General features: G+C 39.3%; 1 protein-coding gene across 1 annotated transcript; it reads left to right on the plus strand.

Moving 5' to 3' along the window:
• Nucleotides 1-6,335: 6,335 nt before the first annotated feature.
• Nucleotides 6,336-46,867, plus strand: LOC116903935 (uncharacterized protein C8orf34 homolog). Its single transcript, XM_032906716.1, has 3 exons — nt 6,336-6,366; nt 35,527-35,699; nt 45,265-46,867. Exons 2-3 carry the CDS (start codon nt 35,623-35,625, stop codon nt 45,446-45,448), a joined length of 261 nt encoding a protein of 86 aa, XP_032762607.1. The 5' UTR covers nt 6,336-6,366; nt 35,527-35,622; the 3' UTR covers nt 45,449-46,867.
• The last annotated feature ends 25,222 nt before the right edge of the window (nt 46,868-72,089 follow it).

The following is a 72,089-nucleotide window of genomic DNA, read 5'->3' on the forward strand; positions in this document are numbered from 1 at the left end:
TGGAGGTAATGTAGCACTATACCCCAAACTCTGCTTCCAGATGCTATGGGACATCTGAACAGAGTCAGCCACTGGCCACTGGTCTGCATCTCCAGCAAGCAAGTCATATATCAGGTTGTAGTTTAGGGTGGTGTTGAAGTTGCAAATAAAGATACGGGAGTCGTTAATGCAAAAATAAAGAAACTCACAAGGCATGGAACACATATTTGAGATTCATGTAGTAAAATGATCAAGTGAAGAAAAATAAAATGAATCTTTAGGGAGACTGAATGAAAACAAAACAAGAATGTGCTCATAAAATCAGGGGAACACAGGAATGTGTTTAATAGAGGCATGGATCCAGTGTTCAACAAAGTCTGTAAAAGAAAGACAGACAGACAACAGGCAAGTTTTCTCTGGGCTTGGCTACCATGGTTCATTTTGGTGGTATTCTAATGAGTGGAGAGCTGGAAGCTACATTATTTCTCTCTTATCTGAATATTCTATGAGGAGAATCATTCTTCTCATTAGCTGTCTGAGAGCGAATGAAAGTTTCTTGTTTTCTACTTGCTGTTAGTTCACTTTGCAGACTTTACCTGACCAAACAATTAATGGGAGACAGCATCATCTGTGGTCACAGTTTCCGTCTGTTGTTGCTTGCCTTTCTGCACTCCTGTAGAACATAATGGAGGTGGAAATAAGATAAAGAACACCCTTTACCTCAAGGTTGACGGAAGCACAGAATAAGGACCCTTCTACAACCTTCAAAGGCAGACTTTTTAGACCTTCCTTCTAGAATCACTTTTAGTGACTCTACCTTCTGAAGGTTTTGCCACTTCCCCAAATATTTCCCGACAGTTTAGGATTACGTACTCAGCCCATGAGGCTTTGGAGGAGTGTAAAAGTTTGGTCCTATTCTTTCGCCAAGTCCTGTGCTCCCAGAGAATAAGACTCAGACTCAAAATATATTTACAAATACCTTGGCCATATAGCTAGGCTCTTTTCTGACCAGACATAACTATGAATAGCCCATTTATTTTAACCTACATTCTGCCGTGTGGCTGGTTACCTGTGCTTAGGTACTGTGCATCTGTCTTGTTACATCTTTCTGGGTGAATCTTCTGTATCTGGCTCTATCTCAGAATCATTTCTGCCTCCTGGGTGTCCTACCTGCTATTCTACCCTTTCCCATAGGCCATAGGTTTAATTGACAAGTCATGCATCCATACAATAGACAAGATATAATCTCTAAAGAGGATATTTGGCGTATAAACTATAAAATTCATGCTGCTTTCTTCTCCTGTGAGAAACAGGTTTAGACTTGATGATATAAAACATAAAAGCTTGTTTTACAATAGGAAAGTTCTCGGTTTGGATTCATAACCAGGAACTATTATGTTACTTATCAAAATATAGCTTTAAGAAAAAGTAGAAAGTAGAAGCAAACACATAGTAGTTGGAAGGGAGTGAGTAGAGAAAGGGAAAGTTGAGTCATGGAATCTTCCTGGAAAACATACTCATGGAAGGAGCAGATGAATGCCAGTGGTGGTAGTGCTTGCCTTTAACACCAGCATTGGGAAGATGGAGGTAGGAAGATCAGAAGTTCAAAGTCAACCTCATATGTTGATTTTGATGCTAGCCCAGACCACACGAGACCCTGTTTTTTGTTGTTTGTTTTGTTTTGTTTTGTTTTGTTTTTAAAGGGAAGAGGTGAGAGAGGCTCTGGTTAGTAGAACATAGGAGTGTTGTTTGGAGTTGGGGACCACTTCGGTTTGGCTTCTTTTAGATAGGTGTGTATGTTTGTGTGTGTGTGTGTGTGTGTGTGTGTGTGTGTGTGTGTGTGTGTGTGTGTGTGTGTAGAGAAGGGGGGACAAGAGAGAACACACATATTTGTGAATGTGTGTGTGCATAGAATAGGAACATTAGAAAGTAACAGGCCATATGTAATTTGTAAAATCAAAACTATTTATTATTTAGTGTATTACAAGGTTAACCAATCAAAATCAGAATCCCTCAGATGTGTTGAGTTAGGTGACTTATGTCTGCAACTAGAATACTCAGACTGCTCAGGCAGAATTGCTCTAAGTTCAAGGCTGGCCTCAGCCGCAATGCAAGATACTGTCTCAAGTAACAGAAACAAAAACAAGCAAGCAAGCAGGAATTCTCTGCCCTAAAAGCAACCTGTCTAAACAATGTTTGACAAATGTTCAAAGATATTTGATCAACTACATGATGCATGTGGGTATTTTGCAAGTATGATCTATTACAGTAAGTGTTTTAAATTCATTTATTCTAAAAATGGGGCCAGGTTTGTGGTAATCAAGTCTCGTGGTGCATTTAGCCCCACCATAGCTAGTTCCAGTCTGACAATGGGATGCTCCATGGAAACACCTGCTAAATGTGCAGAGTTTATTCCTATAATTCCCAAGTCAGCATTTCCATTGTATGTACTCTGTTTCTGCACCTTACCTCAGAATTGGAAAAGGACTTTTCACGAGGAAGGTTTTTAAGACCATGTCTCTATAGTTTATCATGAAGGTTTGTTTTCCCCAGCAGGGAGCCAGATAAGAAAGAAATAGCTAGAATCATTTCATATGGGAATTTCCTGATCTATTTTCATGAGAAGAATAACCCTGACCAAGGTGGAGAGAATTGTGAAAAGCCACTACTTGTGTTCCTGTAACTACAGTTGGATTCTAACTCTAGGCCTGGTAGATGGCCATCTTGATGAATCACACATCTTAAGGGATACACGTGATATCTAGACTCCTGAGGACTGTGTTTTAGAACTGCCTTCTGATGCTACTGAGACCTCTTTGGAGGTGAGAGTAAATTGGAAGCTCAGGAGATAATGGAAACTGTGGAGATTATTTTGCTACCACTGATTTACTGACTGACTGACTGACTGACTGACTGACTGACTGACTGACTGATTGATTGATTGATTGATTGGGCCTTAGTTTTGGTTAGTGTGTCAGATCAAATCTGGAGCTTCCTGCACACTGGATAAGTACCTTCCAGTTGAACTGCACCCTGCGCCTCTCATAGCTTCAGGAGAAGAGAAGCTAACCCTCACAGAGTCTTTCTGGTTGGGAATTTTCTGTTGCTTCCCCAGGCCATACCACATTCAATCCCTCTCCTAGTCCAATGTGAGTTTTCTAGAATTCATGTAACCCTTCTCTATAGAGTGTTACAGAAAATTACCTTTGTATATTTCATTTAGTACTGATCCCCAGTCTCTGTAAGCTTTAAAGAGCTGATAAAAAGTGGACACTCTAGGCCCTGGGAAGAATGCTGATTTGACTGTTCATACACAAGGCTCCTGCTAATGCTCCTTGCTTTCATAGAGAAGAGTCTCATTAAAATTCCTGCAACTACGTTTAATCAGTATAAATTTTGATTAAAAAAGAAATGAAAAATGCCCTAGGTCTTTTGATGCTGAAAACAGAAAGTTAAGTTAATTATATTTAATATAATGCTTATTAGAATAATTTTGGGGGCAAAGTCATCAAATTATGGAAATGTTAAGACTATCTGACACTTGGTATTTCCACAAAGTATGGTTGTTAGACGAAACACTCAGAATAGTTAAAGGGATAAGGGGAAATGGCTGTCTCTCGTGCTAGTCTTCCACATAGGCAGGCTGAGTTTCTGCTGTGACTTCTTCAGCTCGGATACGTCTTCCCTTTTCTTCTCCATGAGTGAACACCCCCACCCTGGAAAGCAGTACACACTGCCAGCCACCACAAGACTGTCCTTAGCAGCTCTGGCACATGCATCGGCCGTGCCTTTTTGTTCCTGACTTGCTGGTAGTAATTGGCTACATTGCAGATGAGTTATACATTAAAAAACTAAGTTACTGACACTTATCTAATGTTAAGTTAGAGGAGTGTCATGCTGGTTCTGTCTTTATGAATACCAGGTTCACAAATCTGACGTCTAAAAAAAATTTAAAGATTAAATGAGAGCTTTCTAAAAACTAGATCAGAAAACTATTTCAGCCAGTTCATGACATTTGAGCAGCAAGTTCCAAAGATCAAGAGGTTCAGAAATCGCATGCAACTCACTCCGGGCTGTTTAATTCCAGGTACCTAACTGTCGTGAACTTGAATGAGAATTTCATTTCATAGATTCTATACCCCCTTTCTCTATATGTTGATGTAGATTTAGTCTTAAATATTTATGCTTAAGGTGTTCTGTCTTAATCATGGATATATGTAGAAAAGGGACATTTCTGTAGAATTGTATTAAAAGCAGCAGTAGCAGTTAAGACATACTTTTATAATCTACAACAATGTGTCTTAGGTGTGTTGTAGACCGGAATTCAGTCCATGTGGCATGCCAGAGATCATTAATTTGCTTAAAATTTTAATTATTTACAATAACCATTTGTAATTCTATGTTTTTAAAAGACCGAGCCTTGTAAAGGTATGATGCATGCTAAGCCTACAGAACTATCTATAATTGTCCAGAAAACTTTGACATACCTGATCTGCCATCTTCTCCTGATGGTCAAACATTCTCCACCATGGTACAGCAGCTCCATGCTGGTCTCCTCTGGAGCTTTCTCCTTCACAGCACAGTGTCTCTGAATTATGGTTATGGATAAGTCACTAACCAACCTCCTCCCTAAACCAGAAGCTAGACTATCTTTCAGCACAGTGACAAATTACTATATTTTATGCTCATAGGTGTTTTCCTTGAATATATACATGTGCACCATATGTCCAGTACCCACAGAGGCTAGAAGAGGGCAGTCTATCCCCTGGAAATGGAATCACAGATAGTTATAAATCACCATAAGGATCCTGGGGACTGAACTCAGTTCTCTAGAGCACCTGCTAATGCTCTTTAATGATTACCATTCCAAAAATTAAAGTATTAGTATCATCAACAATTTGTGTGTGGGGGGGGTTCCCATGTGTTTGGAAGCTAGAGGTCAACATAGGATGCATTTCTTAATGGCTTCTGCTTGGTTTTTTGAGATAAGGTCTCATTGAATTTGGATCTAGTCAACTCTGCTAGATTGGCTGACCAGCAATCTCCAGGGATCCTCCTGACTCTGCTCTCCCATACTGCTATTATAGGTGTCCAAAGCTATGCCTAGACTTTTATATAGGAGCCTAGGTTCTGATATCCGGTCTTCATACTTTCATAGCAAACATTTTATCAATGGAGGTATCTCCCTATCCTCACCAACGACTCTTATTAAAAGAATATCATGGACTATGGTGATGAAGAATATGTTCTCAGGTATGATACATGTTAAATTTTATGTACAACAAGAAGAATGGAGCCAGTTACTGAGATGAAGAAGTGGATGGTATTCTCCCCTGTGTATGAGTGATTTCCGAGGCTGGTATCAATTGTGTGGGAACTGGTGGGGCAGCCTGCATACCTTCTGCAGGTTCTGCTGGGTCTCTAGGAGGAGAAACTGAATACTCTGACACTCTTGGTCAGGTTTCTTTTCTTTCTTCTGGTTCTGCTGTCTGGTTCAGCTGCTTCCTGTTTGCCCTCGGGCTCTACTGAACCTAAGTTTCAAATCCCATTCTGACATTCTTCTGTTCCCTTGCACTTTAAACTTCAGTCTTTTTCTTGTCTCCTGATCCCTCTTCATCTGACTTGACATTAGCTCATTTCTTCCATCTGCCCAAAATGTGAGTTGGGTGCCCAGTCATGGAGACTCTTCCTAGCCCTAACGTGGCATACTATCATAACCTATAAAAAAAATGGATCAGGAAGGTTGCGATTGAAATGCCAACGGGAAATGATCTTGCAGAGAGGCAAACATGTTGGTGTGAGTTAGTAGAAAGGACTCACACTCAGTATGAAGTAAGTGCTTCCGCAAGAAAAGAACCTCTCTGAGAGAATTCCTGGGAAGGTGGGAAGTACAGACAAAAAGTAGAAAAGAACCCACAACATTTTAAGAGGAGAGAAAGAAAGAAGGAAGTCTTGAAGGAAGGAAGTCTTGAAGGAAGGAAGGAAGGAAGGAAGGAAGGAAGGAAGGAAGGAAGGATGGAAGGAAGGAAGGAAACAAAAGCAATGAAGTGTCGGGGAGGGTGGATGGATTGATAAGCATCTCTGTGATGACTCTGACTCCAAGGAGGACCTCAGGAAACAGGCTTGCTTGCTTTCCCTCCTTTAGTGTGCTGCACAGACAGGTCTTGGCAGTCACCTCGACTTTATTTCCTAATTTGCTTTCATAAGTTGGATGAACATAGCTTTTTTTCTAAGAGCCAACTCATAACATTGAATAGATAACACACTAGAGTTATGACTAGAATTTTTGTTGTCTGTATCATGAAGTTATCAAGAATTGCTTCTAAAACCTATCTTGTAAATCTCTTTTGAATCCCAGGTATTGCTACGTCAGATGAACTTGATAAGGTAAGCTGAGCTCTGTGCCTAATGATCAAATGCAGGACTTAAGTTTGAATCCACCTCTCAACTGTTTTTTCTGAAACATGCAAAATGATCAAGATAGTTCATTTGGTGTTAACATTTTGATAGTTTGATTATCCTTAATGAAAAATATATAGCATTTACTCTTTGAATCAAGGCCTATAAAATTTGCTTAGACTAAATATAATCACCAAATAATTACAAAAAAAAATGAAAAACTAGTGACACCATGTCTATTATTTGTATCTGGCTATATCTAGTAATGATGATGTTGCTGTTGTTGTTGTTGTTGATGTTGATGATGATGATGACAACGATGACGATGGTGGTGGTAATGGTGGTATCTATAGTGATGATGGTAATGATGTTGACGGGAATCTCATGGTGATGTTGGTAACCATAGTGATGATGGTGATGGTGATGATATGGAAGGAACTTGACATTTTCTATTCCTGCCCTTCCACATTAATGGTTGTTGTTTGCATGATTTAGCTTTCCAAGATGCCAACAGAATATGATGATGGTCTGAAACACAGTGACAGTTGCTGGGGTGGTGAGAGCAGTGTGAATAAGGGTACCAGATTGGATACATATTCCCACAGTAACACCTGTAGTACTCACTGCTCCTGGGGGCTGTGCAGTCAGAGAAGTCAGGCACCAACTCCTGAGTTGTAAAACTTGGCTTCTGCTCAAGCTGCAGTGACTGGGGAAACTGAGGAAGGGTTCAGTTCAGGTGGGGCTGTTATCAAGAGCTCTCTTTCTGTGTGTTTATCTTACTGTCTATTAAACACGTTTGTACAGTCGGTGCTCATAGAGGATCTGCTTCAAACAACACACTTGTGAGTTACCTGGATCTAAATTTCCAATGTCCCTTAGTGAGGACCCTTTACAGCTCATCAGTATTTTAGCGGTCACTAAAGGCACCACGGGAGAAATAGAAACAGATAAAATTTTATGTGTTTATTATTTTAAGTGGTATCAAGCAAAGCTGTTACATAGTTAAAAATACATATCAATGGAAAATACTTCATTTTCCAAAACAAACTATGACTAAGGAAGAGGTCTTCACATCTTATAAACTTCTGTTATACTGAGAACAACTAGAAGCTGCTGCATTCTCGCTGTGCGTCCATTTAATATCCTGCAGTTTTCATCTATGGATGGAAGAAATCTGGCATCGGAAATGTAGTTAGAAAGCAAGACATGGAGAGAGCCACCACTGAAAAGGCATTTCTTTTTAGATTGAGACATTTAAGAAGAGCAAAGAATAGTAAAAATGGTGGTGTTCATACCAAGGCAAAGTATCTCTAATAGTAATATGACTTTGATATTTTAAAAATGTCTGCCTGAGTCACTAAAAAAAAAAAACCAAAGCCTGGATATTTTCTTTGACATGGTTTCCTGCAGTTACCATCGCTATGTTGAACAGCTGTGTGTGGTAACTGCAAGACTAGGCCTTGATTGTGTAGAACAGCAAGTGGGGTGAAAGCCAGATGTGCTCTCCCAGCTTTGCCCATCATTTCTAGTTCTCTTTCCCCATCCCTTCCTCCCTCCCTCCCACACCCCTTCCCTCCCACCCCCCCCCTTACCCCCACCCCCCACATCCCTCATTCTTGCTTTCCTGGGCCAAGAAAATTCTCACAATTTGCAAAATCTTAATACTCTAATCTCTTACCATTTTGATCTACCTTCACTTTAAATACAAAGACACTATGGTCCACTCTTCACGATTCCTACCTTTTTAAATTTTTCTTTTCTTTTCCCCCATATGCTCCTCTACACAACTGCGTCACCATGCATGGGGCTTGCACTGCTCCGCCCCGCTTCCTGTGCTCTGAGTGGCGGTAGCATTGCTGTACTTTACTGCTAAGCTCAACGACCTTTCTCACTTTTTTAAAATCTCTTTTTAAAATTAATTTATCAATTCACTTTGCATATCAATACTGGGAGCCCCCTCCTCCCAGTAGCCCTCACACAGATCCCCCTTCCCTTCTCCTCTGAGAAGAGAGAGCCCCCCTCTGAGTATAACAAACACTCCCCCCACCCCATCCCCCTACACCTTCTCTCCCACTCAGGCCAGACAAGGCAGCCCAGCTGGGAAAACGGAATCCACAGGCAGGCAACCTATTCAGGTCCAGCCCTGATCCACTTGTTTCTTTTTCCTGAAATGGTTTTGTATGTCAGGGGGTGACTTAGATCTGCCTTGGCACGCAATCAGGTGCCTTCCACCGCATGTCCTTCCCCCACTTCCTAGTTCTGGGCCTGGGCAGGGAGGCAGGGGAAAGTAGTCTAATCCACAAATCTACTTGATACTCATTTTAGCCAGTTTACCTAATACTTGTTTCTGAAAAGGTCATGGAAATTTACTGTTAATTTCAACTGAAGGAAACACCAGTGATTGTCCTAAGTAACTTCTCTTTCTGAAAGTTCACAAAATCTCAGTGCTATTGATATTTGATATTCAAGGGTGGGAGAGGATCTCAGGCCTTCAAGAAGACCTTGGTCCTCTGCCAGCCGTGGGAGCATCACTGAGTAGAGTGCTTGTCCCACACCACCCTTGGTGTGGCCATAAAACTCACACTTCTGAATTTCTTGATCCCCAGAAAAAGACCCAAGTTCAGATACCTGTAAATACAAGATTTCTTAATTTTTATTTTATTTTTTTTATTTTAAAGTAGTTCCTTTTTAGCGGAAAGAATTTCTAATACAACAATAATGTCTACCTTTCCTTTGATTCCTTGAGTTCACTCCCATCTAGCCCTCTCCCTCCCTCAAATTCATGGCTTCTCCCCACCCCTCCCCCTCCCACACATGCACGCACGCGCATGCGTGTGTGTGTGTGTGTGTGTGTGTGTGTGTGTGTGTGTGTGTACATTTATTAGAAATCTTTTCCCCTACAAAAGAACTACTACAAAGTTCTGAGAAAGTGTTTCTGTTCAGGTGTGCCTTCTGGAATCTGAATACATATCTTACTTTCTATCTCCCATTCATCTATCTGTCTGTCTGTCTGTCTATCTATCTATCTATCTATCTATCTATCTATCTATCTATCTATCTATACTGATACTGGCTCTCACATAGCACAGGATGACTGAGCTCACTCTCTTAAGCTGTGTATAACCTTGGCCTTCTGATCCTTGACATCCACAGCCCTAGCCTTAGACATACAGGTGTGTAGCACTAAACCCAGTTTGCATTGCTGGGATCAAGCTTCCTTTATGGCAACCAAACACCCTAGCAACTAAGCTATGGTCTTCTAGCTTCTCTTTTGTCTCTCGCTTCCCTCACATTTCTAGTTTTCACTTGGAAAAATCCACTAGATCAACTGTTTTCTCAGTCTCTGATGCTAGGAGGGTCTACCTAAGATGAGGCAACAGAAGTAACTCACATAGGCACAATCTGGCTGGGAGTTTGTCTTGACACTTCTGAGGTCTGCCAAACTGCGTACATATTTCCAAGGCTAGAGTTAATTCTCCATTGTATGCCTCACATCTGTACTTCACACTTAACTTTCCTCTGCTATTCAGTTACTACACTGTACTCAGCAAGGCCTAGAGGATTAAGTGGGCCAATAAGACAATGCCTCTAAGTAGTACATTTTATTTATCTCCACATTTCTGTCTGTCCATCACCCTTGAAGATGTGATCTGACCTCATACTATTCCTTTAGAGCACACAGTGACTTCATGAAAGTGGGTCTTCCGATCTGAACTATGAGTGTCTGTGTTTTCTCATTGAAAAAGAGGACTGGTATTGTGGGAAACCATGCATATCAATCAGCACTGGACTGACTCTAAATATGTATGGTATCCTGCCCCCTGCCAGGAGTTATTTATAGATGCTGGTTCATCATCCCTCATTTAGATGGCAACTATTTTTAAAATGTCATGAATTTCCCCTTGAAAATAAGTTATATGCACAGCTAAAATATCAAAATTATGAAATATTAAAAATATGTTTGAAAAAATCATTTCAAAGATGGACCTCCCACACAGTGCGGCACCAAGTGACAGACCTCCCACACAGTGTGGCACCAAGTTTCTGTGCTTTCCCTCCACACAAGGCAACTGTGGCTCTCACTGTCACTGTCAAGACCACCCACAAGGTCAAAGCAAACCATCAGGTTGGCAGACCCCTCAGACCTAAGAAAATCATCTTTCATTTATCCTTTGCCATGTCATGCTTTCAATAATATCCTCAAAAAAATAACCTTACACACCATAGAGCAAAGAATGAAGTTATAGGGTGAAAGGGCTGCTTGTGGGAAGGGAGAAAATTTAAAAAATCATACACCTGACCAAAAGTGACCTCCAAAATATGTGAAGAGTCCCCAAAGCCCAATAACACAAAGCAGACAATTGGGTTAAAATTGGGCAAGTGATAAGAATCGGTGCAGAATGTCACTGTCCATTGGAAGAACTCAAAGCAAAGCCACAGTGTGCCATCACCTTCCAAAGCTTAGTTCCTACCACAGACAGAAGACGGCAAGGGTTGAGTGTCAGTGAAGACATGGAGAATTCGGGACTCTGTACATCACTGTTGGTGGGAATATGAAAGAGAACAGGAACTATGCAGCTCTTTAAGTAATTAAAAGTATAATTACCATATGCCAGAGTTTGGGTGGGAATATAAAACGAAACGGCCGCTATGGAAAACAGTTTGGCAGTTCTTCAAGTAATTAAAAACAAGCTCACCATATGCTGCGCTTTTCACGTTTGTGTCCTTTCAAAATTCACATTGAAAGTTAATGGGCAAAGTATTAAACTTCCTAATATCACATGGCAATGGGCAAAGTTTAATACTTCCTAATATCACATGGCGATGCTGTTTCAGGGACTGTGCTGGGAGGTCCCACTCAGTGGCATTAGCTCCCCAGTGAAAGGCTTTGGTGACCTGCTTGACCCTTCCTCTGTCCTCTCCCATGTGAGGACATGGTATTCATCATTTTTATCCTGTGACACCGCATCATGTAATAGAGTATACGTTTATCAGAGACTCTGGGCACCTTGATCTTAGCGTTCTACCCTCTAGAGCCATGGGAAATACATTTCTATTATTTGCAAATTACCTAGTTTAAGATATTTTGCTCTACTAGTAGATAGGAATGAAGATGGCGTGTGATAAAGAAACCTCACCTCTAAATACACATCCAAAAGAAGCAGAAAAAAAGATCAGTGAAGGTGCTCCCATATCTGTGCTCACAGTGCTATTGCTCACCAGGACATGAGAGCAACCCAAGTGGTCATTAGTGGGAAATAGAAAATATTGTGGAATATTATTCAGCAATCAAAAGGATGATGCATTGTGACATGCACAGCACGAATGAACTTGTAGGCACTTGTGCTAAGTGAAAGAAACCAGTCACAGAAGGTAATGTTACATGGATTCCCCTGTGCTGTATTTAGCAGTCACATTTATAGACACAGACGTACAAGGGCAGTTGTCAAGACTAGGTTCTTGCCCACTGAAAACTTCTCTTCACAAACTGAGTTTGCTTGGTGATTGGCGACACAATAATGAATATATTCAACATGACTGAATGGTGCCGCAAATGTGGCCAAGGTGTTAGCTTTAAGTTACATGCTGTTATTAACTGGTCGTTCCATGTGCAAGATCATTATTTTCATAGTAGCACTTAGAAAAATTTGCACAGACCCAGATGTACCATGAAACATGAGCAACTTTCAGTAAGAAAAACTTCACTGGGGTTACTAACAGCACAGCATAGAATGTGCCTTACTATGTTCTCAAGGAAAAAGAACTTTAGAGCAACTACACAGCACTCAGAAAAGTCATCAGAACTACTGCTGGTCTTGAATCCCCCGTCCATGAATATTTAAGTAGATCCACACTCACGATGATGATCATAATAAATAGTAATGTCCTATTCGGTACATATTAGAGGTTAGATGTTGGTTAAGCACTTCAGATAGGTTATGCCATTTCACTTGGCTCACTTGATCTTTATCAGACGATGCTCAGAATTATCTGCCCGCATAAACCCGTTTCTCATTCTCTAACTGTGAAATGATAGACTGTTGGTAGGTGAGACACATGCAGAGAAGTTAATGAGTTTACTGAAGGTTGCACATCGAATGGGTTAGACTAGGAGCAGGGGTGGGGCACAGAGCAGGGGAGGGACACAAAGCAGAGGTGGGGCACAGAGCAGGGGTGGGACACAGAGCAGGGGTGGGGCACAGAGCAGGGGTGGGACACAGAGCAGGGGAGGGACACAGAGCAGGGGTGGGACACAGAGCAGGGGTGTGGCACAGCATGGGTGGGGCACAGAGCAGGTGTGGGGCACAGAGCGGTGCTGAGACGTGGAGCAGGCAGGTCCTGTTTCTCCGAGAGTCTGCAGTCCTAACATCGATGCCGTGTTGTTGAGATCTGAACTCTTACCACAGTGGAAGGATATTGCTTTTGGGATATCTTAGTTCTATCTCCTTTGGTTTCACATCAAGAAAGGAAACTAGAACTAAAACCTTGATACAATTTCTCTTCTACAGTCCATGCTGGATGTCTGTGTAGTGAGCTCAGCACTGTCTGGGGACAGAGGAAGCACTCAGAACCTGGGTCCTCCAGCTACTTACCTCTGCAGACTTGTATTAACTAAGCTTTTGGTAAACAGTCGCTGGATAAGTAGCTTCTTAAACAGTTATTTATCATACTTAAAGTCTACATTTTATAACATTTTGCCACTCTTCTCACCACCAAGACATCTTAATTCAGTTATTTTACGGAGTGAGTCACAGAGCAAGCAGGTCCTGATTCCTGACCCTGCAGTCCGAACAGTGATGTCATGTTTTTGAGATCTGAACTTTTACCAGTGGTGGAAATACCCTTTGGGATATCTTAGTTTTATCTCCTTTGCTTCCACATCAAGATTATTATTGGTTATTATGGTGTAGGAACCGAGGGAGAGTTATGATTATGTCCTAAGTCCTGATTAGGTTTCTATTGCTACAGAAAACATGACCAAAAGGAACTCATATTTTGAGGCAACAGCCCATCAGCCTTGAGGAGGAACTGATGCAGAAGCCATAGAGGACACTGCCTACTGGCTTGCTCCACTCAACCAGCCTACATCATACAACTCACATCTGCCTTCACTAGGCTTATGCTACTCATGGTGAGCTGGGACCTCCCACATTGTCAATCAAAAAAAAAAAATCCCCTGAGACTTACCCACAGGCCAGTCTTGTGGGGCATTTTATCAACTGAGGTCTCTTCTTCCCAGATGGCCTTTTCTTACATCAAGTTAACAAAAACAAACTAATTAACCAGCACAGATGGTGTCCCACAAACAATGTTTCAATAGGAGAAATTAGATATGTATGCATTCTGGTGGTGATGGGGATAGAGAGATAACTCAGTGGGAGAAGAGCATGCATTGCTTTTCCACATGACCAGAGTTTGGTTGCCAGCATTCGTGCCAGGATCTAAAGCATCTGGCCTCCACGGGCACCTATGCTCACATGTACATACCCCAACACGCATACTCATAAATAAAAGTACTAAAGAAATCATTAAAATGTATATAGTGAGATGAGTTTTAAAGTACAATTTCTCATGCGGACAATGGCCCTGTGAGAAGGCTCTGGTAATAGGCCTCATACGCATAGTTAAGAGTATGTCAGCTTGAAAAGTTTTACAAATGTGAAACACATATTTGAAAACTCAGATTTGAATAGCATTCAACTCCAAGTAATTTTACTATATATTGTCTTGCCATCTTAAAATGCTAACAACTCCTAAGAGAACTTTTTAAAATTATTTCAGACTGACTAAACCGGTAACAGGGATCTAACACCATCACTGACAGAATGCACCATGGGCCACTGGATGCTGCTTCACCAAACGTGCACCGTAAAAGGGGAGAGATTGCCTTAGAAATAAGGACATCTTTCCCCAGATGACTTCCTGTTAATTTTTTTCCCAGGAAGGCAATTTTAAATTTTTGTGCTTATTTCTGTCACTCTTTGGAGAGAGTTTTCTCGATTTTTCTGCATCAGCAGAGTGTATTTGAATTGTTGTGATCCAGAGCTGGAGCGGTGGCTCAGCAGTTGAGGGTATGGGCTACTCCTGCAGAAACCCCTGCTTTAGTATTCAGAATCTTGCATGGTGGCTCATAACTGCCTGAAACTCCAGTTCCAGGGACTCTGATGCCATCTTCTGGCCTCTGCAATCTTCAGGCACACACACAGTACACTTATATACACGCAGCCACTCACACATACACATACACCCAAGCAACCCCTGAATAAATAAACTGCTATTGATCCCGTGTCCTAATTCTTTTCATGTTCCAGAATCTCTTGTCCAGTCATGTTTAGACACATACACATTATGTAATATTTGAGGCAATAGAGGACAAGAATCTATAGCTATATCTGTTTTATGTGCTATGGTGATATATGTTTGGTTTTTAACCAATAACTTGCTCTAACAGTAGGGGAAATAATCATGTACAGTTTATTGCATGCTTGCAATTAAGGTTCTTGCCCATTTTTATTTTTAAAAACCTGTGTCTCAAAGATGAGATGAGGAAACAATTTTCAAGGAAAAAATTTTATATTTAAGTCATAAACAAAGCTTAATACCTTTGAGTGTGGGAGAGGAGGAAGGCTCTTAAAACAGAGACCAGGAACTCAAGAGATGGCTTCGTGGTTGAGAGCACTCACTCCGTAAACATGAGGACAAGAATTCAGAACCCAGCACCCAGGTGATACGCCATATCTCAGAAACGCCTGTAACTCCAGCCCCTAGGAACTGCCGAAGTAGGCCTCTGTCTGTGCACAGTGTATGTGGAACACTCACTCAGACACACACAGACAGAATATACATCTCAGTAAGTAAGCTAAACAGACTAAGATATACATTTGCGTTATAAATGAAGCATATGAGGAGTTTGTTAACAGAAAAATTGTCCTTGTGAGCTATATAAAACAATGATTGCTACAATGCAAATACTAATGCATTTTCATCAGACTTAACCACAACATTTGTCAAAATGCTATTTGGATGAGGCTCTGGCAAACAGGCACATGGACACACTGCTGGTGAGAGTGTGAAACTATACAAACACTATGCAGGAAAAGGTTGCAATATCTTAAATATTTGATGTGCACTGTTTGTTGATGAATTTATCTTTTTCCTATGGTGAGTTATTTTTTCATTGCTGTGACAGAACACCTAGCAACTGGTAAGAGAAGAGAAAGCACTTAATTGGTCTTATGTTTTAAGAGGGTTAGAGTCCATGATAGAAGAGCAAACCAAGACTCACATCTTAATTGAAATCAGGAAACTGATATGTATGTATATCATACATATCATAAATATATCATACATATCATAGATATGTATATCATACATATCATATGCATATACATATGAGAGAGAGAGAGAGAACATAGTAGGAATGGTGCAAGTCTTTAACCATCAAATCCTGTCTCTAGTGACATTCGTGTAATCCTTCCCAAAGAGTTCCACCAACCAGGGACCAAGTATTCAAACATATGGGTCTATAAGGGCCATTCTTATGCAAATCGCCAGTCTAATTAAAAGACATACTGGCAAAATATGAAGAGACTTATACTTTAGAAGCTGAAGAGTAACAAAAGTCAAGACTACATTGAAATAATACTGAATATATTTTGGAGCGCAGGATTATTTGTCCATAAGAATGAAAGAATATACATTATAAAGTGGTCCTCGGCTATCTGCTTAAATGAAAAGTCAAGGTGATCAAGTGTGCTTGTACTATTCATTGAGGAAGTATAATGAAAGCACACACACATCTTCACACCAGAACACTGCTACAAGATGTGCCATGCGTTTCGTATTGTGTGTAGAATAAGGGAAAAGGTGGGGTGCATGGTGGAGAAGAGAGCAGGGATGCAGCTGCTCCTGCAGGATTTTAAAATACTTTACGACCAGTAAGTACTCTGAATAATTTTAAAGCAAATTTAATACCTTGTGTTTTAACTATATTTTTTTATATTCTAGGGCAAGTGAACATACATGCACTTCAGGTTGTGGCGTAAATAATCAGGAATTTATCACAGCTTGTATTTAGAGCCAGCCATTGTATTTTCCCACAAGGAACATGCTCTAAGGAGAGACAGCACAGCTAGGCACCTTTGGATTCTTAGTGGTCAAATGGTTCAAGACAACATTCACAGTCTCATAATGGGGCTTTCTCAGCGCATTTTGAATTCTGTGACAAAGAAATTATGTCACTCTTTAAAAACTTAAATGTGGAGCACAGATAAAGAAAATGCACGTGTACACATAGATTTACATACAATGTCTATTATCCTGAGTTCAAATAGAAGCCATGATGAGGTAAACATTAGATGTAATTAGACAACCAAAGTTAGTAGACTTTTACTGATCGATTCAGGTCATCCTCAGCGAAGATGGTAAGAGTAAGGGACGGCACTTTCGTAATTCCAGAAAATGAATATGGTTCCCCAGCTGTCTGTCCCAGAAGATACTTAGTGATGAGGGAAAGGGCCTCATTCACTTCAGAGAAAACTAGAAGATACTGCCTCAGAGTTATGACGACCATCAGCAGAAAGAGTAATGTGAAAGCAAAATCAACCTTGTGTGCCTTTTGGTGTAAAATGTATGCGTCCCTATTTTTATTCCCAAGAATGAATGAGTTAAATTTGAACACGGAGAAACACATGAAATATACTACCTGGAGTATTTTCTGAAAATAATAAAAGTCTTATAAAACAAAAATGTGGAGGTTCTGGACATCAAGAGACACAGAAACCTGTTCAAACCAAAGGAAAGTTAAAAGCCACATTATCAAATTCCACATATTACTTAGAATTTTATTTTGTCAGGAGGAGTATTATTCAGGTAATTCAGACAAGTGGGGAGAATTAAAGGTGGCAGTTCTCAATTATTGATTTTGTATGTCATACTTCAGCCATTCCAGAAAACCTTTCATACTTTTAAAGGACATAGGGAATAAAAGCATCATATCAGAAGTGATTCTGGGAACATTTTGTAACATAAAATGCATATATTTTATGTAGTATGTAATTTTAAAAGAACCCATGTTAGTTCCGGCTAGGTGCCAGCAATCGTGGTCTCATCTGTCGAACCCCCACGGCTGGCTCCAAGCAGCCATCTGGTCCTATTTCCCATGGTCGCCCCAGACTGGCTCAGCTCCGCTGAACTGCTAACTTGCATTTTTCTCTGAGCCTCCTGTTTCTCTGACTGGCTTTTGTTTTTCTTTTTCATCTTTATTAACTTGGGTGTTTCTTATTTACATTTCAATTGTTATTCCCTTTCCTGGTTTTCAGGCCAACATCCCCCTAACCCCTCTCCCTCCCCTTCTATATGGGTGTTCCCCTCCCCCCCCTCCCCCCCTTACCCCCCCCCCCCCCACCACCACGTTCACTGGGGGTTCAGTCTTAGCAGGACCAAGGGCTTCCCCTTCCACTGGTGCTCTTACTAGGCTATTCATTGCTACCTATGAGGTTGGAGCCCAGGGTCAGTCCATGTATAGTCTTTAGGTAGTGGCTTAGTCCCTGGACGCTCTGGTTGGTTGGCATTGTTGTTCATATGGGGTCTCGAGCCCCTTTCAAGCTCCTTCAGTCCTTTCTCTGATTCCTTCAACGGGGGTCCCATTCTCAGTTCAGTGGTTTGCTGCTGGCATTCGCCTATGTATTTGCCATATTCTGGCTGTGTCTCTTAGGAGAGATCTACATCTGGTTCCTGTCAGCCTGTACTTCTTTGCTTCATCCATCTTATCTAGTTTGGTGGCTGTATATGTATGGGCCACATGTGGGGCAGGCTCTGAATGGGTGTTCCTTCTGCTTCTGTTCTAAACTTTGCCTCCCTATTTCCTCCCAAGGGTATTCTTGTTCCACTTTTGAAGAAGGAGTGAGGCATTCACATTTTGGTCATCCTTCTTGAGTTTCATGTGTTCTGTGGATCTGTGTGTTCGAGCATTTGGGCTAATAGCCACTTATCAATGAATCCAAACCATGTGTGCTTTCCTGTGATTGGGTTACCTCACTCAGCATGATATTTTCCAGGTCCATCCATTTGCCTATGAATTTCATAAGTCATTGTTTTTGATAGCTGAGTAATATTCCATTGTGTAGATGTACCACATTTTCTGTATCCATTCCTCTGTTGAAGGGCATCTGGGTTCTTTCCAGCTTCTGGCTATTATAAATAAGGCTGCTATGAACATAGTGGAGCATGTGTCTTTGTTATATGTTGAAGCATCTTTTGGGTATATGCCCAAGAGGGGTATAATTGGGTCCTCAGGTAGTTCAATGTCCAATTTTCTGAGGAACCTCCAGACTGATCTGGCTGGCTTTCTTAAGCCACCCGGCGGGGCAAGTGTCCCTCTTGAGATGCCTTGGAGCTACAGCTTACCTCTTGGTCAACCAACTGTCCACCTCTGTGGCTTAGCTCTGCCATGCGGCTGCACCCTCTCTCTTACCCACCTGAATGGTCACAAGTGGAAAACACCAATCTTAATTTTAGAATTAACCAGAATGATGCAACCACTGGGTGAGAATTCTATAGCCCTAAACTCATCATCTTTTCTATGTTGAAAATTCTTCAGGTGAAGGAAGCTTCCACTGGGTCTGACAATTCCTGGGCCTACATCCTGTAAACCTCTCACTCTCCACATCCTCCCTAAAAGGGCTGCTCCTTTCTCCAAGTCCCCTCATCCTCTCTTGGACCTGGAAGACTTGCATCCTTATCATCACCCAGCTATTAGCTTCTTGTCATCTTTAATCCCTCTACCATTTTATATTCTTAGATATCTAAAGAACAAAGCAAAGCAACAAGGCAAAATGACAACTGAGAGAGTCAACCAACATTGTTGTCGGATACACTAGCACTTATGTAGACTTGAAAAAGGGTAGAAAGGGATTCTTGGATTCTTTACTATGCTTTCTTCTCCCAGGAAGTCTGAGTCCTGTGAATTTGAAGACTCTTTTATTTTTATTTTATTTTATTTTTTATTTTTGAGGCAGGTGTTACTGTGTAGCACTGGCTAGCCTAGAACACTCTATGTAGACTAGGATAGTTTCAAAATTAAAGATCTGTCTGCTTTTTTTCCTCCTGGGTGCTGGGATTAAATGCATGAACCACCATGGGTGACAAGGATAAAATATTTGAAAAGTACATTTATTCACTTTATTGACAGCCCAATAACAATTAGCACTTCCAGTGCTGAGTTTCTAGTCTTTGAATATTTCACATTACCAGTAAGCAAAGTGAATTTGGCATAAATGCTGGTTCCAGGACTGGGGCAGAAGATATCCACAATGAAACTCTATTGTGTCTTAGTTGGGCAAACTACTAAACACTGACAAGATTGTCTTGGGAGCCGGCTAGCATTGTCTCCTGGGGAAAGCTGAGGAAATGGAACAGGAGTAAGGACAATAGCTGTGATTCTGTGAGAAATGCCAGACTTTACAAAACCAAGATCTTCATCAGAGACTTCCTTCATCACCTCTATGGATGTAGAGATCCACAATTATAATTCTTAAAAGCCTCCTGGGGTGGAGAAAGAATGAAGTTAAAAATTGTTCCTCAGGGTAATCCAGAATTACGTCAGAGTTCTCCTCATGGAAATATTCCGATAAACAGATGAACATGGAATTATAAAAGTAGATGGTTGTGATTTTGCAATTTTTGCTGCTGAATTAATGGTTGTAAGCAAAGTTGTTAGTGCTGCCATCCTCATTGATGAGCAGTCTTTGGGAGATCGTATGCCTTGCTATTACAACAGATCTATTCTCTCTGAGAAAGATGAGCAGAGAGGAATAGCATTACTAAGAACTTACTGGAAAATTTAAAACTAAATACTGACTGGTATTAAAGAATTATTGTTAACTTACATTAAATAAGATAATGGAATTTATTTACAGCAGGGCCTCATACAGATCTGATAATCTGTTGCACTAATCTCTTAACCCAAGTAAACCCATGTAAAGAAAACACAACTTGATTGATATGAATACAAGTTCTCACCTAGATCAGGCAAATCTAGAGTACTACTCTATTTCCCAACTACGAGATCCCTTATAACTTGCAGTTTCTCCAGCCCATGTGCTTCAGCTCCATCTTTCTTCTACCTCCTCTTCTCCTAATCCGCCCCCTCTCTCTCTTCTCTTTCTCCCCAACTCTTCTGTTCCACCTACCCCTTCCCCTGCCCAATCATCACTCTCACCTCTATTTTACAACTTAAAATAGAGAGATTGTTCTTAAGTCACCTGAGTCCTGAGTCTGTGACTAGGCAGCCCTTCTGGGGGAAGCAGAATTAGCATTAAAATACAAACAGCTCCGGGGCAATCCACAACATTTTCCCCTTTGTGTCCAGTTCAAAGGCTCTTTTCCCTCAAATATAAATTGAGTAGAACTATTACCATTCTACAATTTATGAAGTATAAGATACACTTAACACCCAGTCCATCAATTTTGTCCATTAAATAAAGCACTCTGACATCTATCCTAAAAGACTATAATTCCATACCCAACTTATATCTTGGTTTTAGATCATATGTCATCTGAAAACCACCCTTTCATATCTATATTATCTTTCTCATTGCTAAACAGCTTGGGTTGGCTATGAGATTACAACCAGTCTCCAACCATGACAGAAATCCAAGAATGACTAATATTACCTGAAAATATGAAAAGCATAAAACATAGCTTTCAAAACTTTGTAGATTTATAGAGACTACTGATCACCTGACAGTCCCTCATTCCTCAAAACATTGGAACATCATTCTTCAGCCTTCTGGCCCAGGACCATCTGACAGATCTTTGTAATGTAGAATTTTGAAGGGCTGATTATTCTGTCTTGTCAGAGCTTATCAGTCAACTATTTTGCATAATTTGTCCTTTTTCTGTGTAGTATTTTGTCTGTAGTTGAATTGAGGCAATTCTTCCCTAGTGGCTGTCTCGCCACAATTGAAGCAACCAAATTGATGCTCAATTTCTCCTTAGATTCCAAGAAGGGGTGCCTTCAGGAACAGTCTCTAGTCAAATGATCTTTAATAAAGAAATGTCCATAAATATCCTATTCTATGGACTTCTGACACCTTTGAAAATTATCTATCTACACACAACATTTCTGAACGGTTAAGCTTTGACTACTCTTGGCCACTTTTAATTGAAATATCTCAAAAACACCCTTTTAATTGACTCAGAACCATGAGTTTGCTATCTGACCTTTAACTCGTATTTTTTAATCAACTAAAAGCAGTTCGTAATAGCAGTTATAGGACTATGTCTAAGTTTTGTATTCTTAAATGTATTGTATAGGCACAATGCTTATATGAAAGTAGCAATATTAATCTCAATTTTAAATCAATAAGAAATTATACCAATGAAAACCTTAAATTTGTATCAAATAAATTCTATACTAATGAAAAGATTATAACCAACTTTGTATCAATTACAAAGACTTCTACCAATGTAAGATATAACTATGTAATAGTTTGCTTAAGAGTAAATTTGCTAACCTATCCCTATTTGTCTATTTCTCTAACTTCTATGATATTACTGTATCGCCTCCATTCTTTTCCACCCACTTCCCTTTTACCTAAGAAGGAAGGGTAGAAGGAAGGATAGAGAAGAGGAAAGAAAAGGTCAAAATCCCTGAGTTTAAACTGTCTAGTTCTCTCCCTGTCCAAAGTTACATTTGTAAAGTATCCCTTTAATGACAACATATCTATAATTCATAACATAACCAGAATCATCCGCCCCAACATAAGGAACTGGGAAGATGATCTTCTTTTGTCTACTTACAGCTAAATTGAGGCAAAGAATTCCCATCTGGGGGTCCAAGGGAAATTAGGAAAGTTGGCTTTGTCAAAGTAGAGCTAGCTGGCATCATTTGCCTTCCAGTCATCATGTGCCGAGAAAGTTCATTGCTTAGCTGATATCTTGAATACGGCAGTCTGAATGGCTGGATAGGCAAGCTAGCTGTTCTGGAAGCAAGTCTTTAAAAGAAGCAGCTTCAAAGTAGTTGAGGTAGAATCAAATGTAGAGCTAAAATGGAAAGTCTCAGAATCTCAGCATCCCAGAGTATAGATCTTTTTTAGGGCTGTCTTTCTCTTCTTTCATCCTGCAGCACACAAAACTTACAGGCATCATATAGTCCTATAAAGGAATTCACATGGAATGTTCCAGGTGCACAGATTGGTAATTGAAGATCAACAAAGAAAGATGACTGCCTTTCTTCAGAGGTTCATATAATCGAACTGTTATATAATTTTGTATACTTGCCATCTTAAAGAATGGTATGTAATAACAAGTTATGAGAAATTTGGACCCAGTAAATGTTACTGGCTGTGTATAACCATTTTAGTCTCAGCCAGTTCAGAGCTGTCTCTATATACAGTGACATAAAGATCACCACATGTACATTACGTACTTGTTGATTGTAGCTGAGTAAATAGTGAAGTCTCCCTTTTCTTCTCTGTCACCAAGGTCTTCAGGAGATTTCTCTTTGTCATGTCTGATCTTTATCAACTTGGAAGGAACTCACAACTTTTCTTTTCCTGTGGAAACATAGGCATAACCCCTTCCCCAGTGTAACACATTTCCCATTTTCCATTCTGATGTCAGAATATCCTTAATATAAACAGGCTGGTTTAGTTCAGTAGTTTTTCACAATCCAACATCTTTCAGCAGCTATGCTGTCTTGTTCATTAGCATTTAAAAAATGTAAGGTTAATAAAGTGCTATGTAATCTACCTTTGGAGGGTTTTGTTGCCAACTTTTGCCTGGTAAGCATTTCCTTTAGAGTTCAATTAGATCTCTCCACAATCTCTTGTCCTATTTGATTGTGTGATATGCCTGTAACATGTTTTACATTATAATATTCAAAAAACTACTTCATATTATTAGAGGTATCTCATTGTCTGTTTTAATTTGTATGGGTATACCCATAATGGCCATAACTTGTAACAAATGTGTAATTGCAGAATCGGCCTTTTCTGATGCTAAGGCCATTGAAATCCTGAATATGAGTCTAAAGTATGGTGCACATATTTCAGTTTACCGAACTCTGTAAAATGGAAGACATCCATCTTCCAAATTTCATTTCTTTGACTACCCTTAGGGTTAGTTCCTGTAGGCAATGTAATTTGGTTATAAAGAGCAAGTAGGACATTGCCGCAACATTTGCTTGGCTTGTTAGCCAAGAATTCTTTATTTAAACCTTTGCTGTTAACATGGTGTTTTTTTTTTTTTTTTTTTATGGAATCCTGATGCTTCTGGTATAGTTCCTATCAATAGCTGGTCAATTTCATTATTACCCTGAGCCAGAGGGCCTGACAAACCTGTACAAGATTTTATGTGTATTAGATATTGTGGATGACTCCTATTTCTGATCATTGGTTGTAGCTGAGTAAATAGTGAAGTCAATTCAGGATTCTGAATAAGTTCAGCAGTCTCTGTGTAAAACAGTCCTTTCTGCATCTTGAGAGTCAGTTTCTATATTAAGAGACTCTTGAAAATCTGACAACACCATGAATATTGCATATAATTCAGATTTTTGAACTGACTTATAGGGACTCTCAGCCACCTCACTTTTATCCTCTGATTTATATCCTGCCTTTTCTGACTTACTGGCATCAGTGTAAAATGTAGGGACTCCACATATTGGAGGAACCTTTATTATACGAGGGAGAATCCAATTAGTTCTTTTTCTGAACTGAAGTCTCTTGCTTTTAGGGTATCTGTTGTTAATCTCTCCCAAGAAATTACTGCATGCTCTTTGCCAGTATTCATCTTTTGCCAATAACAGGGCAATTTCTGTATTAGTAAAAGGTACCACAATTTCAGCTGGATCCATTTCGACTAATTGTCAAAGTCTCATGTTTCCTTTTAGTAACAATTCAGAGACCTTCTCAATATAGGTTTCTAGTTTCTTACTCTGTTTTTGTGCTAAAAATATCCATGCAGTCCTCTCCTATTCTTTATTCCCAGGGAGGGGACTCTTTGGGTTACTGGCAGCCCTTGCTTGTGTGCTGATCTCAGGCAACCTCCAGTTCCAAGATCAAGTCTGACTGTCTGTTTCCAGTGTAGACATGGGGAGATATGGGGAAGAGAACAAAGTAAGGCTCTCCAGGTCATAGATGCCTAGACCTCTTCAATGTGTCTGCCCAAAAACTACCTTGCAGACAGTTGTGCTTCAGGTTCTCTTGTCCCTCCCTGTGATTCTTGGTGCTGCCCCTAGCTGGAGCTCTCTGGCTGGGGTTTGGGGGAGGGAGCCTCTCTGCAGTTCTCTGTAGACCCCTCAGATGCAATCAGCTTTCAATCCACCACTGCTCCAGCCTAGATCCCTGCCAGAGAACCCTATTCTAGTGTGCGTGTGTGTGTGTGTGTGTGTGTGTGTGTGTGTGTGTGTGTGTGTGTGTGTGACATTTTATCTCAGGTTAGTTGAGTTCTAATGGATAGGTTGGGTGCCAATTTGTTGCAGTAATCTCTCCAACTCAAATAAATGCAAAGAAAACACAACTCGATTAGTATGAATGCAAGCTCTCACCGAGATTGGGCAGATCTACCACTATAATACTCTATTCCCCAGCTATGAGATCCCTTATAACTTGCGGTTTCTCCAGGCCATGTGCTTCAACTCAGTCTTCCTTCCACCTCCTCTTCTGTTGGCCCCTTTCTCTCCTCTCTTTCTCCCCAACTCTTCTGCTCCACCTACCCTTAGGCAGCCCTTCTTGGGGAAGCAGAATTAGCATCAAAATACAAATAGCTTTGGGGAAATCCACAACAATAATCTAGCAAAATTAGGAGAAGAAAGAAATACAGTAGACTGTGTAGTCTACACACAGGACAAAGTCTCACCACTTCAGAATTATTAAGAAATAACTATACTATATTACAAGAAAAATGAATCAGAGCAAGAGAAATCTAATTAATAGCAGTGTAAAAGACAGTCAGTTGCAACATTCGGAGAACTTCTTAGACCCGTCCAGCCTTGAGCAAACAGATAACTTCCCTAAGGCCATCTGGGAAAATTTTAAATTAAATATTGATTAGTATTAAAAGAATTATTGCTAAATAATTTTTTATGTTAAATAAGATAAGAATTTATTTACAAAATAGCTATTGTGCTAATTAAATACTGGAACATTTACATATGAGGAAGTGGCTTACATGTAACCTAAGTGAGAAGGGAGAATGCAGAAGAGATATGGCAGGGGAGGAGGAAGAGGAGTTGATGACTAATGAGGAGTACAAAGGAGTTTTTACTCTGTCTAGGCTAGCACAGGTGTGAGAAATACCCGTAATAAAGAGTAAATGTTTCTTATTGTAAGAAAAGACATAAAACAGGGGTGGAAGGATGTGGGGTGTATCTAGCAGCTACTGGGGGTGCCATTCAGAGACATCTTCAATGGCAATCAGATGTGCTATTAGCCCAGTGAAATGGTATGCTGCCTTTTTACAAAAAAAATTTTGAATATGTCAAGTCATACATTACAACATGTGAAAAAAATTATATTAAATACCTAGGTGTGTAGAATGTACCCAGCGATTAACCATTGTAACACAGGAGGAAGTCCTGTGTGACCCTAAGAATGTCCTGTTTTTTGTTATCTTCAAGTGTAATTTTATTCCTCTCTCTCTCTCTCTCTCTCTCTCTCTCTCTCTCTCACACACACACACACACACACACACACACACACCACACTATTACTTATTTATTTGTTTCTTTGTTTTTGAGACAGGGTACCTCTATGTAGCTCTAGGTATTCTAGAACTCATTATGTAGACCAGGCTGACCCCAAACTCACAGAGATCACCTGCCTCCAGAGTGCTAGGATTAAAAGCAAGTTCCATCCCGCCAGGCTCACGCACACCTTTTTAACAAGAGGTTTCCTATTTATTTATGGTTTAAAATTTCCTTAAATGGTGTTTTACTCCAAAATTTTTTTTTCAATTATCTCTTTCAAAAACTATGGTGCAGTAGCCACTGGTGTTTGCATTTCCTTTCCAGTGTAAACAGTGGTCTCCCTCTGGGACAGAAAAACAAACCCTTTGGGCAGCAAGGCCAGTGCCTTTGTGTGGTAGAAATTTTAACATAAAGTGTTTGTGTCAATTTATACTCCTACTAACGGGTTCAGTATAATACCTTTTTCTCCAGTAATTTCCATGTTAATGGAGAAAAGTAAAAGGAAAAAAAAAAAAAAAGAAAGCAAGACTCACTCATGTAACTGACAGTCTTAGCATGTTGAACAAGGTCCAGTAGTGGCTAGTATATTTGGCCTAGTTTTTTTTTACAGTGTTTTTTGTTTGTTTGTTTGTTTTTGTTTTTGTTTTGTCTAGATTCTTAAGTTTGAGCACTGCCATCACATTTTAAATTGCGTTTCCTATTAAAAGAAAAACTATCATTTTCTTAAAGACTCTTGCTTTGTTAGGAAATATATTCGGTTTTTTTTTTTACATTTATTTATTTTATGTGTGTGTATATACTGTCACTGTCTTCAGTCACATGAGAAGAAGGCATTGGATCACATTAAAGATGGTTGTAAGTCACCATGTGGTTGCTGGGAATTGAACTCAAGACCTCTGGAAGAGCAGTCAGTGCTCTTAACCATTGAGCCATCTCCCCAGCCCAGGAAATTCATTCTTACATGGAATCATTAAAATAATTATAACATTTCTACAAGTTTTTTTTCTAAATCACAAATAGGTATTTGATTCACCCAAATTTTATTGTTCAGCATAGCCAAAAGTTGGGACATGCTTTTCCCTCTATGGAGAAAAGCTTTCTTAGAGCCCTGTGCTGAACAGTGAACCCTCGGCTTCCTACCATTAGCCTCTACCAATTTTCTGTCCTTTTGTGGGTTTGGCTTGTCATGGGCCTGACTTAGCTGTGTATGGGAGAACTGGCACGTTCACACTTCTGAGTCACTCTGTGAACATTCTCTTCATCCATTTAGCTGACATTTGTTCCATTTATAAGCAAGCTATAGTTTTATTTCTTTGTTGTCATGACATGATAGAATTAGGATGGGATAGCCTTATTAACATTTCCACCACAGACAAGGAATATTGTGTGTGTGTGTGTAATCTCTGCTTGGCACCACATTGGGATGTGGGTTCCTTAACTGTACCAGGTTATGGAGACTGGATTCCCTGGAAGTCCTGATCTATAGCTCACAGTTCTTGGTGTCACCTGTAGGAGTTTCTTCTTTTCTCAAGAGTCTTAGGGGAATGCAGGGAAAAGAACACTGTGCATCTCCCTCCACTTTCTTCCTCACAGCTCACAGTTTACATCCTAACATCTCAGCCTACCTCATTCCAGATAGTTTTTTCTATTCATTCCATCCATGCCAAATAGATGGTTATCTATATCTGATTCCACATCCTTCCTTGTACCACATCTATATCCACAAATCTTTCCGCAGTTACTTTCTATGTATACAGTGACTACTATTTCATTAGGTACATGAAGTATCACCTTTAACAAGCTTTTAATTTTTCAGAGATTTTTTCCAAGGGGGAATTGTAGTCATATTCTTGGTATTTCCTTACCCTCAGGCTTTGTTTTATCTAAAAGAGCCTAAATTTAACATTTGGTGAGAACTTTAATCTTTGGACATCTGGATATGCTGGTGGTGTTAAACTTGGCAATGCCCAATTTTTAAATTTTGGGGTTTTTTTTTGGAAAATTGCCTTGCAAATTGACCTGTTCTGCATGGAATTGGTTTACAATATTACTCCTAAATATTTCCATACTTAATTTTGAAAATCAGATACAATTTCTATCTTGCCAGCTGACACTTTCACCGAGTATCTGAACACCACTAGAGCTCATTTTCTCAGCTTCTTGAAATTTTCTGACCATTTCCAAAGTCTCTGCCCGTCACAATATCCCAATGTCAAGTGAATCTTTTATTTAACAATACAGCATCTGAATTGTCTGTGGGGAACAATTTTCAGCATAACTTGGTGGTTGAACAACATTTACCTCTCTTGCTTCTTTTCAATTAAGCTAGTTTGTGCTGGTTTCTGGTTAGAATTGTTCAAAGGAGTGTGGTTGAATGTCTTTATGTGTCAAGAGGGTATCTCATATATCTGCCAAAGTTATTACTTTGTCTTTTTTTTTTTTCCGGAGCTGAGGACCGAACCCAGGGCCTTGCACTTGCTAGGCAAGCGCTCTACCACTGAGCTAAATCCCCAACCCCTTTTTTGTCTTTTTGTTATTTTGTCTTTTTTTTTTTTTTTTCTGCCAAAGTTATATACGTGGGTTTGCCTGAGGTGATTCAAAGCTAGTTAAGCATTTCCTGAGAACCCTGAGTATCTACCCTGGGCTTGTCTTTCTCATGGTAATGGTGAACCTGCAGGGCAGTAAATGTGGCAGTAAGGTCTCTGTGGGAGCTAGGCTTGCTTGTATCTGATACAATCATTTCTGTCCTCACTGTTGGTCTAAGCAAGTCATATGTGGAATGAAATATACTTTACCCTTGTGCGAGACACTCAAAAGTCAATGATAAAAGACAAGAACATAGAGAGATTAAAGACTGAGATCATTCAAATTGAACCCCCACACTAGCAATCTTTAAACTCTAAGGATATCGGTTTCTTGGTAGCTCTGGGAGGACCTATTGCAGATGCTCCATCAGTACCTCCTCTCTATGAATTTAAAAATCATCTCACTCCATATTATCTAGAATTATTGGATATTTATTTAGAAAAGAGAGGTTTTGGAAAACCCTGTCTACGGGGATAAATATAATACAGATATGAATTCAACAGCTGCAATAGTTATTCAGCTAGGTAGAGTTAGGGCATTTGTTGCTCAAGCAGGAACAAACCTGTATAAGAAAGCTGGAGGTCATCAGAGAAGGAAGTGGTACTTTATACTATAAGATCACTTCAAAGAGGAAGTTAAACTGAGCGCCGTGGTCCAGGCTTCTAAACCAAATGCGCAGAGGGCAGAGGGCAGAGGGCAGAGGGCAGAGGGCAGAGGGCAGAGGGCAGAGGGCAGAGGGCAGAGGGCAGAGGGCAGAGGGCAGAGGGCAGAGGGCAGAGGGCAGAGGGCAGAGGGCAGAGGGCAGAGGGCAGAGGGCAGAGGGCAGAGGGCAGAGGGCAGAGGGCAGAGGGCAGAGGGCAGAGGGCAGAGGGCAGAGGGCAGAGGGCAGAGGGCAGAGGGCAGAGGGATCTCTATGAGTTTGAAGCCAGCCTGGTAAACATAGTAAATTCCAGGCCAGTCAAAGCTTATTCTGAGATGTTGTCTCAATGGATGGATGAATGGATGGATGGATAGATGGATGGATGGATGGATGGATGGATAGATAGATAGATAGATAGATAGATAGATAGATAGATAGATAGATAGATAGATGGGGAATGAATAAAATAAGGAGGTAGTAAACGTCTGAAAAAAAGTGAGCAGAGGGGAGTGGACTGGAAGTGACTTAAGCAAGGGAAGTTGCCATTGAGAAGGCTGGTATTGCACATATGCACAAATGCTAAGTGTACCAAGCACACAGTTCAGTCCTTTGCAAAGTGTCTGTAAGCAACTGTGTAAAAGATCTGATCTGAGTTTTGAGAATTGATCCCCCTCCCTCACTCATTTCGCTGTGTGCCTTCAGACTTCACCTTCCTCTTCCGGTTGCTTTGTGTAAACTGAATTCAGTAAGACAGGACAGATGCATATCCTATAAATGTAAATGAATGGAAAACAGAAAGAGTGGCATATTTATTTTAAATAACTTCCCAGAGTGAACCATCTCAATGAGGTATAAACCAAAGCCAGCATGGGTTTTGGTATTCCATTTATAAGTGATGCTATGTAAAGCATAGGCAAACAGAAGAGCTAAAACATAGTAAAGAAACTTGGCAGCCATAAGTATTTGAGCAAATATATTCTGAAACAAATAATAAAAATGATTCTCCTTTGTATTTCCATATGACAACTTAACTGGGCGAAGATAAAACATAGAATGTCCTACTTTTATTTTTCTTCAGTGAATTTGAGACACAGTTTTAGAGTTCATAAGTAAATCCCATTAACACATGTGTGTTCATAAGTAGATCCCATTAACACATGTGTGTTCATAAGTAGATCCCATTAACATATGTGTGTTCATAAGTAGATCCCATTAACACATGTGTGTTCATAAGTAGATCCCATTAACACATGTGTGTTCATAAGTAGATCCCATTAACACATGAGCTTTAGGTTGTGATCAACTCAGACCTTTGATGGACTTTTCTTTGAGGCTTTATTTCACACTCTCATTTCCGGGACAGTTATTCCCAGTCTCAGCACGCCATGTTTCTGTGCAGCAAGGAGTCCTCCTTGTCAGTCTCCCACACACAGGGACAGTACTGGACCTCACACTTACAGTACCCAGAATTATTGCTTCTGCTTTTCCAGGGCTCCTTTTATCTTGGTTATCTAAAACTCCATCATGGACAAAACTCCACTTCCCACACCCATTCATTCACCTCAGTCCCAAATTAGACTAAATTAGAACAACAAAAGCAGTTTAAACTTCCTATTGTTCTTCTCCAGACTCAGGTCCTCTAACTGTGCTCATTACTTGTCTTCCTATTAATGGTGACTTCATATTAATGGTGAGTCACAAATCTCTCAAAAGAATCTCTAATTCACACACACATACACACACACACACACACACACACACACACACACACACACGCACACTCCACATTATCTCAGTACCAGTTTTAGTGGAAGTTTCTATTTTTAAATTGTTGTTACAAAAGTACAGTGACAGAATAGAACCTTTTCATATCCACTTTGAAGCTACACTAATCCCCAAGTTGATTATTATCACTCTAGGAGGAAATAAATCAGACCAATTACAGGATTCTGCTTTCTATTTCATACTCTGACTAGATACCTTTCATTTCCTGTTGTTCTAGTCATAACTCAGAACTCTGTAGAGATGTCACACTTTTTAAAAGATTTGGACATTTATCGTTTATTTTGGCTTCAGACTCAGAAGATTTTAGTTGTGGGTTACTTGGCCTTATTACTTCGCCTTGTGGCATGATGGAGGGTACACAGTGGAGTGAATGGTGTCCTTCATGGTGTCTGAGGGCAAATAAGAGAGATGACTAAGGTTCCAGTACCTACTTCAAGAGCACTTTCCCGTGACACAAAGTCCCCCCCGTAGACCCCTCTCTCAAAGGGAGCCCCACAGGCTGGAGACAGTCGACAGTCTCCATCACACGAACTTTGTGGGACATTTAAAATCCCAAACCTGGCAAGAGCCGAACTTGTAAGATCAGTTAGTTGATTGTGGGTTAGACTGTGGACGGCATGTTCCTGGAAAGAGTAGGTGTGGATGAAACCTGGATATGTATGCTTCTTGGTAATGGGCAAAGCCAAGAGAATCTGTGAGCTGTGGAGGGCTTTCTGACTGGGCATGCATTTGCAGTTGAGTGAATCCTAGCCAAGAACAGGATTCTGCTTCTTATTGCATAGTCTCACAGGGTGCCTTTCATTTCCCAATGTTCGAATCAGAACTCAGAACTCTGGAAATTTGGCAGAGGGCAGAGGGACTTGGGGTTTTGTGTTTCTAAACAATTCACATTTACAAATTTATCCTTCCATCTTTAAGTAAGATGTTTATCTGTGAACCTAAAAAAGGTTTCAAAAGATCTGGTGTTATTAGCATACATTTTAATTGGATGTGGTGGCTCATGCTTATAATTAAATTAATTGTGAGGTAGAGGCAGGCAGACCTCTGTGAGTTCAGGCCAACATGGTCTACATAGTGAGTTTCAGTTCCATGACAACTAGGATTACATGGGCAGACACACACACACACACACACACACACACACACACACACACACACACTTTGTATGTGTGCACATGTATGTATATGTGTTTAAATATAATTAATTGTTATTTACTGTGGTATAATTATGTACTACTAAGAATAGTTCACTTTATTAAATCACTTTTAGAGAGATATATACAGAAATGTTTATTGAGCTTAATCCAATGTAAATAAAATGCACAAACAAAAGTCTCTTTCTTCAATCTCTTACGTGTGAACAGACTAAGTTAAAAATTTTCAATGACAAAATATTTTTTAAAGAAGTAGTATTTGTTTCTTCCATCTTTTCATTGATACCACTACAAAAAGGCTTTGTACATTCAGAAAAATATGAAAGCCATTGAGTCTCTTTTGAATCATGTAAAATAGTGGCTCACCAGCTGCCTCTACCCTGTGTACATCTTCTCTCACTGCCCGATGGTCAGCTATTTCCCCTTAAATTTCTGTGCCAGATGGACTTAACCATCATAAACGTCAAGCCATTTATGCCCTCTGTGGTTCCACTCCCCAACAGTGGTGGTTACCACTCCGTTTGACTTCCCAGCAAGCAGCCAAGGGTTCTTCTGAATCTCTGCTGCTCTCAGCATTTGGATTTCACCAAATCTTAAGTCCTGTTTCATCCTTTTCTTCACAGTTATTGTAGTCACTTACTTTTCTTTTGCTATTTCTTTTTTTTACCAGTTTGTATGCTCCTGTGAGTCCAGAGCAATGAAAATATTTGTCTATTCTGTTTCATTGTTTAAATAAATTAATTAATAACATTTAATTACATATCCAGCTTTTCCCTGTAACTCAGAGAAATGTCCATTGAATCTATTCTAAGTCACATTTGATGTGGTCTTAATCTTTAAGTTAGTATCTAAGCTATTATACAAATGTCTTAAATACTGTGCTTTTATTACATTCAGATATTTAAATGTTGTATAATTTGTGTTCTGATTACAATTGCATAATATTTTGTGAATTATAAAGGCACAGAACACCAGGTCTGAATTTTTGAAGAACTGTTCAAAATTTTTCTAACACTGAAAATTTTCCATAAAGCAGATTTAAGCAGAACAGGTTTCTCAAATCACGTATTTTCATCATAAACATGACCAGACAAGTACATATTTGTCATGGGACAGTTAAAAGATAAGGAAATAACAAACCAAAATATTAAAATCACCTCCCTCTCCTTTTACAGAAAACCATTATTAAAAGCGGCTCCTTTTTGCTATAGCTTTTCCCAGCATGACAGCCAGTTCTTAGCACATAAAAAATAGTAAATGGGTCTTGGCCTGATCCAGTCCTTGGTTGGCCACTCCCATAATTTCTGGGGCTTATCCACCCCAGGATATCTTGCAGGCAAGACAAATTATACGTTGAAAGTTTTGTGGCTGGGTTGGTGTCCCAATCCCTCCACTGGAAGTCTTGTCTGGTGACAGCAGATGGCCAATTCAGGATCCTTATCCCCCATTGCTAGGAGTCTTAGCTAGGGTCACCCCATAGATTCCTGGGAGTTTCTATTGCACTAGGTTTCTAGCTGATCCTAGGGATCCCAACCTCTACGTAGCCCAGATTCCAATAGTTTCTCCCAGTCTTCCTTCTGTCTTCTCCCACCTGATCCTTCCTGTTCCTACACCCACTCCCTTAGCCAGAACCCCTCCCTGCCTATCTGCTATGTCTATTCTATTTCCCCTTCACGGTGAGATTCATGCACCCCTCCTTGAGCCCTCCTTGTGTTTTGCTGCTCTTAGTGTGTGGATGGCAGCATGGTTATCCCTTACTTTACAGCTAATAAACACTTATGCCAGGAGAGGAAACCCACTCTTGATGCCGGGAGAGCTAGGAACCAGAGTCAGTGAAGCGATCCCTGTTTATCTTCTGCTATACTCATAGTTTAGTGCTTTGCCCAATCATCATCAGAGAGGCTTCACCTAGCAACTGATAGAAGCAGATGCAGACACCCACAACCACAAGTTAGGTCGAGTTTAAGGAATCCTACGCGAGAGGTGGAAGAGGGATTTCAGGAGCCAGAGGGATCAAAGGCACCACAAGAAAACGTACAGAAAAACAACTAAGCTGGCCTCCTAGAGGGCAGCTGGCCTCCTAAGCTGGGCTCACGGAGGCTGAACCACCAACCAGGGGCTTGTCTGGAACTGACCTAGGCCCTGTGCACATGTGTAACCGTTGCGGACCTTGGTCTTCTTGTGGGACTCCTAACAGCAGGTGCAGGGACTGTCTCTGACCGTTGCCTGTGCTTGGGATTCTTTCCTCCCACGGGGTTGCCTCATCTAGCATTAATAGGAGAGAAGGTACCTAGTCTTTCTGCATCTTGATATGCCATAACTGATTGGTAGCCATAGTAGGCCCGCCCTTTTCTAGAGAGAAACAGAGGAGGGCTGAATGGAGTTAGGGGTGGGGGTGTGGGAGGAGGCCAGGAGGAGGGACTTGGAGGAGAGGAGAGAAGGAAAACTGTGGTCAGGATATAAGATAAATCCATAAATACAATTGAAAATGGTGATGGAAAAGTTGATATTTCAGAATTACTGAAAATTTTAACATAATGAAAATGTGCTATAAAGTCTATGTGCAAATTTAAAAAAAAATCTAGTAACTGACTCGATGAATTAGGAATCAATCGATGAAGGTAAGTCTACATGTGGCTCCAGACAAAAGTTAGGTCATGTAGGTATTTCTTTTTAACTTGACTTTTTTTTCCACTTAAAATATGCCTAGTAATTACACATAGCCAATATTTTCCATCAATATTTTCTTGGGTATGTCATAGCCAACAGGTGAATCGAATGCATTGACTCATTTCAAATCTCTGAAGAGACCACATGGTTTCGGCTAACCTAATCTACTTGTCGTTGGTATGGGCCTACTCTGTGTGTCTATGGCAACCCTGCAAGTCCAGAATGCATCACAGTGTAGGAAACGCATCCACCCTTCCCCTCCTACATCCTCATAGTTATGGTTTCTTGCTGCAGCTCGTTCCTTCCGGAGCGAGTATTTGCCGTTTCCCAGCTGTGGCACAACACCCTTGCACACTGTGGGCTTTGAAGGCTCTCTTCCCTCCACTCAGAGTGCCAGCCCACTCTTCTGAGAACCCAAATCCAAGATTTCACTCCCAGACACTTAATCCCAGTGGTCTTCAGGAATTAGCCTAAATCACAGAAGAAAGCATTGAGTGGGAATGGCGAGAAGTGAGGGCACATTTTGATATCAGCGAGCCCAAACACTGGAGGATATTTTCCTGTTACCCGTTAACAAGAAAAAGTAATGGAAAGCAGCACTTTTCATCTCTTTGGACCTGCAGGAAACAGTGGCTTTCAATTCCTCCCTTCTGAGACCTCGTGTGATTGGGGAATGGATCGGCAGAGCAGAAAACGATGCCGATCCCCTGGCAGCTGAAATGCTGCAGCCGCCGGTCCCACGGAGTAAGAATGACTCATGGGAAAGTGAAGACAGCAGCTCTAGTCCGGCGGGAAGGTGAGGTGGATCTCCTTCGTGAATCTGTGTTAGAGCTTATTAAACAGGAGAGGGAAAGTAAACATAAGTACATAATTTTGTTATCTCATAAGGAAAATTGTTCAACTTTGCATATGATAAAAAAATAACTAGATTTTCATTCCATATTGTCCCCTAAGCCCTTGGTTCTGCTAAGGCTGGACTCCCACCACCACCACCAGTGCAGGGGGATGTCAGGAAAGGGAAGCGGGAAGGGGTGGGTGGTTGGGGGCACATCTTCATAGAAGGGGGAGGGAGAATGGGGTAGGGGTTTTATGGACAGACAACCGGAAAAGGGGATAACATTTGAAATGTAAATTAAAAAATATCCTATAAAGAATTTCAAATCAAAAACAAAACAAAAGCCCATAATGTCTCCTAAAAGTACACACACTGGTCAGAAGAAGTAATATCTAGGGGAAGATGCAGGTCCCCAGCCTAGTTCAATCCTCTTGGAGGCTACATTACAGAAGGAAAAACTCCCTTCAATTATCCTCCGAGCACCATACGTGTGAAATGAGCTTGCAGAGTCAAGTTCACACACACACACACACACACACACACACACACACACACACACACACACACAAAAAAACACACACACAAACATATACAAACATACACACACATAAACACACATACATAAACACACATACACAAAGTAAACAGACAGACAAAGAGCATTTTAGTAAAAATGTTTAAAGAACGGTGTTATTTAGATCTTGTTCTTGAAGTCTTCTCCCTTCCCTTGGGCAGTTCTAGGACTTTATACGTATAATAGGCAAGTACTTTCCCTCTGAGTTTCCCTGCTGGATTTGTGTTTTGTTATTTTTCTTCTTATTTAAGTAAGTTCCATTTCTTTGTTACCAACACCAAATAGAGAAATAATTTCAAGATTCTGATCTTTGAGTAAGGACCAGCTGTAAAACTGGGCAGGGGGTTAAGAGTTGGGTGGGGAGACGAGAATGTACTAGGAAGAAGCGTCATCAGGGAGAAGGGGATTGTTCAGTGGGTAAGAATTTATGGGGTGGGCGTAGTTAAGGTGGACTACAGAGAAAAGTCTTTGTTATCATCATTTATGCTTACAGACAATAACTGTGACTGAATATAATTATTGTGTTTTATTAGCTTTAGTGGTTTAATTTATAAGCTATAATGTTTTTAGGAACTTCAAAGTGCGTATGCCTTAGTTGCTGTTCCATTGCTGTGAATGGACACTATCACCATGGAAACCTTTAGAAGAAAGCATTTAATTCAGCAGCACTCAACCTGTGGGACTGGACCATCTGAAAATACATATTCCCCATGGTCTGAGGAACTAAGACACAGTTCAGATGCAAAATTACACTTATGAAGTTGCAACCAAAATAAACTTATGGTTGGGAGTTTCTAAGACCATCAGAAATACGTGCTTTCTCATGGCCGTGACAGGGGTTGAGAACCGCTGATTTAATTAATGTCTTGCTTACAGTTTCAGAGGGTCAGTCCATGATCATTATGTCTAGGACCATGGTGGCAGGCAGCCAGCAGGCTCAGTGTTAGAGCAGTAGCTAAAAGCTTACATCATGATCTGTGAGCAGCAGACAGGGAGACAGCCAAACTGAACCTGGCATGGTCTTTTGAATCCTCAAAGCCCACCCCCAGTAACACACCTCCAATGAGGACACACCTCCTAATCCTTCCCAAACAGTCCACCAACTGGGAACCAAACATTCAAATATATGCGCTTATGGGGCATCCTCTTTCAAAGTACCACTCCATGTAACTTTGATTTTATTCAGACTTTATTTCCCAGAATGGTGGCAGGTGATCTGTCATAAGTGTTTGTGAACTAAGGGGGAGCTACATTGAGATGTGAGATCATGTTTACTAGATAAAGCACATTTACCATTACCATTTTGGGGTCTGACCACCATGAGAAGTAAAACTTAAAACAGAAAATGGGTCAGTCAAGGAAGCCAGGTAAAAGTCATTATGGGATAAGAATTATGAAACACTGAGAAGTTACATTTAAATATTCATGATGGAAAGTTGACAGGACCATAGGTCCCTGTGACTGCTAATAGCTGGTCCCTACCAAAGGTGTTTACTCTGACAGCATAGCCACAGGAACTCTGCAGTTCCTAGGTTCAATTTTCTGTCAACCAATAAGGATTTTTGTTCTCAAGGAGAGAAAAATGTGTTTTCTACAATATAATAGCTTTCAAGGTTCCTTGGCTCTCTCTTGCCACTTGGCTTGAGGGAAAGAAGCACAGAAAACTCACTAATGTGCATCAGGTTTGGGAAAAATTGATTCCATTTCCACACAAAATAACTTTAAATTATTTAAATACTTAAAGTGCCCCGAAAGAAGAAGCAAGCCATGCCTAAAAGCCCATTTCTCTTCTGGGAAATGCCAGATCAATTCCACCTGTCAAAGGGGGTAATTTTGTTCCTAATGCTAGACTCACAAACCTCAATAAACTTTTCTATTTCTTCATTGGTCAATCTTTAATTCTTAAATGTAAAATAGAGAAATGTCAACTTCTATCTTGTTTTCACTTAGTCATTAAAATATCCAGACCTTTTTATTGCAAATGTTATTGCCCCTATTTTCTTCCTCGCTTCAGTGAGCTCTTATTACCCTGAGATTCTCAAGCCTAGTTGTAGCTCTTTCTCAGTCTCTAAATATATTTCCCGCATATTTGTCCTTATGTCCTGAAAAGCAATCTCGGCTTCACTTCACTTTGTACTTAAAATATGAGCTGAGATGTCACGTGTGCATTGAAAATGTGACAAAGTCTTGGCTAAATCCTAGTTACTTCAGAAATATTTCATGTACGTAGAAATCACACATAGAAAAAAATCTCAGGTTACAAAGTGTTTGTCTCTCATCAAATTAAAAAACAGAGTTCCTGTATTTACGCAGTGGCTCACACAACATTTCAAGGAATAAGAAATGCTCGAGAAAAAGTTTTAAAGTTGATAGTGCATAATTACAGACTTTTTTCATTAAGTAGCAGTAACACATGTAATAATTTAACAATTGTAAACATTGAGATTCTAATCATAATGATATTGAACTCCTGAAAGCAAAGTTGATTTTCAAGCCTTACTTCAGCCATTTTTTTTCCTTACAAAGGCTGGCACATAGCAATTTTCAATAAATATCTGCTACACAAGTGTAGGAGGTGTGGGCTATCACTACGCCCATGCTAAATAGAGTGTATTCACAAGAAAAAATCATCGAGTCTGTTTTTATTTTTGGGCCATTACTCTAACTTGGATTTTCCTAGGAGAAAAGAAGGAAATAAATCATATATAAGTGGCTGCTATTGTAATACTCCATTCATAGACAACATTATTTAAAATGCTGAACAAGTACATAACAGATCAGACATTCACCGATAGACTAGAGAATTAAATTGGAAACCAAACCTTGAAAGTCTTACGGGTAGAAACTTATCCAAAATATTTTCTTGGAGCTTTTATAACAAACAACATTACATACCTTAACTTTTTTATTTATGTACCTCAAATACATTACAGAAAGTCAACCACTTATGTCAGGAATGATTGCCAACTGAAGTGTTAACTGCTGGCTAGAGTTAAGGAAGTTGAAAGGACAGTACAGATAAAGTAATAGAATAATACTGAGACTCCAGTGTTAAAATAATGGATATTAATGGCCCTTGGGTGCATCTCAAGACATCTGTAGACATTTTGAAGTTACACTAAAAATGATAAATGAATGTGATGAAAGATATTTTCCTGACTCCTCCTTGGATTTTTAAGTTCTGAAGTAAGAGAGCTCAAGGAAGAAAGAAAGCATCAGAACAGGGACAGAAAGAGGGAAGAGAGACAGAGAGAAAGAGAGGTGAGAGGTGGAGGGAGAAAGAGGAGGAGGGGGTCGCAAATTGGGAAGAGGGGGAGAGTGGGGGGAAGAAGAGGGGGAAGAAAGAAGGAGAGGGTGAGGGGAAAGAAAGGAAGAGGGGAAGGCAGAGAGAGAGGAGACAGAGAAGGAGGGAGGTGTGCTAGGGAAAGAGTGGACTTTTTATGTTTATTCATAGCTTCCTAATTCTGTCCTTTGCCTGGCTGGTTATTGGGAAAGTGTATGAACCCTCTACACATTTAGAGTTACTATAATCACATATTTATCATGTAAGTATAAACAAAAATTGAGTTTAATAACCCTGTATAATTTTTTCTAAGCCATCCTAATTGGATGTTGCAATAGTCGTATAACAAATTTGTTTAAATTACTTGATAGACCTTAATGTAGAATTAGTAAATAGGTTCATCAAGCCTTGAAAACATAATCAGTTCTTTTAAAGCTGAACCATCTAATTGAAACGAGAATAAAATTCATAAATAGTGTAGACCAAGTAAACTGATTTTCTTAAATGAGGATTGTTATTAAAATATAAATATTCAATAAAATTAGTAGAAATCTTACAACTCAGAAATAAACTTTAAATTGAAGCTAAATTCTCTTTCTATTACGTTTTCATTTCATTGATGTGAAGACTGATATTGATGTACAGTGCACAAAGCCTAGAAATGTTTCCTTTCATAGAAAGACAGTCAACATCTCTGTCTACAAGTGAGAGCTCTGCCTTCAAGTCATACTGTGTGGTGCTGTGGGAAGTAAATCAGGATAAAAAGATCAAAAACTCAGGTGACAGCAGATGCTGTCCAGGATGTGGAGACACTCCTCCATTGTTGGTGGGGTTACAAGCTGGAAATCTCCATATGCGGCTGGAGGTACCTCGGAAACTTGGACATAGTACTACCTGAGGATGCAGCTATGCCACTCCTGAGCATTCACCCAAATGATGCTCCAATATATAACAAGGACACATGCTCCACTATGTTCATAGCAGTTTTATTTATAATAACCAGAAGATAGAAAGAACCCAGATGCCCTTCAACAGAGGAATGGATACAGAAAATGTGGTACATCTACACAATGGAGTACTACTCAGCTATGAAAAACAATGACTTCATGAAATTCATAGGCAAATGGATGAAACTAGAAAATATCATCCTGAGTGAGGTAACCCAGTAACAAAAGAACACACGTGGTATGCACTCACGTAAATGGATATTAGTCCAAAAGTTTAGAATGCCCAAGATACAATCCACAGACCACATGAAGCTCAAGAAGAAGGATGACCAAATTGTGGATGCTTCAGTCCTTCTTTGAAGGGAGAACAAAATACATTTCATGGGAGAAAATACAGGGACAATGAGTGGAGCAGAGATTCAAGGAAAGGCCACCCAGAGACTGCCTGCCCTACCTGGGGATCTATGCAGCTACCAAACAGCAGCCACTATTGCTAATGCCCGGAAGTGCTTGCTGACAGGAACCCAATATGGCTGTCTACTGAGAAGCTCTACCAGAGTCTTATTGAAACAGATGAGGATGCTTGCAGCTGACCATCAGACTGAGCATGTGGACCCCAGTGGAGGAGTTAGAGAAAGGACTGAAGGAGCTGAAAGAGTTTGTAACCCATAGGAAAAACAACAATATCAACCAACCAGAACCTCCAGAGCTCCCAGGGACCAAACCACCAACCAGAGTACACAGGAAGGGACCCGTGGCGGTAGCCGCATATGGAGCAGAGGGTGGCCCTGTCTGGCATCAATAGGAGGAGAAGCCCTTGGTCCTGTGAAGCTCTTTTCTCCAGTAGGGGAGTGCCAAGGTGTTGAGGTGGGAGGGGGTGGGAGAGAGTGGGAGCATCCTCATAGAAGTGGGGAGAGGGGAGATGAGAGGGGGAAACCAGGAAAGGTGATAACATTTGAAATGTAAATACATAAACTATCCAATTAAAAAACAAAATTTAAAAAAAGAAAATGGATTGAAGCAGGGATAACTCATATTCGAAATTCAAAAACAAGGACAGTCAAGTTTGAGCTCTTCTGGACATGGGAAATCCGTAAAGCACTTGGCAGAAATAACACTAAAATTTAAGGACATAAGAAGATGAAAACTTTGGACAGGGATGGTCCAAACAGTGGGTAAAGCAGTTACCGCTAAGTCTAAAGACCTGAATTTGATGGAACACTTAGATATTGCTGTGCACTTTGCCAGTATTAATCCACTCCACTCTTATGGGACTGTAGTTGTTATTACTATCTTCACCTCTACTTCAGGAGGAGGTGATTGAGTCCCATAGTGGTTTTATCCTCTCCCGAGACTGAAGAGCTGCAAATTGGCTATGCCAGCCTGTCTTGAGCCAAATTTTGTCTTCTTCAATGTTTTGCTGTTCATCCATTTTTTTGGTAAGGAGTTGTAGAAAGCCCCCAAGATCTGGAAAAGAAGAGGGTGCAGCCTGCTGATGGTGTGCAGAACATCCAGTGTTCTTAGGAAGAGCCACGCCCGCATGCACTCTACATCCCAGCCTGCCTACAGCATGTCCTTCCTTCCATTCCCAGGCTACGATGCTGAAGAAAATCAAGTGTGATTTCTACTCACAAGCCTTGCCCACTGTCATCTCTCTAAAACCATCTCCCTTTCCTTTTCCATTGTACATCTGTCTTTCAAACCTGATGTAAGTATCCCACACATCATACCTCTCTCTCTCTCTCTCTCTCTCTCTCTCTCTCTCTCTCTCTCTCTTTATATTTAGCTGGCACCATCTCATAGCAATAATCAGCCTACCATCGGAACCTCACATCAATCTTCCCCTGAACACATTATTTCTCTGTTCTCCTCCTGTCTTGATGAAACAGGAGCACAATTAGTTCTGCCCCAGACATAACCTTTCATTTCCTTTCTCTCCTTTTTCTCTGTTCTTGATTTCTACTCTTTCCCTACTCACTCCTTCTACATTTTATTAAATCTTGTCATCATTGTCTGGAATCTGTAATATTATTTCTGGTATTTCACTCCTTGACATTTTCTGGCCTTCTAATTCATCCTCTCTGGTACCCAACTGGGACTGGAACCCACAGTACACGGTTCCCTCAGGCTTCTCTGTATCTCTCTGTATCTGTCTTCTGACACAGCCTGTAACTGAGACCAGCCCCTGGGTATAGACTCAGCTAACTCCCTTGTCCTTTTTGTTTTTAATACAACTCTACCTTGTGGAAATTGGTTCCTTTCTGCTCTCAGATGGAATCATCAAAAGTTGGAGAACACTTGCCACACTGTCCAGCTTCTCTAAACCACGAGTGCTCAAACTCCTGCCAATGAAACCGCCACTTACATCTGCTCTGTTGCACCTTGAGTCTCCTTAATTACAGCCATAAGATGACACAAGTCATCTCTTCTTCCCCCAAATATTCTATTCTTCATTTTATTCAGAACTGATGGACCTGTGTCTTACTTCATGGGGATATACAGAAATGGCATTTCTTGGCTCCTGTTTTTCTTTGTGTCCAAGCCCTCAATTTCTTCTGTGGCAAGGGGTCAGTTACCTGAGACAAGTCCCCCACTTATCTCCCTTGATCTGAGCTCAACCTTATTAACCTATCACAGTGATTGCCTTCACTTGGTCACTGCAGAATACCTCTCCTAGCCCTTTCTCATCCCCATGCATGTATGATTCTATTTCAGACATCACCAACAAGGATCTGTGACAATATAGCCTGGTCACAGGAAAGGCTTTGTTTCCCCACAGTCTGACACTTTGTTCATCTACCTGGAGGCATCCATTTAACAACCTGGGTATGCCTTCCATTAGACACCAGACGGACCAGTGTGAGCTTCAATAACATAAGAGAAAGCAAGCAAATGAAGACGGAGAGTGAGGGCTCTGACAATTTCACTGTTATTGGACTTCAGGCTGGTTCAGCAGCAGCAGGTTGACTGCTTTATAAATTACAAGAATGGATAGGGGGTGCACACAGAGTCCTAAAGTCATAGCCTAATGGTACAGGACACAATTTTATAAAGTGCCATTCATACCAGAACCAGAATAACCACATCCTGAGTGCCGAAAGTCAACCAATGTCTGCCTAAGATAACATAGATAGTAGAATTACCTGGCTAGGCATTAAAGCAGTCATCATAAAAAATGCTTTCATAAGTAACTACAATTTCCTTGACAATATTTAAGCATACAAAATAATAGCAGTAAACACAAATTATAGGAACAACACGAAGATTAAAGCACTGACAAGAGAATTCACAGAAATGGAAATAGCATAAGTGGTAGGGCAGAGATAACAAAAGACAAAATTACAGGCTGTAGGTAGCAGTTCTTTTGAATTGGCCTGTTCTGAACCATTGAGAGGAAGTAGACTGAAAAGATATGACACAGGGTCTGAAGATATTGCCAAGAGACTAAGAACATTTGTTCTCTTGGAGAGGACCTACGACTTTCACTGCGTGTGTCTCACAAGCCCCCTGAGCCTCAGGTTTCAGAGAAAGCAGTGCCCTCTGCTGGCTGCTGTGGGCACCTACATGCTTGTAGGCTAGACATGCACTCACACACCATTCGTAGAAAATATGATACAGCTTCAATGACCTATGGATAAATAAGAAAAGGTATACATTGTTATCAGGTTCGGAAAAGAAAGAGAGAAGTGTGGGTAAGTTGGAAGAAAGTTAGGAGTGATAGCTGAAAGCGTGCTGAGCAGCTGCGAACTGGGAAAAGCCAGGGGGATAACAGACTAGTTCATTTTACACAGAAACCTGCGTATCTTAAGTAGACTTAGGAAACCAATATCAAAGAAGGAATCTTTTAAAACAAAAATTGTAATTTTATGCATTTGAGTGTTTCCTTGCATGTATGTCTTTGCACCACATATGTGCTTGGTGCCCATAGAGGCCGGAAGATGGTGTCAAATCCCAGGGAGCTGGGGTTACAGATGATTGTGTGCTGGGAACTGAAACCTGCTTCATTGCAAGAGCAGCACGTATTCTTAAGTGCTTGCCTTCTCTTGTGTGTCCTAAGAGTAAATCTGAAAAGCAGGCAGAGGTAAATACCAAATTGCCTGTGGGAGAACAATCATGTGAAGGGCTATGGAGTTTTCATCTAAAACTACAGGAGTGAAGGGAAGCACCCGCCCCAAGCAAATGGTTCTCAACCTCAAGCCTTACGTTGTACGTCTAGTGAACTGTTTCCAGCAGGAGTTCCCCTAAGGTAAGAGTGAATGAAATCCTTCAAAGAAGAAAAAGCAATAAGAGGGAATCATGGAACATCTGGAAGGAGGAAGAAAGCATCCTACAAAATAGGAGTGTCTGCACTGAATTATTATCATTACTATTGATTTGAATGAATTAGAACAAAGTGCCACCAATACCTCAACGTACCTGACATACGCCTGTAGAAATCAAGGAATAATTTAAACCTTCTCACTGGATCAGAAAAGTTACTTAAGGCATAGGTCATGTAGCAGCAATCAGATGGAGCACTTCAGAGGGCAGGAGTTCTCAACTCAACACTGGGCAAGGGTTGAGTATCGAGGGCTGTTTCAGAAACGTGCTATTTCCGTTATCCCTGGTACAAACAGCAATGTGCAGTATGCCTGTGTGACCTTGTAGTGGGATGAAGTTGTGTTGGTTTAGAAGATTTTCATTTGCTGACCACAGCTAAGTAGCCTGTCAATGTTTCCTCAGCTTGAAGATGGAGCCCAAGACGAAGGGACTAAAGCAACAGCAACAGCAGCATAAGAAACTCCTGGCTGCAATGCTCTCCCAGGATTCCTTCGAGTCCATCCACAGCCCCACGCCATCTGTAATAGAAGAAGACATTGACAATGAAGACGATGCAATGGAGTTGCTGGGTAATTTTAAAAATTAATAACTTCTCTTTTCTCTTCTTTTCCGGCATTGTAAAAGTGTGAAGGGATTGAGATGGGGTGGGGTGGGGGAAGTGTTAAACGTTTTGCATAGTCCTGTCCAAGGCAAAGGGATCCCTTTCACCTACACTTTCCTTCCATTAGAGTTTTATGAAGTTGCATGTGAGAACTAAACTGAACCCGTGGAAGCATGAGAAACATTCCCTAGACTGTACGATGTGCTTTGTGTATACAGCGCTCGTTCTATCCTCTGACTTCATTGAGCTTTATTCTGCGTGCAGTGTGACAGGAGGCAAATCTGTCTGTTTTGTTTTTCTTTATTAGACCTGTTGTCTATAAAATACACCCACCTTCTAAGAAAGTCTTGTGATTATAAGGTTGCTTTAGAAGAAAATCACAGAGTTGAAAGATGTTGGCCGTAGATTAATGTTGGACACCTTTCAAACGTTAGGGAGCCTTGCAGAGATTGCGAAGTCTGCCGACTCATTGCCTTCACACACCTTCACTAACTTTGTAGGTACACTTCTTCTCTGTTCTTTTACTTTTTTATTTTTAGTGATTTAAGTACATGATTTTGTATCAGTAGAAGCATCCTCATATAAATTATCCTCATATAAATTGTTAATTGATACTTACTTTGGGAATTCGTTTTTTTCAAAACAGGCTTTCTCTGTGTAGTCCTAGCTGTCCTGGAACTCACTATGTTGCCCAGGCTGACCTTGAACTCAGAGATCCACCTGCCTCTGCCTCCTAAGTGTTGGGATTAAGGTGTGCATCGCCATGCCCAGCTAAAAAAATCATTTTTGCAGAGGAAGGAACTTTTCTTAGCCAAGCAGTCCACATGTAAAATGGCATGTTCTTGATTGAATGGTACTTATTATTGTATTATAGAGAATTGAAACAATTGGTATATGCTTTTATAACAACAATCTATTATATTTAATTAGAAACAGAATAAACAATGTAACTACCTGTAGAATATCAATGCATAGCAAAGGTATTTCATTTAGAATTCTAAAACAGATTTCTTATGAAACAGAATTAGGTGTTGATGACAGTAAGTTACATTCTATATAAATGATGTCTCCGTGCATACACCTGCAAAGATGTTATTCAGTCAATGATGGCAGGGCTCGAGATCTTTTCTAATGCTCTAATAACTACCTTGAGTCTAGAATTAAGGCGACTGACGAATGGCACTTTTCATTAGATACTATTGGTCCTTGTTTTCTTTTGAGCAACTGAGTCTTATTCCCATAAGTCCAAATCATTAATGTGACCGGGCTTCTGGATGCCATGATACCTTTATTCATCCTTCATTCATTACAAAGGATTTTGACCTAAAGTCATAAAATAAAATGATATCTGTTGCAGGCTTTTTCAGTCAGGTTAAAAATGGAAACTTGTCACTTCGACCATGTGGTATATCCTAGTACAAAAGTGGGCGCAGAGGTCACTGCACACTATTTCAAGAAGCTGATTCCTCTTCTTAGTCCTGCAGGACAAGGAGGTGTAAACCTGGGAGGTGGAGTGTGCCCAGACTCCTGGGGGCTTGTTCACACACATGCAGGGTCTTCTGTAACCGTGACTGTCAACTGCTTTCCTGCTGGTCAGGACAGTGAAAGAGATGATCCACGGACTCTCAAGAGACTCACATGTCTACCTTATGCTGATTGTCCCTAGACATCAACTGCTCTTCTCAGAAGTTTCTAAGCTGAAGACCAGAGGGTTGGGTCTTGGTGTCTACATCGTGACAAGCCATTCGCAACTGGCTCTCATTAATCCTTCTCCTCCCTTTAGATGTTTAGCCTGCTTTCTGACCGAGCTTTATGGTAAAGAATAGTGGAAGCTTTGGGCTTTCTCTGTGTCATCTCACATATTTCTGCCCAGGTGGCTAAAAATGACGCTGCTCTCTTAGTGACAAGCATTCCTCGTGATGATGTGCAATGCTCAAGCACACAGCAGTGGCCTTAACTCCACATGCGTTTTCTCTGCTTCTGTAAATGATCCCAAAGGAACGTGGAGTTGTGCTCAGCTGAAGAAAACACAAACGTTACTAACTTGAAATTGTATGCAAAGTCAAAATTTAGTACATAGATTCGTTGTTAAGGTGTAACAGATATTGCTGTTTAAAATATCTTTTGGGATCTATGATGTGTTGCAGAATGAGTTTGCTGTAATAAGTTTTTAAGAGTTTACATTTTTATTATCTATACCATAATAAAATAAGCTAAAAATGTGTTATGCATGGAAAATAATATGTAAATGTGAATTGATAAGTAAAATACATGCTTTTAGTCAATATTAACATAAAAATGAATTATGTATCAAGGAAATTGGTTGACCTAAGCAGAAAATGTTTTAGTGAAGATAGCAGATATAAATAAACCTAGTTTATTTATATTAATGTTCTTTATATTAAACATTTATATTAATGTTTATTTATATTATTTATGTTCTTGTTGTCTTTATTGAAATGCAGTGTTGTTAATATGATGATTATATATTCATGGTTTAATTGTATGTCTGTGAACGTATTTTATATTAGGCATGTGGAAATAATTTTGGGATCCATTTTATATTAATATCTATGATTATTTTAAATCTATTTGTAAATTCATAGTGTGAAAATAACCACTTAGGAAATTAATATTAACTATCAAATGATGAACTATCTGTACATGGAGATTTTAAAAGGCATCAATAAAAAGTACCTCTGAAATTGGCTCTAGATATACAAAATATAGAATAAAAGCATCTTCCCACCCATCTCAAACGATCTATTTCTCAACCATAAATGTAAGGCAGCCTCAATTATTTTGGTGGTTATGCTGCCTCGTAATAATCGGGGTGTGCAGAGACTCTTTCTAGAAAATGTCACATTTTCTAAAACATCTACTAAAATCAAGAGTCGTTTTCAAAAACGGTATGAGAGAAAATGAGTTTCCCAGATCATGTATGGTTTCTTTCTTTATCCTCCCAGGGAATTTGAGGAGCTGTTGAGGATGTTGAGTTGTGTGACCATCTTCCCATTTTCCTGTGTCGCCTATTCACAGCATCACGTTAGACATACAACAGTAATGTGTAGTTCATTGCTTTCTACACAGTTTGTACTGATTTATACCCATTTAAAAAACTAGGATGAAAGGCTCTACTGCTTTATTACACACACTTTAGTTGAAACTAATACTTTTACAATATTTTAGGCCTTCTTAGGTTTGAGGACAAGGCAACTGTCTAAAATCATATTCCTGAGATGCTAAAGCCATTAATCATACTTAGTTATACTTTCTGGCCTTAGCTCAGAATTATATAATTTAAATTTAAAGCTTGCTCTACAGTGCCTCAAACAAACAATGTTGTCGTAAACTTATTTGTTTTAAGATTAAATAATTAAGAATTTTAGTATAATTGCAGTGGCATTCCTTGACAAAGGCAGTTTCTAGGTCTCCAGTATCTTACCAAATAAATCAACTCATTATTGGCAAAATACCGAGAGGATTAACTGGAGATGCCCTTTTGGCCAATTCTTCTGCATCGCAATGGACTTTGTGTAAGACAAACATTCACTGCCATGTGTTGGTTAAATTGGAGGAAGAAAAACCTTCCTATATTTACAAAGTAAGAGTGGGCCATTGTATCTGATGAGAGAGGAAGGCTGCCACTATGGCTCAAGGAAGGGGGCCCTAAATGTTGTTTATAATTTACTCACTTAGAACCTGTAAATCAGTCTAAACCAGAAGAGTCCAGCAGCATAGGCCTCTCTGGTTTTGTTTGTTTGTTTGTTTCCTTATAGAATTGATCATTTGGCACGTCAGAATAGCAAAGCAAACTGAGGAGTCTTCATAAAAAAATGATTCTTTAAAAAATTTTTGAGGACTTTCAGACATTCAACCACAAGATATTTTAATATTACTATAAGATTGCTTAAAATATTAATTCATTCAGTATAGTATAAAAGAAAGGTAATTGAAATTAGTGCCCATTATAGATAAAATATCCAAATGGGGAGTGCTTAACATATAGTGATTAAAACACTCAGAAGGTTAATATTTAAGATACTGAAAAGAGTTACCTCAATCCAAGTCAGTTTATCTTCACCTATAGGATATTCTAACAAACTCCATTAAGTTTTCTGCAGCTGACTATCACAATTAACCAAACCTTACAGAGAAGCACGAAACCAGTGCAACTGCAGACCTAAGACATCCTGAAGTTGTGTGAGATATCTGTCACTTGTCACGATACCTCCCCTGTGACAGAAGCTCTGTGGAAGGTCCCACTCCTGTGTTGGCACCCATGCTCTAAGCTGTAATTTCAGTTAGCTTTCATGTTGTCATTGCCTACATGAAATCCCCGAAGACACACACAGTGCCCGTGTGGTCCAAGGATGTGAAGACTGTGCTGGACTCTTTTGGTTAGAACGCCATTTAGAAAATGTACTCCAGCCCGTGCTTTCCCATTGCAAACCCTGTGCAGCTGCTGGGCGTGGATGTTAACACGCTATATGAGGGGTGTTGCATCTTATGATTAATTTTAAAAAGCCATTTGATCCCTTTGAGTTTACTGCTAACGGCCGGTGCTGTGGGAAGGAGAAGATCATCCTCCATCTCTCAAACCATTCATTCCACGTTGGCAAGTTTCCCTCCTAAGTCTGTATCTACCACGTACAGACGGAATTTGAATGTTTGTAGGACTTCAGACTCGCACAGATATGTGAGTCTGGATTGCAGGTGCCGACTCTCAAGGTTTGATTTGCTTGTGAATCCTCAAGGGGCCATCTTTAAACAAGGACTCGGGGTTGGGAATTTAGCTCAGTGGTAGAGCGCTTGCCTAGCAAGCGCAAGGCCCTGGGTTCGGTCCCCAGCTCCGGAAAAAAAAAAATTAAACAAGGACTCAGCATTCCCCACACACAGTAATCTGTTAATTAGATTGAAATCCAACCCATGAAGCAGATTTTGCTTAATACACCTTCCCGACCGTAGTAGATTCAGTTATAGGCAGTCTGTCAAACTCATAAGAACACTGACAGAAAGGACATAAACCAGTGCATGAGGAGGCTCAATGATCAATGTTTACAGCCAGAGACCATGAAGAGGTTTCTGAGTCATCCACGCTCACCAATTTGTTTTGTGTTTGGAATTCTACTCATGCTTTGTTCTTTTCATTCATTATTTTTATTTCTTTTCAAAGATACCAGAATTTTTGCTAACAGTAATGGTATGTGTGGAAAAGGCTCTTTAAATAAAGTATAATACAAGATGTCACCAAGACCATACACACCATTTGATATAACTTGTATGGCATATGACAAGAAATGCTTCACTTTCGACCTGTAAAAATAAAACAGACCCAATTGTAGAGCACATTAATGCAGGAGAATAAAGTTAATAGTTTGCAAGCAGCTTCTAATCATGCAGACAAATCTATAGTGATGATTGTACTTCAGGTGGAAATTCCTTCACTCAGCAGAGAACTGTTTCCGGTTATTTCTGTGTAGGTTTGCTTAAGATATACTGATTAGCTACACTAAACTATAAATTGATTGACACCTACCAACGGCTCCGTTTAGTGTGTTTTTCACACATGTGCTGTGGCTTTTCCTTGAGCATTTTGTGAAGCGTGGGCCACTGTGATGTGGTATGGGTGACCTGGCCAAAGACCTGTGCTCCAGTTCTAAGGCCCAAATCTTCTCCCATGCTCCCTCTTGCTAGGCTTTTCTCACATTTTTGCTATTTTGGTTTTGATTTTTAATCTTTTGCTAATCTCTGAACTTCAGGCAATTAGTTGTGAGTTGCTGGTCGCACCATGCGCCCTCCCTACTCCACAGGAATGGCACGAAGTAATGAGATATTCTCAGAAGTAACACATTCCTCTTTCATCACCACTGAGAGGAATACTTGGGGAGAGACACAGATTTATGTCCCAACTCTTCTCCACAACAGGTTCTCTAACCTATGACTGCAATCGGAGGCAGAAGAACGTAGGAACTGGAGTTTCTCACAGCACAATAATATACTTGGAGAGCCAGGCTCTGAGACCCCAAATGTGACACGGGCAAGCTTGCAAACGGTGCTGGCCGTCCAGCTCGCAGTGCCTGTCTTTTGCTTGACCCGTAGAGATTTAAGCAGGGGCAGTGACTTCTGTGACTTGTTAAAAATGGGGAGTAGATGGCTGGACTGTCTACTTTTTCCCTGTAAATGTGCAATTTATAGGAGAAAAGAAAGTTATTTTGTATACATGCAGATGTTCACCCTAGTAGACACAGCTTGGAAAAGAAGAGAAAGAGGGTTCTGGATCAAATTCAGAAAATCTATAACTGTAACTCATGTTTTCCGTGTTTCTGCACATATCAATTACTGAGCTTGTTACAGTGCACAGGATTTAATAATGCTTTCAAGGTCTGTTAGCAAATACGAAACTATTTGAACAATTTTGGTTTAGTGTTAACTCATTCAATGTGAAAAATCGACCAAATTCCATAGCAGTGTTCAATATTATTAGAGTCTTGTTGCTTTAGGAGTAAACTTTTCCTTTCCGAACACTTACTACATGACTATGTGATATTGCAGGATGGTTTGTTCACCATGTACTTATTTTCATGTAATTGAAATTTGAACTTTTCGCTTTATATAAGACTAATTTGAAACTCACGACAAATCACAACTTTGTTATATTTTATTGGTTGATACAAATGAATTGTAATTGTTTGCAACTTAATGTCAAAATCAATAGCTTATTAAAAACATGTTGCAATTCTGATTTCTTTAAATCTGGTTTTATAGCTAAAGTATCTGTTTAGATATTTCTATATCATAAAATACCAAGCCACATGTTTAATCGTTTTCAATAAATGCTTAGGTGAAACAGAATGCCAAAAAGAATGTTCACACGACTTGACAACTATTTCCCCAAACCATTGTTCTTGTGAAATAAAGTTTTCTTTAAAAACCATTAACAATTATGTTATATGTATGTTTTTGAGAATTCTTAATAACAATAAGTACATCCATTTATCGATGTAAAGCTTTTAAGATCACCAAGAAGTATAGTGGAGAATTTAAGGTTGTTCCAATGGAAATCAGTGAAGATTAATCATTTCTATTATATTTTTTAAATTATGTTCTTTCTGCTGAATACCTCTGTCAGGTTGGATGGATTTGTCTGTGTTAGAATGAAATATTCTCAGATTTTATTTATTTAAAATTTTAATTTCTTTAAAGCTTGCTTTTTCAAGCATCACCAGAAGAGGATTTAATTGGTCATTTTAATTACTGACATTCAGTAAATTTGTGTTTCAAAATATTAACATAGGTGGTGTTAGTACAATAAATCAAAATTCACATTAAGCTTAGGAAGTTAACTTTTCTAGAATGGCACAGTGTGTGAAGTGACAACGGCAGACAGCCTTGATGATCACGTCACCACTGTGCAGACTGTAGGACTGGGAACAGGGGTACTAGAAAAATGGGATTAGTAAATGTGTTCGCTCTTTAAAGTTTTGTAAGATTAAGTAAAACTATTCATGCTAAAGTTCTCAACCATCAGGCAAGCTAGAACATTAATGTAATTCTTAAGTGGATTCTTTTCTACTTTCCTTTTAATGCGTGAAATTGAATTCATATAAAAAAACGTGAGACCCAGGAACACTTAGGTTTGCCCTGTATATTTAGGAAACATTTCGACAACCTCTGCATCTTAGTCATTTAGTTACTTTTTATAGACACTGACAACCTTATGAAATTTCATAACATATGAAGCTAATTTTCCCTGGTGCTTTAGAGAAAACCCTGGCAATTTAAACAGCAGCAGTATTGTAAAAGAGCATAAACATGTTCGATTCTCCTGATGATTTAATTGAACATTCTTTGCAGCAATGTGAATATTCTTGCTGTTTTTAACAGTATCAAAAGCTACAACTCTCAGTGTGATTTTATTGTGCATGTATTGGGTTTTGTTGCCTGGTCTCCTGGTTTTCTGACACAGTCTCTGGCAGGTCTGTAGCATGGAAGGTCCGCATCTGGGGTGTGGAACCACAGAGAGGGAGGAGGGAGGGCTGTGGATCTCATCTGGTGGTGGGAATGGGAGCTTTGGCTAAGAAAACCCTATTTTGTACCGCTTTTCAGATTACACAACAATTAGCACCTATGAAGAGGTGTGTGTGTGTGTGTGTGTGTGTGTGTGTGAGAGAGAGAGAGAGAGAGAGAGAGAGAGAGAGAGAGAGAGAGAGGTTTTGACCTGAAACTTCTAAAGTAGCATTAATAATACTGTGATGCCATCTGGGTCCTGCATCTTGGTAGCTGCGTTAAGGCACGCTTTGTATGTTAAGGAAAAGACTGTATCTCTATTTGTCTTGCATAAGAGGACAGGACAAACTCCGAGCTACTTCATTTCTGTTTTGATAAGAGAAATGGAAAATGGGAGAGGAGTTTCTCTCCAACAAAAAGCTTTTAACAGAGAGAGAGAGAGAGAGAGAGAGAGAGAGAGAGAGCGAGCAAAAGAGAGAGCTCTAAGGAAATACACCTAAAAGCAAAAGTCAAAGTCCAAAAAGCAATATTCCTTTAACAACACGTGTATATTCCTACAGAAACACTGCCTTATTTAAAACAAATATTTTCACCAAAAATCCTAATGATGTTATAATATTAATGTCGATGAATTATTATTTAATTTAAAGATATTGATTCATTAAGTAGCTAAAGATTTAAGTAAATTGCTGGTGGTAAAAGAAAGAAAGCAGGGTGAGACAATTTGTACATGGTAACTATGATTCTCAAGTCACCTCTAGACTCTTAATACTCTTAGTTCCTCTCTAGACCCCTCCGCTCCTTTTCTCGTCTCCTTCTTGAGTTGAATGTCTTCTTCAAAACACAGGAGAAAAATATCAAACGGAGACAAAAATCAATCCAAGATGAAAAGTAATGGGTTAACAACACAATGGCAAGGAAACAGCAAAAACAATTCCTTGAAAAGCAGAGTGGAAAAAATAAATCAAAGCAGTGTATGGTAGAGAAAAAGGTGAAAAAGCTTGGTCTTTATCAATCTATAATCTGATTTTGTAACTTTACACTCAGAAGGCCAAGGAAGGAGGATTGCAGGAGTTTGGCTAGCCTGGGCTCTGTGAGTGTGTGTGTGTGTGTGTGTGTGTGTGTGTGTGTGTGTGTGTGTGTGTGTGTACGTGCGCGCACACAGGCATGTGTTTCCCTATGGATAGATAGCTTCTCTTCCTTTTATGTGATAGAAATAACAAATGTTTTAACCTTTTTCTACAAAATTAAATGTAAATTTATATTAGTGACAATGTATAAATATAGATATACATACATACATACATAGATAAAGATAGATATCTATTAATATATAGATATATGATAGTAAGAGAGAGAAGGAGGGGGGGAAGAGAAAAATCCAAATTATGAAGAGGGAATAAAACAGAGGAGAAAAATCAAGGAAATAGAAGTTATATGGACTTAATGATCTCCAATGGCCAAAATAATGGGAAAAAAAAGTAAAGAAAAATGTGGGTGTAATTACAGTATCTAGTGTCTAGATATACCCTAACAATTAGGACTTGTGGCATTGATATAAGGGTCAGATCAGTGGGGTGAGCTAGAAGGATTCCTCCACACTTATGTAACCAATTAGTTTTTAGTCAAAATGGTTTGAGAGAGGAAAACATCTGTAAACTATCTCTGCTGGGAAATTTAAGAGATAAAATAAGTGAGTTCAGATCTGCTTCATACCTTTGACAAGTTACTTTTAGAAGAATTTGATACTCACTTCATCATAGAACAGGCTCAAGGAAAATAAGCAAAATGAAAAGTAGACAAATTTGTACTATACATAGGAGTGCCATGACATCTTTAGCCACTAGGGAAGTAGGATTTAAAGCATGAGATGCCTCTTTCCCTGAGCTTAACAGCTGAAATTAAAGGCCAAACAGCAAACGTGAAGTGTGCAGCATCCAGATCCACCCCCCATTCCCCGCATTGCTGAGAAGAGGTAGGGAACTTATGTGGATAGTACCTTGTACATTTAAATATGTGCTCATCCTGTGACCTAAAATTCCCTGCATGCTTCCAAGGCACCGAAACTTGTTTCCACAGCTACACTGTGTCAAAAAGTGGGCTACTGAAAATAATCTAGTAGAAGACCATTCAATGCCAAGCAACAGTTGTGGTATATTCACACTAGTATTCTAATACTAGTCAGCAGGTAAAAGTGGAAGCATCGATGCGTGCAGAAGTATGGATGATCTTCATTGCCAAAAACTGAGTTCTGTTCCCCAGAAACCTACATGTTATTGATAGCCTAGCTCAACGTGATTGCATCCTGAGATATGAATCTTAGAAAATAATCAATGTTAAATGAACTCTATGTGGTGTTTGTTAATTAGATATAATTGGTATTTGTTATGAGAGAAATTTCTCCTCATAATCCCCATTTATACATGAAGGGCAGGATGAGAGTGTTCAGACTGTGCGTGCTAACTGGACACTGACTCTTTTTATAACTATGACCTTGGGCACTTAAACCTTTAGGACTATGAACAAAGGAAACCAAAACCACTAATTACATTCTAAATTAATTTAATAGTAATACATTTATGAATAGGTAAATTTAATGGTCAGAATAGTAGAAGGTGATGTCCTGACTTGATATTGGGTACAAGGAAGCCTCCTGGGTGATATAAGTGCTTTCTTTATAGCTTGATGCATAGATGTGTCCAACTCACAAAACTGTACGTATATTGTTGGGGTATTTCATTGCATATCGTCATTCTAAAAGCCATCCAATTCTTACATGGACTAAACCATGATGGAGTCAAACTTAAACCAGATCTGGGCATTCCTGAAATGATGATTCTGAAGACTCAGGCCGTGAGTGGATTCCTTTCTACATTTTGAAACTTGGTACAGTTTCACCTTGCACATTTTAATGTTGGTTTGTAGGGTACATGAATACTAAGGGTGATTCTGTCTTTTTGAAGTGTCAACACTTTTATTAAATCTCCTTCTCTATCCCTGATAACTGCTGCTATGCTGCCATTTACTTCGCCTGGAGTACAGCTGTGCCATGTCGCCTGTTATTCATGTCAGTGTGGTTTGACCTTCTGTATTCGTGTATTTTAATCATTATGTATCTCTTTACTCAGAGAAAAATTCTTGGACAAAAAATACAAGCTGATTATGATAACCTTGACAACCTCGTTCGTTAATGAGGCATAATTTAGGTCACTGAGATTTAAACTATGATTGAAGCACTTGTTTTACTAGCTACCATCTCTGGTTTGTTTTATACGAATTATCTTTCTTTTTTATTCCTATTGTCCTCTTCAGCTCCTGGATTTTTTTGTCTGTTTGATTTTAGTCTTATGGTTTTGTTTTTTTTTTTTTTTTATCATTGGTGGGTATTTTGTGGGGAGGGACTTTTGAGACAGGGTCTGACTATAATATGTCTTTGGCAAACTTAGTATTTCATGATACAAAAGTAACCGTAAATCATCATTTCTACCTCTTTCATCATATATATATATATATATAGAGAGAGAGAGAGAGAGAGAGATGTATACATAAGCATATTGCTACTTATTTTGAACAGCTTTATCTGTTATATTAGCAAAAATATGTAAGTTTATTTCTCTTCCTTATGTATTAATAAATGAAGTTTCTGACCTGCATCATTTTCTGTCTCCTTGAAGACAGAAATTTCTGACATTTATCAAAAGATATATCCACGATAACAAATTTCCTTCATTTTATCTGAGACTTTTTAAATTATTTAATGTACCACCTTTCATTTTCATGTTTTCTTTTTATTTTATTTTCCTCTTATTTCCTATTATATTTATTTTATTAAAACTTTTAATATAACTCAATTATATATATTATGGAATTTTGTTTGGTAGGGGCTGTTTCTCTCCCAATTCAAAGCTTTAAATATTTCTTCGTGTGTCCACAATTTCTAAGAATTGAGGTGTAACTTTAAGTGTTTCTTCTAGCTTCTTTCTTTTTATTTGAGTTTCTATACTTTGCATATGATATACCTAGTTGTAATGCTACTGACATTCATATTGTCTAGTCTTCTCTGAGTATCCTGAATCCCTCCCTCTTACATTAACTTGGAGGAAATTTTCATTCATTATTGCTTCAAATATTATTTCTGCTCATTATTCCTTCCTTCCTTCCTTCCTTCCTTCCTTTCGTCTTCCCTTCTTTTCTCCCCCCCCATTTGTCCTCCTCCTCCTCTTCCTCCCCTTGTCATTTCCATTATTCATCATGCTCATGGATTTGGGGATTTGTTTGTTTGTTTGTTTTTGCAGTTGCTGTGCAGTTCTCTGGCATTCTAATCTTGTAAGCTTTTATTGATAAATCCCACAGCTTAAAGATCCTTTCCGCAGCCTTCCTCCCACGCTCAGTCTACGAATAAGATCAACAGAAGTATTCTTCATTTCTTTTACAATGTTCATTACAGCCAGCTAGTCTCTGTCATTCTTAGATTCCTGCTGTGAAATCTAAACTATACTAAATCTATACTAAACACCTATACCGCAACTTGCATTATGACTAAATTATCTGCCAAAGTCTTGCAATAATCCTAGATTTAAAAAATGTCCCTTCCACATCAGAATCTGATTTTGATCCTTATGTTCCTTAAATTAATGTCTTTGCTTTTGCTCTATTGTCTTTGGTTGTTTCATAGTTGTTTCCTCAGCCAGACATGATAGAGGAGATGAAAGGAATGGTGGCCTTTAGAGGGAAGTGCTAAGATACTGAAGGACAGCGGTATTTCATTAGTTCTGTGCTCGAGGCTCCTCTTTCAGTGACCTGTGCTTCATGACTTTAAACCTCAAAGTACTGTTCACTAATCCACCCTTAGACACGGCAGGATATGGAAAGGTAAACTCGTACGTTTGCCTCTGTTGGTAGTCTCATACCTTGTGTGAGATTTTGTCTGTTCACATCAAGGTCACTGTGCACGCAGCCACTGTTCTGATCCTTTCTCCTGCTATGGTGATTCGGGGGCTCCGGCATCTTTTACCAAGAAGAAAATATTTTCTTTCCGTTGTATTTATGTGGCATTTTTGAATATAAATTCACCCTAAATGTGCGAATTTTTTTTTCTGGAAAGTTGGTTTTACTCATTGCTCTAAAGGATTTCTCTCCTTTTAATTAAAATTTTATGGTAAAGAAGTTGTAAACAATCACACACCAAAATTCATCAGACCCAAGGTCTATATGAAGTATAAGATATAACATGGTCCCTATGTCCTCAGAATGCCTATGCTGTCAGGAGTTCGTTGAAATGCAAAGACTGTGGGATTTTCTCCCCATGTCAGTACCACTGTGTCTTACTCCTTTGCTTTGTGCTAAGATCTTGGTTTGGAAGGTGAGAGTCTTCCAACATTGTTCCTCTGAAAATTTATTCTCCTTGGTTTCCCTTTCATCATTTATTTCCCAAGCTACACTTACATTGTGAAACTTGTTAAAGCTTTGCTGATTACTGCACATATTGATCATCGTTAGACCACTACTGAGGCATCATTGACATTTATGTGTTTTATCAACTCTGCCTTCTTAAAATGGATCTCTATTTGACAAGTCTAAAATCTCGTATATACTGCTGAAATCCACTTGCTCATATTTTGATTTTTGTGGCTATACCTAAAAGAGATACCAGTCTTATGTTCTTTTAATGTCATCATCTGGCATGGAGGTCACGTGATACTGATTTTATAGTATTAATTGGGAAACATTTCTTCCATCCTTTTATTTAGGAGTTTGGGAAGCTTTCTTATTTAATATTTAGCGGAATTTATCAGGAAAGCCATTTGATGTACACAGGATAGTAAATTACTAATTTAATCTTTATTTGTTTGCAGATCTGGTCAGTTTCTTCATATATTAGTTTTGGTGACTTGTGTTTTATTATGAACATATCAGTTCTTCAATGTTATATAATCCACTATCAAGTGACGGTCCTACGTCTTCCTTCTGTCATGTGGCTGTCCTGAGTATTCCTTCTAAGATGGCATTTTATTTCTTTAGGATCAGTAGTCCATTTTTATTCCTGATTTTTTTTTACAAAATATTTTTACACATATTCTATCATGGAAAGAACATGCCCCACGGATTACATGTGGACGTCTGAAGACAGCTTTCAGGAGAGGGTTCTTTCATTCTGTCATGTGGATTCTAAGGATCAAATCCAGGCCTCAACTTAGTAGCAAGCCCTCATTCTGGCTGAGCCATCTTGTCATCCTTATTCCTCAATTTAGTGATTAAGGGTTTCTCACAATTTTTCCTTGGTAGGAAAAGCTAAAGGGATATAAATGAAAACTTTTCTATTTGACTGACCTTTCTGTTCATGTTCTTATATAAGATTATAAACATGTCAACAGATATTCTGTGAATAAGATGAGAAGTTTAAAGTTTACAAAAACTCTTCTGAGTTCAACTTTGAAATAGACAAAACAATTGAGAAAATTTAAGTCCAATCAAAAGCAAAGAGAAAGACTTACATACACAATAACATCATATTTTAAGTAGCTCTTAACATTTTGTTTTGTTTTGTTTTCTGGGAGATCGTACCACTCGCCTTTAATCCCAACACTTGAGAGGCAGAGGTGGGTCTCTATGAATTTGAGGTCAACCTACTCTATAGAATGAGTTTCAGGACAGCTAAGCCTACAGAGAGAAAATCAGTGCCTTGATAAAAACCTTACAATTTTACTTTCTGTGTATGCCACAAGATAAAAGAGCAGAAGAAAACATCACAAGGAAGTATCTACACACTTGTAACGTAAATTACTAGAGCATCAGGGCTGAGGAAATGCTCAATGGTTTAGAGAGCTTGCGCTTCTTAGAGAAGACCTGAGTTTGGTTCCTTGCACCCAAGTCGGTTAGATCACACCTGCCTGTAACACCCACGCTGCAGAATCTGATGCCATCTTCTGCCTTTGCAGGGACCTACAGACCACATGTGAGGACACACACACACACACACACACACACACACACACACACACAGATGCACACAGTTATATAGATAAATTAATGTAGCTAAATAGCTACATAAATAAAATTAAAAAATAATGCATTGAGATTTTATAATTTTGTTACTATAAAATATTTCTACATGAAAATGTATGCATTTTACATATTTTAATAAAGGCTGGCCACCATATTTAATGTTTGCATGATTCATGACATTTAATTTTTACAATGTTCCTTTTTGATAAGTGTCATCTCCCCATTGCAGTTGAGATTCAGAGGGATCTAGTGACTTGGACAAGGTAATAGATCCTGACAGGTATAAGATTCAAATGTTGTATAACAAACACATCGTGGAACGGTGCATGCATACAGACATATACGCATAGGTGTTATCTGTGCAGCAAGCATACCTTCCTGCTGTGCGTGCATGCAGTCACACAGTGATCAGATATTGGAGGGGAGCAAAGTTTGCAGGGCTGCCATTACTATCATATTCATGTTGCATAGATGGTTCAAGTGTGCAAGTTAGGAAACAATCATCAATGTAACAGGGACACTCTATGTAACAGTACTATAACACTGTGCATGCACACAGACACACATATACAGGTTTAATCTATTTCCCTCATCTGCAACACAGGACCCCCCTCAGAGGACCATTGTGCAGATTGAGAGATCGAAGATGTGTAGAACAACACTTGGTGCATGAAACTCAGGAAACATCTAGTGACTGTTATTTTTCTCCCTCTTTCTTTCCTTACACATTTTCCTGTGTGGAATTCATGTATTTAATTTGTAGTTTTAGTTTTTTACCATGGCTTAACAAAGTCCAAGTTTAATCTCCAGTTCTAGCCCTCTTCATATTAAGAATACCCTGGTTCATTCCATTTGGCTTGTCTGCTTTCTAGAAGTTTAATTTAGCCTGGTATTTAAATCATTAGAACTTCACATCATGGTAAAGTTAGACTTTCTTTAGATTTTCTAACATACCCTCTTGTTAACAGACACGGTATAAAAATTGCTTCTCCCATTCCATTTCTTCCTTCAGGATTCATTTTCCTGACTTTTCAAAAAATATCTTTCAGTAGTTTCTTCTCCTGGACTCTGTACTAACTCTTACTTATCCTCAGATAACACTGCAGTTCATCCTGTTATTACAGGAAGGTGGCCATTAAGAGATATTAGTTGAAAGAATCTGTTTGTGACAAGGCTGTTCACTTGGCATAATTCTTTTCCCTGTAATTAATTACTGTGCATCTTAATAATCTTGTCAACCACTTCTAAGTAAAATATAGCCATTAAATAGTTCACACATAGAGAAGATTGTAGAAAAGTGGTAAACTAGGTCTAATGTACTCAATGGTAGATTTACAAATGCCAACTTTTTTAAGTTTTCTGTAAGTAATTTAAAAAAAAACCAACTCGGTCAAGGCTCACCTTGCCCTTATTCCAGGCTCCTGGCCCCGCCCCTTCTGGGAATAATGACAGCACCAAGTTGGTTGCTCTTTTATTCCATTGTTTCAGGTAGTAGAGGATATACCTATAGTACTTCACATTTAAAAATCTATGCATACAGTAATATATTGTGCATTGCATTACAGTAGTCTCTTCTACAACGAATTGTACGTGTTGGGCACATAATTGTACACCCACTCCATTCAGAAAGGCTGGTACTCCACATTCTCTGGAACGAGCATCATAAAGTACATGGATCTTCTTCCTTCTTTATCGTTCAGTAAGATTTCTCAGTCTATCCAGCTCAGGATGCTGTATACAAGTGAAGGCATTGTCACTTGTTCAAAGATCTAGGATTACTTCTCACTTCTATCGCGCAGGTGCTAGGGAGGTGAAATATCCTGCATTGTGCAAAATAATCACAGATTTGTAAAATCCCTATCACAGTTGCAAGTGCTATTCCTGCTCACACATTCTTATTTAAGTATTTCTTATTTTTTCGTGCTGGGGTGCTTTGCCACTGTGGATGCATGTGCACTATGTGCATACCGTGTCTGTGGAGGGTAGGAAAGGTGTCTGAATTCCCTGGAACTGGAGTTAGAAAAGGTTGTGAACTGTCATGTATGTGCTAGAAATGAAACCTGGGTCCTCTATTAAAGCACAAAGTGATATTAACTGCTGAGCCATCTGTCCAGCCCCATAACACAATTCTTCAAGAGAATAAGCACAGACGTGCATTTGCTGACTCACAGAGCATAAACACATATATTCCGAATGGCCATGGGTCACTAGAGTCATCCAACACACTGACCTTGATGGCTTACTATAGTGTCTTACTATCACTTTGACTCATGGTTGGTTATTGCAGTTCGTTTTTAAAAAGCTAAATGTCTGACAATTTGATTATGGTTTCTTTAAAAACCCTATTCCATTCTGTGGTTCGCCCTATAATCCTGACATGTAGTTATATTGTCCATTGATGCTTTAATTCCTATTTTTACTTAAATGTCTAGTCACCGCTGTATTTGTACACAAATTCATGGGTGGCTGTTGCTCACTGTCCCATGATGGCTTATGGATATCCCCTGGTTTGTGTATTTAAGGATTTGATCCAGTCTTTAAACATGTATTATTAATATTAATATATTAGCATATGATTATACCATAATTATATTAATATAATATATAATCATTGTATAATATTATTCAATAATAAATTATAACAATATGTAAATAATACATAATAAAATAATATAATTATATTAATTAAATATTGGATCCATCTCCAAATAACCCCTAAAGGTCAATTGACTTTCCCTCTCACACCTACCGCCACACTGGTCATCAGCCACTCCAAGCACACTCGCTCCCTTCAGCACTAAACTGCCTGATTTTTCACATTTTCCTTGTTGCTGCTGTCTTGAGATGAAGTCTTTCTGAGGTCATGGCTGCCTAGGAGCTTTCTACACAGATGAGCATGGCCTCAAATTCATGGATATCCATTTGCCTCTGCCTTGTGGGCGCTGAGAGTAAAGATGTGAGCCACCACATTTGAGGATTTCATTTTCTACTGTATGTAAGTCCTTAGTGTTGGATTTTATACAAAGCAACTTACAACAAGAAAAAGGTACTAGAGATACTGATCCTGTACAGAGGAATGATTTTCTAATGCCCCTGACCATCATCTTCAGACTTACTGATAGTGCAAACTTTGTGAACTTGAAAGGAAGCCTGTGATCTTGTTGTGTAGATTGCATTCAAAGGAAGACGCCACAGTGTGTCTTCACGACCCCTGGATCCTGCACAGGAGCCCATGGAGGAGTGTGAATGAGCATCCAGCAGCTCTGGAGGCTCACGGAAGATGAGGACCACACAAGCAGACCAGGACCACGAGGCTCTACAGGTGGTCGGTCGGTCAGCTGCTTCTGTTCTCCCTCTCCCTGTCCGTCAATCTTATATTTAAAATTTTCATAGAGAATCACAAAGTCTGTGGATTCTAATGTAATTTGTAGGTAGAATGTATTTTATACCCAAATGACCTGTGAAAGTCAATTGAACTTCCCTGTCCCGGCTCATACCAGCTCCACTTGTGCCAGCCCCCTGCCTCTGTAGTCATTCACTCTATCAGGGCCAGCCCCTCCCTCTGTGGACACACACTCCTCCTGTGCCAGCCTCATCCTTCTGTGGGCACACATGCTCATCTGCACAAGTTTACGCCCATTAGTTTGTTCAAATGCCAAACTTGATTTTTCACAAAGTAGGAAGTCTTATAATAAATTTTCTTAAACTCAGGTTGTTATAATTATTTTTGACTGTGCTTATAATTCATCTAGACATACAAAACATCTATAAATATTAATGCAAAAATGTTTATCTTATTGAATTCCACTGCATCAATAAATTCGTGGTGAGAGGAGAAACCTTGCATCTATGCACTGACTGAATTTTACCTTTGAAGGTAATTTCTTCACCTGAATGGTAAAATAAAGTTTGCTATGTTTTGCACTTTTACCTTATTGCCTATTTATAGCTGGATTTTCTTAGCCAGCATTTAGATTTTAGGCATATAATGTTATACTGAAAAAGAATCTGTTAACCTTCTCTGTTCATGAATCATTTTCTTATAAATTAAATTGCCTAATTAGCTGATTCCTTCAAAAAACCAATTCTAAGATTGATAGGGGAAAATTGTACCAAAATGCTTTACATTTAAAAGAAATGACTTGCAGACACATGATAATGGTCCTCTCTTCAAATTATTGTCTATGAGATCTGTAATAAAACTGCTTACTCCAGGAAATACATGTTGTATCAGGACAAACCTGTTACACTGTGGTTTGTTTGTTTGTTTCAAGCAGAAGGAGTTGGGGGTTTTTGTGTGTGGTTGTTGTTGTTTGTTTGTTTATTTTCTTTTGGTGTTTGTTTTTTGTGCTTCCTTACTGCATGGGCACCCAGGTCCTGCGGGTAAACAGAGCACCCCTACCTTGCTGTCCAGGGCTATTAGAATACGCTTCATTCCTTACATGCTGCCTGCCACCCAACAAACTTTGGACAAATGTGTGACTTCAGCAATCAGCTTCCCAACGACCAGTTGAGAGTCCTTGGTGTTCTGAGAGCACTCAGATTTTCCCCTTAGGGTTCCGACTCAGTATTCAGTCTACACCAGTCGATCTCTTTCCCTCTTGTGGTCCACAGTAACAGGTCCCTTTTCGCCTTCGTGGTCCACAATAACAAATCCCTTTCCTTCTATGTGCTGTTTCCTACTGAGGTATTTGAATCCTGGAGTCTTCTAAACAGGTGACCATGACTTAGGCAGCGCAAGAATTGCCAGACGTGGCGTTTGGCAGCCAGAGATGCAAGACAAAGAGTTTTAAATATTCTCAGCCCTTATATTTTGGCCACTTGAATAAAACTGATCACATAACTAGAGAAAGAGAAAGTGGAAAATTTCTACATGAAGTAGAAACTGATGCTTACCAAGCTCGTGGTTCAGAAGGTCATCGTTCTCTGTGACTCTGAATGACATCATCCTTGTGCCATCATTCATGATTTCTGAATACTAGCACTGTAAAGAAAAAAGAAGAGTTCTGAAAAAAAAAAAACGATGAAGATGCTGTATGAATCCTGCACGCTCTTGTTCTGAGTTAACCTAGACCAGAATCAGGCTGTGTCCTCGTCCCCTCTGGTAGGAGGTTAAAAGGTTGCTTATTCTTCACTTTGCTTGGGGCTATGATGTCTAGATCGAAATATAACCAATTTAGTATTTTCTTTTAAATCTGAGAAAGCAAACGTATGTTGTATTCATTTTTGCAGAAACTAAAATAAATCTATTATAAAATAATTTAAAAATTCCCACCAAACACGTAGGGTAGAAAGTTGCTAACCTAACAGTCCCCCCTTTTGTTTCATCATAGAATATAGTAGCATGGTCAACTTAATTAGCAGAAAATGCTCATAGTTGTTGGAAAGGTGAGTGGTAAGATGGCAATGAAAAGATGAGGGGGGGATGAGGGGTAGGGAGTGGGCAAACACTGGGAAAGGAAGGAGGAGATGGTTACTCACAGAGTATAATTACAGTTAGGTAGCAGTGCCATTGGAACATTTGATCTTATTTCCAGTGACCCGTTGAGGTCTTTAGTTATACTACATCTTGTAGTCCACAGACAGCTACACAGCCAAATGAGGTACTACCACACATGTGCATATGGACCCAACAAGATTGAAAGCAGGATCCTGTTGAAATAGAGTAGAAAGAGGAATAAAAATTAAGCAAACATATACCCATATGATACAGTAGTATTAGGACTGGTAAGGCATCCAGAGGAGAGGATGGACATCTTCACAGAAGAGGGGCAGCTTCCCAGGATATTGAGTGATGGAATTGATTATCTTATGAGAACATTGAGGCAGAGGGTGGGCACACATTTGAAACAAATTATGATAAGATTTGCCTCTTTTGAAATGTTTCCCCTGGTTGCACAGTGCTGAGAGCAGGGATCACCTTTAGATCTTTAGATCTGGAGTCCAAATTGAGAGTGCAGGAACCCAGATGAATGAGGTTATACCAGCAAGGTGAGGAGGGTGGAGGGACTAAGATGATTACTGTGTCCAGCCTTGTGGAGGGTGGTGTCACTGACACAGAAAAGGAATGCAGTGAAAGATTAATTTTCTGTCTTCTAATGAGAATTTTCACATTAAGAGAGTTTTATGATACTCCAATGTATCCTCTAAATTATAGCATAAATGGGCAAGTCTATAGTTATGGGATTGATGAGGAGGTAGGAAATTTGGTCCTGAAGATTAAAACTGTCCAGAGAGCTAAAAAAATGACAGATACATGAAGGAGCTTGATAAATGGTATATTAGTCACAGTAAAGAACTATTCTCCTTTAGCTGTCAAAAGAATGAAGGACCTTTGTCCATACAGAAACTCCATCTACGTGAAAAAAAAATACCTACATCCATTTTCATTGTATTCTCAGGTACCCACAAACGTTCAATTTCAAAACAAATCTAAATATGGTATAGGCATAAAAGAAAAATACAGCTAGATGCATCAAAGTTTTCATAAAGGAATGTGCTCAATGAGTAATTAAAATACAGAGAGTGACCTGACACATGTCAGATTTCAGTAGACTACCCTGGGTGTCTGGATTGCTCTTTGTGGCCGTAGGACTTGAGGGTAGAAGAATTGATAGAAATGCTGATGAAGCAGTGGGGGAAACAACAGAAATCTGCATTCCTATGAGGCCAGTAGAGATCATGGAGCCTTTCTTACAAGGGTGTTCATTTTGTAATATGAAAAACCCCCAAACCCATGAACCATCACAGACTGAAAGAGCTGATATATGGAAGGAAGGCTTTGCTATTTCCATTAAGTGGCTTGGATTTTTCCCTTGCAGTTAGAGGAAAATGACAGCAAGGGAGCCACAATGTACTTTTTTTTTGGCATGTGAAATATTCCTCTTATGGCAGTGTGGATGATGTTACGATAAGAAAAACAGAAAAAACATACAGGCATATACGTGAAAGACTTTGCTAGAGGCATTAGGGGGAAGAAATAAGTTTTATTTCTGGCCATTCAGGTCACTAAGTTTTATTTTAAAAAGATATTAAGTTTTACAGTTTCATGTTATGAACATTTTACTCAAATATTCGCCTTCCATTCTCTCCTGCCATGTGTATCCCTGAGACCAGGATCAAAGTTAATATGCAGGATTCTTCTTCCCCTAACCACTAGGAAAAGAGAAAGCAAGATAGCAAAAGTGAGTCAGACACTCGGGCAGCCCATTCCCTTGGGAAGCTTCTCATGGCTCTGATGCTCTTTTAAACAAACAAAGGCATTTGCTTTCATTCAACAATTAAAAAATCATTTCCATCTTATCCCATGGCAGAGATAAAGGTCAGAACCATTTACCAAATTCTGAGCTTCTAGTTGTTCAGAAGTCGAGAGTGACTTGATGCGCATGTTTACTTTGAAGCTGCCCACCAGAGGGCTTTGAAGTGCAGCAGAGGGCACTGAGAGGAGAAGACATGGCATTGTATTCACCAAGTGACCAGCAATACTGCATACACAGTTTCTTGTGGAAAGCTTTATCACATGATGTTGGTACATAAGAAAGTGAATGTGTTTTGTGTAGACCACAGTGTCTGTGTAACCTGCCCCTGTGTGGTTCACACAGACTGGAACTGATAAGATTTGGACTTTTCTGTCTTTACATCCAATTACTTAGCATGGTGTCAGGAATGGGGGCTGGCAGGGAAAAGATATGGAGAATGTTAAAATATGAATCTTATACAATATAATTAGGATTCTCATCGATATCCCAACCTTCATAGATATACGTGATTACTAACCCTGCATCCAAACTTGACATGTTACTAAGGTGGTTTGAATGAGAAATGTCCCCATTAGGTTCAATTATTTAAGCATTTGGTCCCCAGTTGTTTGAGTTGTTTTGAAGGTTATGGAGCCTTTAGGAGGTAGGGAGTTTGTGGACCTCATGTGGGTCAGTGTTTGAAGATCACGACTCTTGCCTTGTGCTCTTGTGGGCAGATGAAGTGTGATCTGTCTGTTCCCTGCTCCTGTTCCTGTGCACTGCCCCCCCCCACACACACACAGTGTATCACACACACATCTGTATCCCTCTGTATCAGAAACCAGAACAAATTCTTCCTTAAGTTGATTTTGGTCATGATATTTTATCACAGCAATGGAAAGTAACTAATATATTATCATTAGTTACTTTAACATTTAAAAGGTAAATGTCCTAACTAACCTTTTACAGTTTGAGTTCCTATTACAGTATTAGTAAAACAATAAGTTTCAAAGGTGTAAAAATGTGTTGTTTGGAGGGCACCACCAACACAGTCTGTAAGGACACTTTCGTATCCCAACATCACTGCTCTACTCCTAATGCAGTCTCACCCTTTACTTTGTCGCTACCTCACAAAGTATCAGCAAAGCCGCTTAATCTGATCAGTAGCCAGACAACTCTTAAGAAACAAGTAATACAATTATGATGCAATCCACACTCCAAATAAGGAAGTATAGACAAAGATCTATGAAGAATATACTGTGGCCATAGATAATTTTAGGGTGGTAATATCTCTAAGTATGTCAAACTCTAGTTGGAGAGGAGATTGAGATTATATTATTATATGTGTGTGTATATGTTTATACGCTCTTTATTGGAAGCATTGTAAGATGCTCACAGGGACCATATCAAAAACCTGTGGAAGGTTACAGTGAAAGCATGAATCTTTAAACTGTCTTCTTGTGCCTTAAATAGGTGAACTTCAGATTTTGGAGGGATAAAGAGAACTCGAATGATATCCAGCTAGGAGATTTTAGAGGGCTTGTGTTTCATAGCTTGGGTTATTTGCTTGAGAGAGTTGAAATTGGGCTAGGAAAGATGGCATAGCCAATGCTCAGTGTGTGTCTGTGGTGTGTTCTCTTTCACTTGTACTTCAGTGAAACAGGTTCTAGTCTGAAAGAACGTTCTCAGATGAATGAGGGCATTGATATTAGCTTGGATGATAATGTGACCGATGAGAGATAGAACAAAAAAAGTGGACAGGGCTAAGAAGGCATTGAGGAAGGAGCAAACAGGATTATTACGGAAGAGTTAAACAGGTAAAACAAAGGATGAACACATTAGCTTCAAAAAATCTGAAAGGTGCCCTTTAGCACTGCCCAAGACAAGATGGCATCCAAAAAGAAAAGCCAAACTTTATTTCAATTTTCAAATATAAACGTCTATCACTGCTGCGTGTGTATTTTTTTTTTTAGGTAGGACAGGTTGCTGTGGATAGTTCTTCATAAGACAAACCTTTGTACACATTCTTTCTTCACATAAAGAAAGATCACATGTAAATACTTCTCATTTATAATTTTTTAACTTTAAAAATGAACAAAATCTTCGATTTTCATAAACTTTTTAAAAAAGGCATTTGCTAACAGTATTTTTTTTCTTTAAAAACTTATGTTCTTTTCAAAGGAACAAATATGAAAAAAATATGCTTGATTATCAGAAAGATTGAAAAGACAACAATTTAATCACACAATTTTTCAGTTTTTCCTTCAAAGACAATACATCTGAAATTAGAAACTACTCCTAAAGTGGCTGTAACACTACTGACTTAGAATTAGACCTGGGACATGTACCAGATTTGTAAGACACAGAAACCCATACCACCTGGTGTGTGTGTGTGTGTGTGTGTGTGTGTGTGTGTGTGTGTGTGTGTGTGTGTGTGTAGACTAGTTCTAACAATGGGAATGGTTATAGACTGGAACGGCTCTAAAGGTGACAGGAAAACAGTATATGTCAGAGAGTGGGCTCATGGTCAGCTGAGCTCTTGACTTAAGTTCCCTTGATATCAGACAAGTCATCTCCTCAGGTCCAAGATTTGGGTTGCTTCTCTCTCTAAAGTAAGATAATGGCCCCAGTTATTTCAAATATTCTTTGGCTGTAGAAGAGGATCTTGTTATCAGAGAAATGTTGATGTAATACAAAATAAAGAGTATTTGAAATGAGTTGTTTAAAAGTAAAGTCACATTTTCCTAATTCATTTTGGAGAAGTTTGGTGAGATTGTTTCCTAAGAATTAAAATAACTATAAATGCTGGCTCAGTGGTTAAAAGTGTTTGCTGATCTTCTAGAAGACGTGTTTTCAACTGCCAGCACCCACATCACGTGACTCAAAACACACCTGTAATTCCAGCTCCAGAGAATCAAGTACAGCCTCAGACCTGCATGCAAATATTGCATGTAAAAGTACACAGACATACCTGTAGGTACACACACACACACACACACACACACACACACACACACACACACAAGCACACACACTTAAACGACTAAACCTTTTAAAGAATCGAAGTGACTCTATCAATCAAGAAGAGATTGCATTTTACCCACTGGGGAAATTTTCTTTCCAATTGCAGGTTTTTCATTATATGAAGTTTCCAGCAATCTGATTGGCATGGTGGTTAGTTGGGGCAAAGCTGCAAGGGATTTTAAGAGGAGTTGGTCTACATTGACAAGTAATCCTGAGTCGTATGTTTGTTTCTTTCTTGAATTCTGAGTGTATAGACATCAACAATGAGGAGATCGACAGTCATCTTTCTTCTCTGAATGTCTCTGACTCTGATCCTGATCCTTATATCTATGTAAGAGTAAATATCAGGTCTGATCCTGGTTCACACTGCTGCTTTGTGGAATATTACTACCAAATCAGTTCAGAGGAACAGGGAGGCAAGAGCTTATGGTTGTCTTGGTGGCCTTCCTCTTGGGTCCTGACCCTCAACAGACAGCAGAAAACTCCCAGGAAAACACTGTAAGTCAAAGTCATACAGAAGGATTGTCTTCACTTCAGCTTCTGATCATCCACTGCAAACCAGGTCTTCAAGGTTGTGTTTAAGATGGAGAGGAAAGACAGAGGAAAGAAGAGAAGGGAAGAGAGGGGTGCAGAGGAGTAAAGGGAAGCAGAGAACAGCTCAGAAGAAAGTCCAAGTTACACAGGAATAGGTAAGGTTAACACTGTCTATGTAGGAGTCTTACTCAATATTCTGTTCTTAAGCATTATAGTACATTAAAAAAAAAACTACTTTTAGTTTGAACTTAAATTATTTTCTACAAGAATTTCCAAGACATTTCCAGCTTTTTATGCACAGCTATTTGCAAGGTTGTGTTTTTAATTCTACACACAATTGCATCAAGCACAGTTTTCTGTGAAGTATTTGCTACTTCAGCTACTGCCAAAACTCCCGAGAGCTTCTGCGTTAATGATGAGAATTGGGGAATACGAGAGGTCTTTTTTAAATCTGTGTTCCAGGTTGGCCTGGACCTCATTATGCAGAACAGGCTGACCTTGAATTCATGATGATCCTCCTGTCTCAGATTTCAGAGTACTGGGTTTCTTGGCACTACTTTGAGGGTGGGTTTTAAATTTTTGTGTTCACTTTAGTTGTGTGATAATGGGAAGAACGATCATTTTAACTTTTTCTTTTTCTTTTCAGTAAAATGCATTAGTCTATTTTAAATCTGAGGTAATTATTTGTATCACACAGTATTCACTACCAAGTTTATGATTGGTACATAGGAATTTACACTAAAAGTAAGGGAGAAATTTTATGGAAGTTCAGTCTTTTGTTATTTATGTCCTACTTTTATATAAGAAATTCTAAA

The sequence above is a fragment of the Rattus rattus genome, chromosome 1, assembly GCF_011064425.1.
Source record: "Rattus rattus isolate New Zealand chromosome 1, Rrattus_CSIRO_v1, whole genome shotgun sequence".
NCBI classification, from domain to species: Eukaryota; Metazoa; Chordata; class Mammalia; order Rodentia; family Muridae; genus Rattus; species Rattus rattus.

Excerpts from the sequence above, each read along its gene's own strand:
- LOC116903935 (XM_032906716.1), top strand. The coding sequence starts at position 35,623 with ATGCTGCAGCCGCCGGTCCCACGGAGTAAGAATGACTCATGGGAAAGT. Across the intron at positions 35,700-45,264 it reads AGCTCTAGTCCGGCGGGAAG|CTTGAAGATGGAGCCCAAGA; the intron begins GTGAGGTGGATC and ends ATGTTTCCTCAG.